The sequence below is a fragment of the Mustela putorius genome, unplaced genomic scaffold (genome assembly GCF_011764305.1).
Source record: "Mustela putorius furo isolate JIRA1106 unplaced genomic scaffold, ASM1176430v1.1 tig00000577_pilon_pilon_pilon, whole genome shotgun sequence".
NCBI lineage: Eukaryota > Metazoa > Chordata > Mammalia > Carnivora > Mustelidae > Mustela > Mustela putorius.
In genome coordinates this window covers 695,669-767,757 of record NW_025421421.1, presented here as the reverse complement: position 1 = coordinate 767,757, position 72,089 = coordinate 695,669, and positions in this window count along the sequence as shown.

Here is a 72,089-nt window from a genome sequence, read left to right as displayed (position 1 = left end):
ATATTTAACTAGGTAAATGAGTGAATGGTCAGGAATTTTTGAAAAACGCTTGAATAGCCTCACTAATTCACTCTCACGAAGGTAATAGGAAGGAGCTATAACTCAGGTTACTTTAATAGAAAGAAAATCAGGTGAGCCAGGGTAAGGAACAGTCCCCAGGGCACTCCTGGAGACTTGAGAACAGAAATAGAAGAGAAATTCTCCACAGGCTAAGATCACTTGAGTCCAGGTAGACACCTGCTTTCTTGGTATAATTATTAATTGTGCCCCACTAAACTCACAAGAATATCCCAGTGTGGGTAAGTTTTCTGATCAATTTGGCACAGAAAGATCTAGAATCATCTAGATGTTGCCCTCAAAGGAGAAATGCATATTGGGAAAAGAAATCTTAACAGGACAGGAGGTTGTTATGTGGGACATTTTTACATGGGAATTGTGGAATTGTGGGTCGTTTTGTGCCTGCAACACTAGTAATCATCCTGATTTAACTGGAACGCTATTTACTGCATCCAACCAAAAGCAAAAAAAGCAAAAAGTCCCAAATCAATGCCTTTGAGACAGTTTTGCTGCCATCCTAAAGGTTAAGGACAGCCATTTTTTTCCCCCTCTTTCAAGGGGAAGAACAATAATGCTCTGAGAGGGGGAAGTAGCACAAAGTTTGGGCTCAGTGTTCACAATGAAACACAAAATGTTGAGTGGAATCACTCTATGGAAACCATAGAATATAAGAAATATGAAGCCACAAAAAATGACTAAGGAATTATAACTGCTTAAGAACATGATCTGGGAATAATCACTAGTTCATTTTAAAACAATCTTCAGTCTTACTTAATACTGTTTTGTTTAAATGGAAATTCATTTAGAGTCTCGTGGCAAGGTTGTCATCTGCATTCGTGACTGCAATCTAGCATTTCTGTTTAAAACCCCTTGTAATTGATCCAGAATGTCAGAATATTTCTCAGAGGTGAATACCATTACTAAAATAACTTAATGATTTTTTGTTGGATTAATGATAATTAATCATAAGCCTGGGAATATAAAAATAATGCATTTTTTTCTTATTTATTGTTGGGTTGATGCATGATTCCATGGATACTAGAATATGTTCCAGAAAGACCTGGGATTGCCATAGACTTCTTGGCAACTCGCTCTAGATAGCCCTTGTGTTCTGAAAAGGCAATTTACAAAGTTCTCATTGGCAATGATGATAAGTAGACCGTCTATGAAAACATCAGCCCAGTGTCTTTCTTACACAGATTAGTTGCCAAGCACATTTCAAATATATTTGACCTTTCAGATAGAAGGAATAAAACCAGGAGAAACTTCAGGTAACTTAGTTTCTTCAATTCAGCTTGGAAAAGGATTTATATTTTTGAATATTCTCTGGGTGAGGCTCCTAAACTGACCAGCCTTAGACAAAGTAATCTTGGGAAGTGGAATTTCAAGGGTATTCTTTCTGCTTCATTATAGCAAAATCAAAATGTAGTGGGAAGGAGAAAAATACTGAATACTGAATACTGAAATACCAGAAACCTAAACTCCAAAGGTGGCCTTACAGATCTATAAAGAAGCAACTCTCTTCCTTTTAAACTAGTCACTTGTGTGCAGGACCAGATAGAGAGACTTTCTTTTGGGTCAGCTACAAGACTTCTGACTTTTCATAAGAGAAGATTAAAAAAAATAATTAGTTAAATGAGCATGAAAATCCAGGGGAGACTGAGAGCAACACACTCATAAAGAGAAATTGGTATGTTCAAAGGGATTTACTAGACCCAGATTTGAATCGAGGGCAAATAACTCATTGTAATGTTAGTAACTTAAAAGCTGTTCATCTATTATTATATAATACCCATAACTTCAGAGACAAACTTGTTCTAGGATTTTGGATAATCCCATTCTCTATAAAACCACAGACTCTGCATATGGAATGATCAGAGTAACATTTGAGCTGAAGATGGGTAGAACTAATTTGGGGAGTCTATAAGCCTGGGTGGACTGTTCACAGGAAACTGCTTTCAAACGTGCAGTGGTGAGTGTAACATTGCCCACCCACACACTCCGCTCAGATGTCCAAGATCAATGAGATGGGCTGTTAATTATCCTAATGCTGAGTGCAATGCTGACTATTCATTTTTTTTCCTTAAGACCATCATGAGATGACCATTGACATGTCCACCAAACCACACTGAGGACCACCCATGGCTGTCCCTACTTATAATCACCTAGCACACTTGCATCAGTGTAACCTTCCCTCAGAATAATATACTGCTTAAAATATAACTAATGAAGAGTTGTACTGGTCACACTAGCATGCTTAAAGTTGACCTTGAGAAAAACACATGCTAGCAATAGGCCTCTGATGGAGAGGATGATACACGTCCTTGAAGCCGAGCAGCTGGGAATGCCAGGCCCGCTCAGGGTGGAGCACTGCCTACTTCCATTTTCCATTGTCTCCCTAGCCTCAGAGAAAGTCTGCCGTTAGAATGATCCCTTTAAGTTCCCTTGCTCGACTACAAATTCTGTGCTGCTTGCCCCGGCACACCCTACTCTTCTTTTCGTTTACCTACAAGACCTATGACTAATGTATAACCTTCTTCTTCTCCTTTGTTGGTTGTTATCTTGTATCTAATAAATAAGGGACTGAGGAGTTGTTCAGGACGGCAGTCCTTTCAGCTGTTGTCCCCTGCTCCCTCTCTGTTACAGCTGACTTGTTTGTTCCCCATTCTTCTCCCGTGAGCCGTTAGGCAGCGGCACATCAGTTTCAATTTACATTAATTGGGAGGCTGAAAGTGTAATAAAGATAACTTTAGAAAGAAACATGACTTATTAAAAAATTATCTGAGGAAAACATCTGCTTGAATGTATTGGGGAGAACGGCAGCACACACATTCAGAGGTAAGTAATTATCCAGCGGTAATCCAGGCTCTCAGCAGTAAATGCCAAGAAGGTGTGGCAGTCGGGGCACATAGGAGGTTATGAGAAGGAAAACAGATGGATCTTGCCCAGTGACAGGACAAGGCTGGGGAGACTTTGAAGAACACGTAGATCTCCCAGAGGCAGGGAGGTAAGCACTCCAGGATGAAGATATATCTTGAATATCTTAAATCAGTGTTTTTACAGGAGAGGTAGATGCTTTTCAACTGCTAAACAGACAAAACCAACAATATCAAGGGCATCCCACAACAAACTTCTATTTGTCACTCTGGTAGAGTCTAAAGGCAGGGCAGATACCCCTCCTCCAACTTGTGGCTACACCATCTGAAGCAAGTCCACCGAAACCACGCTGCTGGGGAAGACAGGGATGGATAAAAAGGAGAAGTACACCTTTTCTGTGTCCTCACATGGGGGAAAAGGAGACCAAACTCCCCGGTTTCTCTGCAAAGCCCCGAGTCCCATCATGTGGCCACGCCCTCGTGACCCCACCTCATCTAATGACCTCCATGGCTCCACCTCCAGAAGGCATCACCCTCGGGGTTAGGACTTCAGTGTAGGAATTCTGGGTGGACCCTATTGAGTTCATAGCCTAAATTCACGAGCAGGAACATTGGCCTTGACACCGGGTAAAGTATTATTTGTTCTCCTTTTTGTCCCATATAGGACGATGTCTCACTTTCCCTCCATTTGTTAAATTAGTAATCATCCCTCAAAACTCACATAAAATCCCAGCTCCTAACCCTTTTTTTTTTTTTAAAGATTTTATCTATTTATTTATTTGAGAGAGAGACAGTGAGAGAAAGCATGAGAGGCAAGAAGGTCAGAGGGAGAAGCAGACTCCTCATGAAGCTGGGACCCCAATGCGGGACTCGATCCTGGAACTCTGGTATCATGACCTGAATGGAAGGAAGTTGCTTAACAAACTGAGTCACCAGGCTCCTTCCCAAACCTTAATGACTAGGATCTACAACTGATTTCTCTCATCATAGAGATTCTGTTATTATTATAGTTAGAATCAGTGTCATACGTAGGTATCCTCTAATTTACTAATTTTTTAAAGATTTTATTTATTTATTTGAGAGAGTGTAAGAGAGAGCAAGAGTGAGTACACAAATGGAGGGGGGAGCAGAGGAAGAGGGAGAAGCAGGCTTTTGGCTGAGCAGGGAGCCCAATGTGGGACCCGATCTCACAACTCCAGGATCATGACCTGAGCCAAAGGCAGATGCTTACCTGACTGAGTCATCCAGGTTCCCCTTTAATTTACTTATTAACAGATCATAAGTGAATTTATACTGGCATATTTATATAGTATAACTATCTTCTTGCAACTATGATATCATATACTGCATGTGCAGAATATACAGCCGACTGGATGCAACACTGTGTGTTCTTCATATTGCCAGCATCTACGCTGGGTAGTGATTATCATGGGACCTCTATTAAAGTGATTGAATAGTAAACTACCTATCAATAGTAGAATGTCCATTAAAGGGATGGATAGAATGGGTGGATAGATGTAATTTACTGTACATTTTGCGTAACTGACTGCCTTCCCAGACAGATGTTCCATTATTTTTTTAAAATAGCACAAATTGCAATTGATTTACTTGATAGTATTATAGAATCTCCTATCTTCCTGGAAACCTGGATCCCTGGCTTTAGAGTTTCCTTCTTTACTCAGAAGAAAATATATTTCGTAGAAAATTTGGCATCTCTACGCAAAGATCAACTTTTCTGGGAGAGAAGGAAAAGAAGAAGAAATTGGACAGCTGTTGCCTTGGAAAAAGAGGGAGAAAAAAGTGGTCTTGGTAAAGAAACCGTGGCCTTTGGTGAAAGAAAGGCGAAAAAAAGGCGAAAGAAAGGTGAAAGAAAGGTGGATGAATTGGAGGTAACTGTCAGGTTGAGAGAATGGGTGGGGGACAGGGTCAGTCCACTGAGGCAGGTCCTGGGGTACGAGAGGCACAGGGACAAGGGACCCCAGGATGTTGTCTGGTGCTTTGGGTGAGGAAGAAACTCTAACTTGGTAATGTTTTCCCTTCAACTGGTCCCTCAACTGGTGCACAAAGGCATATTTCTCTGTGCTGGGCTCAGTGTAGTTGCTGGGAAAGTAACTGCCAATGTTAGCAATAACAATCCTGTTTTGAAGCAAGTGGGCATGTCACCCCCTGTTATATAGTAAGACTCAGTCAGTCAGTTCCGATGAATGGACTCGGGGTTCTTCCTTGAGATGGACAGAGCACCATGGCTGCCTGTTGAGCAAGAGAGTCAACGAGAGTTGTCAGGAGAAGGTGGGGCCCACCTACTGCTAGACCTTATTCACTAGACTCTATCTTACACTAGACACAAAGGGGAAATCATGGAACTTATTGGGGAGTCAAAAATCCCCCAAGCAAAGCATGCAGCATAACATAATAATCCTCACTGAGGCCTAGGCCATACTGAGGCCTAGGCGCCCTCTGCCCAGCCTCATCTCCTGATCTCCCCATTTCTCTGCCTCAGGTCCTGGCATTTTGCTGGTTTCCATGAATGATGGTTCCCATGGGGTTTAGCTGTCCTGTTCCCACCGTATTTGATGCCTAAGACAACATGAAGGACAAGGCCTGAGAGGCCCCTGTTCCTTACAACGAAGGGAGTGAGAACATGGCCCCAAATACTCTCTGCTAGATTAATCAATGCAGTTAAGAAAATAGGATCTTTTCTCTTTGTGATATTTATTATAAGTTTCCGAAGAACAGAGTTTATTTGTTTACTTTTCATCACGGTGGCAGCTACCCGTGTTTCACACACATTGATGCTGAAAAAGTGAATGACACAGGAGAAGGAGACGAAGCTGTTTACCCACTCAGCAGTACCTGCTCCTGTCCTGTCTCCACCAAATGCTCCAGACATCACAAAAGTCACCAGACATTTCTCGGATCCCAGGATTTAACTCCTGGTCATATTTCTTCTGAGTTCCCCTTTTCAAAAAATATTTGTCCTCAATCTCTGTGGTACATTATGTGCTGACCTTTTATTCACTGTTGTCCGAAAGCTGCTGGGAAGCTGTAAAGATATGGAAGAAAGAGCTCCCTTTCATCCCACGGACCAAAAGAAGCCAGCTGCAAGGTAGGTGACCTCTGTGAGTGGGCGAGTAGAGTCTGGGGTCACGTCACTTTGTGTGGGTTCGGGAAACAACTGAACTGGACACTTGACAAGAAAGAACACACAAGCAGGACTTTGGAGGTGAAGTTCACAAGCCGTGAAGAGAGTTTATCAGAGATCACACGGAGCTCCATGCGGAGCCCTGGAAGAGTGAGGTGAGAAAGCAGCAGCCCAGGGTATAGCAAACATCATTCTGCATCAGCAGTTTCCAGGTGGAGAGGCTGAACCATGAATGCTGGGGAACCACTTTCAAACTCAGATGTCTGTCATCCCTGCCTATGGAAGGCATATCCGAGCCCCCTGCTAAGTGCATAAGCCACGCCAGGCTGTCCTGCCAGGCTCCCTTCCTTGGACTCTTTATCTTATAGGTCCATCTCCTACCCCCTTGCCCGTCAGTCATATTCTATGGCACACTGAGGAGGAGACACAGTAGAAGGTCTGCTACCCTCTGATGAACAGTGTTTAAACCGCTAGAAGATTCGAGCTGCCATTTATCAGCTGATGTGAATTCTACTGTGAGCAGGTTTGAGATTGGGAACCAAGAAGGCTGTATGGAATATGTTAAGTTGGAGAGTCCATTTTGGTATCATGTGGGAAGTCCAATTACTTCATGGCACTTGTGAATCTAGAGTTCAGTGGGCATAGCAAGTCTGGAAATATTAATTTGGAAAAAAATCATTCTACAGATGACATTTAATCAAGAGACTGCAGGACAACACTTAGAAGGAGTTCTGATCAAAGACAGAAGTGATTTAAGCATTTGAACCCAGCACTGATTCAATAATTACTCATAAATTAGGAAGAAATCAATAAAATAATCTGAAATGGAACATCTCACCAGGCTGGAAAAAAAGACTAAAGAAAGAGGTACTTCAGAAGCCACATGTGAAAGTTATATAATGAAAATATCCCCACTTAAACAAAATCAAGGACCAAGGTATGCATGATATAAAACCATCTACTTAAATAACTGAATACCAGACACCAAAGTGCATATCAGTGAACACTTCTGCATGTGTTTACATGTCCATAAACATTTTCCAGAAGACCTTACAGAAGCAAATAACTCTGACCTCCAAAGAGTAGCAGAGAAAAGGATGGAAGAATGGGAAGTGGATTTTCATTTTTTGTTTCACATTCTTGTTTTCATGAAAATTTTCATATCTGTCACAATCATAATAAACATTGTTAAAATAATTTGAGCCTTTGGCTCAGGTCATGATCCCAGGGTCCTGGGATCAAGCCCCACATCGGGCTCTCTGCTCTATGGGAAGCCTGCTTCTCCCTCTCCCACTCCCCCTGCTTGTGTTCCCTCTCACCATGTCTGTCTCTGTCAAATAAATAAATGAAATCTTTAAAAAATAATAAAAACAATTTTTGAGATTGATATAATATGAAAAATATGCCTAAAATGTATATATACATTAACTAATGACTATTTTTACATAGGTTTATTTTTTCTTTTTATATTATAGTTCCCAATTTAAAAAAAATGATTGAAAAGTCATGAAACCCCATATTTGGGGGTTCTTATCAATAAAAACTTCTTTTTTATTAATTTTTTATTAATAGAAATTTCTCTAAGCAAGGGGGTCAAAGTAAGATTATTATGAAGCCAATTTCTCATTTACCTGATTCAAACAAATGGTAAGACCCTCTATGCTCCTTTTCTCATACCTCATAACCAATTCACTGGCAAATTCTTTCCATTCTATTTTCGGACTATTCCTAGGATTTGACTTCTTACTATATCCGTTCCCCTTTTTTTGGTCCAAAGAAACGTCCCATTTCTCACCTCCAAGAGGTAACGGTTTTCTAACTGGGTTTCCTGATTCTATACTGGGTTGTATGGAAAACTGTTTTCTCGGTTTTTTTTTTTTAAAGATAGATTTATTTATCTATCTATCTATCTATCTATCTATTTATTTATTTATTTAACAGACAGAGATCACAAGTAGGCAGAGAAGCAGACAGAGAGAGAAGGGGAAGCAGGCTCCCTGCCGAGCAGAGAGCCCGATGCGGGGCTAGATCCCAGGACCCTGGGATCATGACCTGAGCCAAAGGCAAGGCTTTAACCCACTGAGCCACCCAGGCACCCCTGGAGAACTGTTTTTACACAAAGTCTCATCACCTAATTTAAACTCATTATCTCATGAAGAGGAAGACGTTAGGCCATAGTAAAGATTTGTCTTTCTCTGCCTCCAGGGTGCTTTACTGAAGATGGGGACGATGGTGGGCTGGGAAAGGGTGGAGACCCATGAGCAAATGTCAGGGTCCTCCTGTGTGGACGTTTAGGCTTTGGCTGTTTCCTAAGAATAGGGACCCTAATAGCCAAGCAATCAACAGGAAAATCATGAGAAACCTAATCTCCGTCCCAGAACATTTAAGGAAGAATCTTTCTAGTTTTGGAATTATTGATGCATTCAACAGGCTTGAGTGTAAAGTTTGAGAACATAAAGCACTGAATCCATTTCTCTTGTACAGTCATTAAAACTAGCTGAGTAAGTCTCTTCACATGAGGGTCCTAGTAGGACTGATTTCCAGGAGATTCCATACAGTCATCATCAAAGTATTTGTGCCCAGCTGTAAATGGATCATTAGATTTTCTTAAAAAGAAAAGAAGAGAAGATGCATATTATGGCAGGAAAAGATCACATTAGGAGACAGACGTTCAGGATTGTGATGCCAACTCCACCATTTCTGTGACTTCAGGGAGATCACAGTGTCTCGGTGCTTAAATTCCCTGGTCTAAGTAACAAAGGGGTTGATGGCGCCAGCTCGGTCCTTAGGATGGTTACATGGGTGACACCAGCCTAACCAGTCCCTAAAGTGCTGTGAGTATTAGGATCACCGTTCTGTGCATCTGTTAAATCTCTGGTCATTTGCTTCCCACAGCTTGATTACAAGCATTAGGATCCCACAGGTAATTTTTAGAGCTTACTATTTATCAGGATTTTTATATCCCTAGTACTTGGAGAGGGAATCATTTACTTACTGAACACTGAAGAGCCCCAGGCCACCCCCGCGCAGCATCCCGTAAGGTCCCCTCTTCTCACGGCTGCGAGGGAGAGGGCTTTCGTCAATTCCTTCAAAAATCAGCCTGAAATCCTTAACAGCTCTCCCTGCTCATGCATTACTTTCATCAGAGTCAGTGTACATTTTGTTCTTTATTCATTTTGTCCCATTTGCTTTTAGAGCTTTGTCCATGTAACTATTCTTTTTCACGATTTGTCTCAAAATAAATAATTGGCCTAGTAGGAACCTCCTCATACCTACAAAAAAGACAGAGAGCTTCCCTAAAGTATGGTTAGTATGCACCCTCACTCCTCAATTCTGTTTGGCTACATAAATTCCATTGCCTAGAAGATATATCCTAAGTAGCACGTGAACTGTGAACACTGCAGGAGTTCTCTTTTTCATCTCTTCTGGCCAACTGGCATATGGATATTTAGTAACAACTGGGATCTAGAATTTTTGAGGATTAGGAGAAAAGCATTTGCTGCCAATAAGCCATCATTCATTCTTATTTAGGTTTGGAATGGGGAAGAAAAAGTGGGATTATATGCCTGTAAGACTTATTAAATCAGTTGCCACCGTCACGATGGACCCTGGATAAACAGTATAAGTTCAAGAACCATCATGAGCTCTAAAAGAGACCATCCCGAGGATGGCTCATGGTCCCTGGGCTTCCCACCAAAACCTGCTCAGTGGAGGGTCACAGGAATGGAGCTCAGTAGAGGAAAAATGATATCGCTGTTATTTTGGAAAACACAGACTTTGGGAGAAAGACATGAGGAGAGATACTGAGAAAGTTCCCTGGAACCTATTTCTCTGATTCTAATACTGGCTTGTCTCCACATCCTTGGCTCCCCCACATGAGGATGTGGGCTGATAGCAAGATGTTTTCTTCATCCTCCAGACCTCCCATGTCAGCCTCCCCACTCGGTGTCATTCTCATGTGTGGCCTCCTGAAAGGCTCAAAGGAATTGTAAGTGCTTCATGAATTTCTCCTGAAAAGAAGCTGACTGATTTATGTTGAAATTTTTCTAGTATATTATCCCCCAAATTTTCTATTTTTGAGTTATTGTATAAGACCTTCTTTTGCCAATTTGAATCCTAACTTTAAAATGAGATGAAAATTTCTAACTATTAAGGAGTTTTAAATTATTTCTCAAGAAGATCTTGCTCTTTAAATACATTTGGGCACTCTTTTTATCCATTTTGTTAGCTTTAATCAGTATCTTTGCAGCTGACTTTATACCATTCCTATCAATCTAATGTCATGAGGTTCTATGAGTATCTAGTAATTCAAGACTGCCATGGACTATAAAGCCTGGGGTAGCTGGGAAGATCGTTTATCTTCCTACTATTTTCCTTTAAATGGAGTCCATCAATTTCTGACCTGAGGGGTGTGAAAATTAACTGAATGAGAAGCACTGGACTCTGCAAAATGCTTGGAGGACAATTGCCTGTAAGTTATTAACTCAAGATTTGTTCTTTCTTTTGCCACCCTTTGAGAATAAGAATATAATACTTTATGTACCATCACAAGAATATCTAGATATATAGGTCCAGCCACACAGAGAACTGGTATATGGATATCTGGATCGATCTATCATCTATCTCATCTATTAAATGTCATGAGCTCATACTGACACTTCCAATTCAAACAGAGTTTGCCCTAGTTTCCTTCCTTTCCACATATGTGCATTCATTCTCTGATGGTGAGACTATGGCTTCCTCTGTCCTTAGTATCTGTATTTGGTCACAGTTCCTACATATAACCAATCTCCTGTGGGGGCTACACATCCTCTTCCATTGAGTTTGCCTCTCTACCACAAGTGGGCTTCTCCCACTGCTCTCACCTCCTGCACAGTTATCCCCTCCTCTTACACATGCCTGCACCTCTGTCCTGGGCTACACTCATCTATGTCTTTGTGCACTCTTTGTTTTGCTTGAGATTCAACACTATAGAGCCAGATAGCCCTCCTACACGATGCTCTTCCCTCCCTGAGCTTTAAGCTCCATCCGGGATCCAACCCTCTGTAGGTCATCCCTATGTGCTGGCGCACTGACTCTCCTCTCTGCTTCTGTGAATCATCTGCATTGGTTGGCCCTATCCAGTGACTTACATTGCTCAGGGAGATGAGAATGGAAAGACACAAAAGAAGAAAGAGAAAGAAAAATGAAGAGAAAGGAAGAGAGTTTTCTCTTTGTTACCCATCGTGTGATTATCATTCACCCTCTGAGTGAGAAAGATTTGCATATCATGAGGAGGAGGGAGAAGCTCAGCAGGCAATGAATGAATTATACTCAGCTAATAGGAGAGAAGGAGGGTGGAGAACACTTACACATTCATAACTCTTCCCAAACTCAGTGGGACCCTAAAACTCTGCTCTGTGCTTAATGCATGGAAGATTCAGGTCAACTACCTTCTGGGTATGTCTCATTCAACATCTTAATATCCAAAATGATGAAAACTTCTTTGACTCTTTCTGGATGTATTACAACATGTACAAACTCTTCCACTAGGGTCTAGGTTATATTTTGATCTCTTTTCTTCTTTCTTTACAAGCCTTCTAAATATGACTGTTTCCCACATGGAAATTTCCCAGAGTAAAGGCAGTTCTAGATGGAGCCAACTTACCATGTTTCTTCATAAAATTACCACAGAGGATTTCACTATTAACTTTTAATGATTTTCATCAAGGAAAAAAAAAAACATATTTCCTGGCCTTTTAAGTTTTAAATATTTACACAATTCCCACTCCCAGTTCCTTCCAATAAGCATTTCCAGTGGACCATTTCCAGTGGTCCTTCCAATAAGTATTTCCAGTGGTCCTAACCTTATATTGTTAGTACTAAGCTCCCTTCCGTCACTACTACCCCTGCTGTTACCATACTGTCAAAATCTGTGCACCTAGAGTCCCGTGTCAAATGACGCTGTACAATTCTAAATGCATTTTTATCTTATTCTTGGAAAGAGTAGAAAGTCTAGGACATAAAAATTGGTATTTGAAAGTATCACTTTGAAAATGCATTTTCATTATTGCTCAGTAATTCAAATTCGGAACCCTGCTGGGTTGTCATGTATGGACTTTGGCCCTGGTGATTTGATGGCCTGGCTACGGGACCAACAAGCTGTGTATCTCTTCTTAGCCTTCCCTTCTGTGTTTGGGCAAGTGGCAAAGCAGGGTTCTGTATGGTTTTCAAAGTGTTGTCCAATTATGAAATAGTGATTTTAGCATCGTAATCTATTTCTCAGTTAATTTCTTAAGAATTAAAAGAATTCTTAGAAAAGGAGGCAAGTAAACATTACGTATTACGAGGAAACACAGGTTCCCAGCTTTCACTCTGGGCTTATTGGTACTGTACCTGGGCCCATAGCCCCAGCCCCCATGCAGGCTTCCCCAGCTCTGGTACCAATGATCTGGAATTTATCACTTTTCTCTCACTGACTCTCATCTGCTTCGGTTCCCTCAAGCTCCAGAACGTTTGAGGTAAGGAGCCCCAGTGCACTCAACAGCAAAGAGCTGGGGTGACTTCTGGGATCAGCTGGTCCTCAAAGCCTCACACACATAGTGACCTGCCTTCTTGTGGGGGTGTGAGGGAATCACCCTTCATCTCTGAACATAACTGGACCTTTCTGGTTTACAAAACTACGTTTAGGAGGTTTGTTGGCAGAAAGCACACAGAGTTTAAGGTCCTTTACTTCAGGTCCCTGTCTGGGGTCATGACCGTCAGGAGGCATCCCTTTCTCTGGGGCCTTTGGTGTGACTTTGGCACCTGTTGCATCACTGCGGGCTTGATACTTGCCTGGTGCTGTGCCTCCCAAATTATCTTTGAAAATACATCCTAGGGGAACTCTACTGCTGTGAGCCATGTGGCTTCTTTCCTTCTCGCCTGCCTATCTTCTTGTTTTCCTTATTAAATTCTTCCTTAGTGTCTTCTGAGAAGATCAAAAGATCTGTATTTCACAATGTATCTACAGCAATTCCATGTTAGCTGTGCCGAATGGACAGAGCCAGTATCACTCATTATAATAAATAATAGTTAATCACAGAACTTGGTTCATGACACCGATCCTGTTGATGAAAACAACACTAGTAGATTTTAATGTGTCAATCTTTGTGATAACAACTTTCCACGTCTTACCTAATTTTCATCACAACACTTGGGGACATTTCCCTCCCATTTACCAGAGGGAGAAATGGAGTTTCAGAGAGGTTAAGTCATTAAAAAAAGGTAACATAGCTGATATAGAACCAAGTTCCAGATACCTTTTGGGTGGTCCTAGAGTGCAAGATTTTGACTGCATGATGTTGCCTCCAAAATTATCTTTGGTGTCATAACTCTGTGTTTTTATTCTAATCATTCCAATCTTTGGAAACTATGTTTTTCTATATGTTTGGCTGCCTTACCATATCACCAGATACTGGTGGCATAAATAGGATGGAAGTTCTCCTTCTGTCTCCCGTGCCCACCCTCCATCTCTCTGGCTCTCTGACTGGCTCGCTCTCTCTCTCTCGCTCTCTCTCACATACACATACGCTTTTGTTCTTGGAGGACTGCATGGACAGAAGGCCTGCCATCTTGTTGTCCTGTAGTCCTCTAGGGGTGTTTTCCTGGTTATATGTCCCAAGAGCTGGCTCCCCACATCCACACTCATATTCAGGTCCTAATAAGGAAGAAACAGACACTGGGAGGTAAGCTTTTTTTTTTTTAAGGACATCAGTCTAAATTTACACATGTAGCTCTAGTTTACATGCACCTGGACAGAATTCAGTTACATGGAAACACACTTATTACCAAGGAGGTCCAGCAAAGCTAGAGACTGTATGAGTAGCCATTTGCTCTGTTAAAACATGGCATTTCTGTTTTCACAAGGGAACAAGTAAGAATGTGTCCTAGGGGATATCTAATTGCTAGTGTTTGCTGCACTTACAATGGTGCGGAGATAATGTTTGGTTCAAAACCCACTTTCATCTTCCATGTACATTATTAAAACATCCAGACCGGGGAGGGGGGTTCGATAAGCTCTCTGTTGTTGACAAATACTTTATTATGAGTCAGATCCCTTGATGACCTATGATCTCCCAAACGTCCCTGTAGTGTCATAGAGAACACTAAAGACACTAACTACTTCCCTCGCCCTTGGCTGCTGGCTTGCTGGCGACAGTGGCTTCCCTCCTTTGCCACAGCTACTAGCCCAATCGATGAGGCCCGTCTTCTCTGGCCCTGGTTCTAGCCTGAGCTCTCCTTGCCCCTGACTTTTCAGGCCTCAAAACTGAAAGCAGCTGCCCCCACTGGGGACACCCTGGGGCTCCCCTGTCTCATGCTGGTTCACTTAATTCCGTGCATGTGAAGTCGTGGGTCTCCTGCTGGGACATTGACCGAAACCAAGAAATAAAACCAAGCACAATAAAAATTTGACCCTCCAGTGCATGGCCAAAACAGCTTGTGATCATAGCAAAGAGAGTATGATCTATATCAGTAATTCTCTACTCTTGCTCTACAATTTTTGTGGATGATGCAAATCCACACAGTATTTCCTCCGCTGAGAAAGCCTTGTCCAATGACTTACCTGTTGTTCATGATGTGGCTGATTTATGTTCTTGAGATCAACACTTAACCTCCTGCACGGTGGCAGTGGGCCTTACAGTCGCCAGCCACGGACCACGCTTGGGATCTGTTGCCTTAACCCAGCTGTGCCAGACTCACTTGAGACTGTAGATTTTGTCAACCACAACTGCACTAAAATGGCCACAGTGACAAGAAGTTTTCCTGAAATGAGAATAGAGAAAGAGATGAATTTGAATCAGGAGAAGGAGGACCTTGAATGACAAAGGACTGACTTTTGAAGCAGCTCCAAAGACACTTCTTTGACTAAAGATGAAGTGACCTTGGAGGATCCCTTTGTTTTAATTATAATGGCTGTCACCTAAACATATTCTCCATATCTGTCTCTCTTAATCAGGTACGGTAAGAGCTATGATGAAGATTCTAATGTTAACTCTTCGTTTTAGGTAAGGAAGAAAAAACAGAAGTAGAATATAAAAGTCACGATAACAAAGATTTGATTAATTTATTTAATAAAATAGAATAATGAAGATTTTTCTTTCAAAGGAAAAATCAGTTTTGGGATAGGCTGTCCTAACTCTATTGAAGGAAAATAGAAAATATTGGCATAGTTTTGTAAATAAAACATTAGAAAACAAAGGGATGGGAATTAACAATATCTATTTATTTATTTGCTGCTTAAAACAACAAATATTTATTATCTCCCAGATTCTGGGTGATAATAAACTATCCTGTGATCATTTATAAATAATTTTTTATTTAAATTCAATTAGCCAACACATAGTACGTCATTAGTTTCAAATGTAGTGTTCCATAATTTATCAGTTGCATAAAACACACAGTGATACGTGATGTGTTAAATTAAACCTTATTTAGACATCAATATACCCTTAAGGTGGAATTTTATTTCAACCATCATCTTTTAGAATTTTATTTGTTAAAAGTAATTTTTTTCCAAATGGAATATTTTATTTGTTTTTAATATTATCAAGAATACCTATGATAATCAATAGAGAAAAGCTGAATAATAATGATGGTTAATATTTATTATGTGTTTATTATAAACCAGGTACTGGGCTGGATGCTTTGTATCTATCAGCTGTTTTGTTGATCCATACAGGTAAAAAAAGGCTATATTTATTCAAATTTCATACAGAATTTGGAATGCTTGATGCACACCAATTTATTTAATCATTATGTCAACTCAATATGTAAGTACTTGGACTCTCCTTTCTTGCACAATCTGGAGCACACAGCACCTAAGCAACTTGTGGATGTAAGAACTGCTCAGCACCCCAATGGGAAAGGAACCCTGAACCTGTTATCACAGAGCAGCGACTTCATCATCCACATTTAACAATGGAAGAAATAGAGACTTAACATTTCAGTATTTTTTCTAAGGTTATACACAAGAAATTATTGGAACTGGTTACAAATATAGGTTAATTTTAATTTTCTAATAGTGCAATTAGAAATGATAGCCTTGGGGTCCCTGGGTGGCTCAATCAGTTGAGTTTCCACTTTGTGTTCTGGTCATGACCCCAGGGCCCTGGGGCTGGGTTCCTTGCTCAGTGGGGAATCTGCTTCTCCTTCTCCCTTTGCTGGTCCCCCAGCTTGTGTTCTCTCTCTCACACACACACTCTCTCAAAAAAAAAAAAAAAAAAAACTTTAAAAAACGAAAGAAATGATAGCCACTAGATCACCTATTCTGAAGATTCCAGAAGCACAGATGTTCTGTGACCAGGCAGCCAGTGGTAGGGAGAGGCCAGGATAACTGACCTCCAGACCCCACTGACCAGAGCCGCTGAACTCTTTCTGAAGCACTGAGCCATATCTATTTGGGTCTAGCATACTTGACTTAGAGAGGGAGACTGAGTGACTCATTTTCTTCTATCACTTCACAAGGCCACTTTTCTGGTGATAAATCCTGGACTGTTAGGAAAGTTACTAAATTTTATGCCTTAAGTTACTAAATTTTATGCTTTAAGTTGGCTCTTTTTTTTTTTTAAAGATTTTATTTATTTATTTGACAGACAGAGATCACAAGTAGACAGAGAGGCAGGCAGAGAGAGAGAGAGGCAGAGAGAGATGGAGAAGCAGGCTCCCTGCTGAGCAGAGTCCGGTGTGGTTAAAGCAGAGGCTTTAACCCACTGAGCCACCCAGGCACCCTTTAAGTTGGCTCTTAAGACAACTTCCTGTCACAGTCCTGGAATGAACGTGCAAACAAATAGAAGTCAATGCAATTTCTCACAGGGCCACTGCCATAGGTGGAGACAAAGCCTAGATGATATTCTACCCAGTACTTCCTATAGGGTCACTTTTTTTTTTTTTAAGATTTTATTTATTTATTTATTTGACAGGCAGAGATCACAAGTTGGCAGAGAGGCAGAGAGAGAGAGAGGGGGAAGCAGGCTCCCTGATAAGCAGAGAGCCCGATGTGGGGCTCAATCCCAGGACCCTGAGATCATGACCCGAGCCGAACGCAGAGGCTCAGCCCACTGAGCCATCCAGGCGCCCCATAAATTCATATTCAGTGTTTTTCTTGGTGGGAACAAATTTCACGTTCACTCTAATAAGCTCATACACTTAAAAATCTTAATTTTTCACTTTCAAAATAGAAGTTTGTGTGTGTTTAGAGATGGCAAACTAACGTTCTAGGATTATAAAAATTAGATGCTTCTTTTATGAGAGAAGAGAGACCTCAGGGCTGTAATCTCCCCCTTCATATCATTTTTCAGTTCTGCACTATGTAACTATTTTTGGGGGGAAAAAAATGTACTCAAGATGCTGAGCCAGTATTTTGCGCTTCATATTAGGGAGCTCGTTCCATAAGATTAATCTTTGGATTCGGTAAAATGTAAAGCAATTATTTAAATCAGAGCCTCCAGCTGGAGATGTACTTTGCAAATACATGTTCAATAGTGCAAAACTTACATATTTGTTCATTAGCAGAGGTGAAAATTAGACCCTCAGTATTTATTAATAATTTAAAAATAATAAATTATAATCTCTGAAATCCAAAGTTAACTTTTTCAAATGATTGCTTGCAAAAAAGAAAAAAAAAATCTTTGCCTTACAAGAACTACGGACATACATGTGCATTACAAGGCATAGTTCTTCATCAGATGTGCCCCTCTCTCCCTGAGTAGCAGGACAGAGGGCGGTGTGGCCGCTGGCAGGGGCTCCGTATTTACCCTATGTGGTAATTGTTCAACCTTGAACTGTCACTTTTCTAAAAAGAAGCGAAGAAGTCTGTCCCAAAGGGGCTTTTAAAATTTTAGGTGAAATTTCCTTCAAGGAGAATATAATTCCTTATGTTATAAAACTGAAACCTTCAGTTAGAGAAGTTTGTGAAGTAAAAATGCTGAATTCTAGGCTCAGTTCCGTGACTGCTTTAACTTGTGTCCCTTCAGTGTCCAGTTCCCTGATTTGGGCTTCAGTTCTGCAGAAACAAAATATGCATGACCATAACCCTTCAGTTTCTAAATAATGTTGAATAATGCTGAAAGTGAATTGAAGTAAATTTGCTAAAATATTCAGAGTTGTAGCTCAATTCCATTACTTTCCTAAATGATAGCGGCACAAACTGATATAGTAATAAATCTTTATTACTTCAACTGTCGAATTATCCCACTTTCACAAACTCAACTCAAAAAGCATCTATTGAATAACTGCTATATGTACCAGGCATTATGCTAGGATCACAGGTAAATAACATTGGTGGGTGCCAATGACCTCTCTTGAGGTCCCAACACACAAAAAGAAAAACAAGGCAAGCTAACAGAAAAGCTGTTAACTAAAGTAAAACATATGATTAATGAATCTCAAATACATTCTCTGAAGAAGCAGACAAGCTGGTCTTAACACTCACAGGGAAAGACAGGGGACCTAGAAAAGTCAAAACCACCTTGAAAAGAAGAACTCTATTAAAGGACTTACAATAATCAATTTGATCACCTGCTACAGTACTCAAGACTGGGTTGTACAGGTTAAGGGAAGACATATTCATCAACAGAACAGAAATGAGATTTCAGAAATAAATCTACTCATTATTTTTTTCAAGTTTAAGAGGAAAACTCAATGATGGAAAAAAATGTTTTTTTCAACAAATAGCACTAGAAAACTGAAAATCCACATGCAAAATAATGATGTTGGATGCCTACTTCACACCAAATGCAAATATTAACTCCAGTGGACCTAAATGTGAAAGCTAAAACTACAACACTCAGAAGAATGCATGTGGGTAAATCTTTACAATTTTGGATTAGGAAATAATTTCTTAGATATGATAATGAAAGTGCAAGAAATGACAGAAAACTTAGAAAAGTTGGGATGTCATCAATACTGAAAACACTTGTGCTTCAGAGGACCCACTCAAGAATGTGAAATAACAACCCACAGCATGGGGGAAATACTTGCAAATCATATCCTGAAAAGGAACTCAAGTTTGGAATATACATAAAGCCCTCTTCCAATTCAACAATTAAAAAGACAAGTAATTGAATTAAAAAATGAGCATAGGGGGGCACCCAGGTGGCTCAGTCAGTTAAGCATCTGCCTTCAGCTTAGGTCATGATCTCAGGGTCCTGGGATCGAGCCCCACATTGGGCTCCTGGGGAGTCTGCTTCTCCTCTCTCAGCTCATGTTCTCTGTCTCTCTCTCCAAAATAAATAAATAAATAAAATCTTTTAAAAAAATGAGCAAAGGATCAGAGTGGACATTTATACAAAGAATATATGCTAACAGCCAATAAGCACATGAGAAGAATCTCATCCTTCATCCTTAGAGAAATTCAGTGAGATACCAATTCACAACCATTTGGATGTCTAGAGTCGTAAGATAATGACAAGGTTGGTGAGGGTGTGGAGAAATCAGAGCCCTCATATATTGCTGGTGGGAATGTAAAATGATGCAGCCTCTTTGGAAAAAAGTCCTGAGTTTCCTCAGAAAGTTAAGCATTCACCACGTGACCCAGGGATTCTACTCCTACATACATACTCAAGAGAACTGAAAACATAGGTTGACACAAAAACTTGTACCCTAATGTTCATGGCAGCCTTATCCTAGTTGCTAAGAGGTGGAATTGACCCTATAGTTTCTACGTGTTAGAGGATTATATGTAATACATGGTTCATGCTACAACACAAATAAACCTTGGAAACATGCCAAATGAAAGCAGTCAGATACCAATTAGTACTCACTTTCTTTTCCACAATGCCTTCATCACTGGTAACCACTACTCTCTTTGTCTCTATGGATTTGCTTATTCTGGACATTTCATATAAATAAAATCGTATCATCTGTGGTCTTTTGTGTTTTGGTGTCTTCAGCAGGCACTGGGTCTGACTCATCGTGGTAGCTGAGTAAATGCTTATTGAGCTGCTCAACTGAGAAAAATGGGGCACGTGTAGAGCCTGTAGCAAGTTTTTCATCTAGTCAGTAATAAATTAAGGATCCTTCCATTTAGCTCTCTTAAACACATTTTTATGTAAACAAGGGGCAAATATCAAATTTTGCTTTACTTCAGTATATATAGTTTCCTTTTAACATGTCCACAAGAATGTTGTAAGTATTGATTGTCTTTCTAATCCCATTAGTTGATGACAATGTTCTTGCTCTCTGGTCTTGGTCTTCCCTCTCCATGTCTTCTGCATTTCCTTGCTGACTCTTACTCAGCCTCAGGGGAGCCTTTCCTTCACACAAAGCTGTCTACATTACACTGACATGAACATAAGCCATTTATTTTCCTCCATGATATCAAACATTGCTCAAAGCAGGTGTCCAGTTGCCTTCCATTATAAAATGGCAAGTTCATAGGGGATATGTCTGTCTCTTCACTCATATCTTCACAGCCTCACACAGAAATTTTTTCACAGACACAGTGCTCTTTAATAATAAACCATCCTATTTATGGTTTACTTTAAGATGGATAACATTATTTGGAACTTGAAAATTGGAAAAAAAAACTCTTCATGCTATATTTAAACATGACAATGATCATACTTAGACTTGACTTTGTATAATTAAAAATATATAGGTTTTGGTTTATTTGTGGGAAAAATGCATTCCAGATACTATTCTGCAATTTGATATTTATTCATTTATCCAGCATTTTATATAATTTCATTTGTCACGTGGGTCATCTACCAAGGGAATGACACACATTCTCTTTCTGAAATCATGAGGCTAATAATACTGGTTTTTACTTTTCATGAGGCACTTGTTTTTTCATTATGCAGACATTTATAGAATTATTACCAAATATTATCATTTAACTTTGTTGTTATTAAATTTATGACTATATATACCTGATATCATAAAGAGATTAAAATTTCCTTGTGGGCAAAGTTTGCATGGTATTTATCTTCATGGACTACAAAATGTACTCAGCATAGACTCCATAAATATTTCAATATCTGATCACCTACTTACAGTTTTAAAAATATATGAAATAATATATCTACTTTAAATGATTTTCTACAAAATAAACAAAATAAAATTACCAAATTCACTGAAGTTGCTGACTTCTTGCTTTTTTTTTAACCGTATACTATGTTTTGTTGTTATATTTAACAACAAGAGTATTGCTATTCTTAATATATTGTTTCCTGTCACTTTACTTCAAGATGACCAGTTATTAGTAATATCTTATACTATCACCAGAATGAATGTGGATAGTCTGAAATAAATTAATGTTTTGTCATAGTTGTGTATCTAGGATAAATCAGTTGTGTTTATTATTGCTTCTATTTTCTGTTTATCATAATTTATAGGATAATGTAAGATCATTACTAGTCTAAAAAATGACTAAGTGAAGTGAGATACCCTTCTGCTCAGTACTTAAAAGCTTATTCAAAACAGAGTTGGATGGTATGTACATACAATATGCATCGATACATGAACCCAGAGGATCCTAGAATGCAGACTTCTCATGGGTTGATTTATGAAGTTCTGGAAACTTGAAAAAGTGACTCAGTCATATGCTTGACATCAAATCTTCAAAACACCATAGGTTTTAGTGAGTTGAAAATTACTAGATCAGCCAAGACATTTTATATTTATCATCTGTCTGCCTTCAGAAAATCTGCTTGCCCTGTGGCACAGACTGTCTACTCTGAGACCGTCTCTAGACTTCAATGTTGAGGTAGGAAAGACATTTCTGTTGTCACTTCACCAACACCATGTTCAAGATCTACCTTGAATCTACCCATGGAAGTCACCCACAAGGTTTATACAGCAGAGTTGTGCTAGCATTTAGGAGGGTGATTATGCCTGGGAATGAGGACAGTTATCTGTGAAAAGAGGCAGGAGAGACTGTCATCTGGTACTCTTGGATATTTTATCAGATCAGAATATAAATCTCATATAGGACACCCTGCTTTATACCTACAGAAACGTGGCAGCATAAACCCCATTGTTTTAACCTGGGTGATGATGGGAATGAAAATAAAAATCAAATGTGTAAACATTACATGTGACATACATAATCAATCACTTAAATAATCAATAAAGTAAGTGTAGTAGTAACCATAATAGCTACCATTTATTGAAAGCATGTTACACATCAAACCCTTTATTATTTTATTATGCACAATATCTACATGAGTTGAGACTTACTAGAATTCCCAATTTCCAGATGAGAAAATAAGAGTAAGAAAGATTAATAACTTTCTCCCAGTAGCATAATGTTGAAGCGCCATGGGACATGGAGCAAGGATTGCAAACTGTGGCTGCGTGACTTTAAATCCTGGTTTCCTCTCCCACAATGGTGACGATGCTGCCGAACCCTCCTCCCCACTGCAGGCAGCACCCACCGGAGGATGTGGTCTCAGTACACACTGGTGCATGGAGGGAGGGCTGGGGGACCCATGCATGTCCCCCATTTCTCTGTCACCTGACTGGCCAGGATCCTCTGTTGTTACTCAGACTGGGGACATGGAGAGATGCAGGAGATGGTGTAGGGGAGTATTCAATGGGACTGATCAAATGATTATATTGAAAAACTGGATGCACTGTGATAAGGAGGGCTTTGAAAAAGTAAACAGAAGCTTTCAAGGTGGGGGGGTGTGTTTTAGTAAAATGAGACATGTTTAATGACGACAGCTTATGAGACGTGCTGAAGGAAAGTTCCCACATAGACTTAGAAATGTTTGTAGTCCCTAGGATAGGGCTCAAGGCCAGCACTATGAATAATGTATACGGAAATATCAAAGCCTAGGAAAGGGGTGGTATTTTTGACCTAAAAAAGTTCGAAAAATGATTATATAAGAGATGAAAGGAGGAAGATGAGTCAGAAAAGAAGGAAATGGAAAGTGGGAGTTGAAACCAATACTAAGTGATTCTCAAAAAGGAAGTCACTGATGTTGACTCAAAATGAGCCACTTGCTTTGCTTACTGGGAGGTCCCACACAAGAAAAGCTTTCAGTGCAATGGTGCCAGGGGCCAGGAATGACAGCAGGGTTGGTGAGGACAACAACATCCAGCATTCACCCTCTGCTCGGTGCTGGACACACAACTTCCCAGTTAATACTTACAGTGGCTTTGTAAAAAGATGGTAATAGCTGTACTTCACATGCCATGAAATAGACTGAGAGAGACAAGCATCATGACCCTACTATCTGTACAGCCCGCCTGAAGACAGTCCGATCCCTACCACTGATAATGAGTTACACTCAGGGCACAAGATTAATGATTTGACTTACCTACACACCTTCAATTTACCTCAATAAGAGATAAGGGTTGGCTAAAAATTACTAGTAGCTTACATTTTTGTGAAGTTACTTTGTACTTTAATCTGCTAAACTCTTTGAAAACTTTAACTTACTTAACCTTTACAGTGACTGAATGATGTGAGTGTATTACCCTACTATTACAGGGATAGAATCTGAGGGTGAATGGCTAGAAGTGTTGCCCATCTGACACACCTCATATGTGGTGGAAGGGATTTTGATTGTGGGAGGCTACGTTTCTTGGAAGAGATGCATGAAGGTCTGGAGATGTTTTCCATAAAGGTAGAGCAGAGAGAGGGAGCAGATGGCAATTCTATGACTAATACTGATGATAATAACCAGAAGATAAGAAAAGGGAAATAAATCTTGGTGAAGAAATTGAAACACAGATAAATTTTGTGGCCCCTATCCTAAATTTCAGGTGCATTTCCACTGGAACAAAAGTTTGGTATGAGGAAGTTTTTGTGTTATAAAAAAATAGAGGGAAGCTCAAGATCTGGTCAAAATATCTGTAGGTGGGACCAGCATCTGTGCACAGGAAAGCCTGGGAAGAAGTAAACATGGAGGAGTGGACTTGGGCTACTACCAAAGGGGGCAGGGAAGCTCACAGGAAAGCTCACCGAGCTTTGGGGAGGCTCAGGTAAGGAAGGAAGCTACTTTTGTCCCTAGAATGGGAGGAAAACAAACAAATAGGAAAATATGAAGGGATGTTTGAAGGCAGCTGAGATGATGAGAATGTGCTCAGGCTGGAGGTGAGAGGGTCTGGGGCAGACAATGAGTTAATGCAATGAAGAGTGAATGTAAAATAAATAGAAGAATTGCCACATGGCAGAGGGAGCAGATACATCAGGAACCGAGATTGTCACAGTAGTCCTGGATGAGCGGCAAGCAAGCCAAGGATTCCAGAGTGCAGACAGATGGAAGTGCCCACAATAGTGGCCAAAGCACTGGGGTTGGGCTGGGAGCACCTATGAGCGCCACTGCTGTGCTCCCAAAGCATCCCGTTTTTCCCACAGGACTTTGCCCACACTGGCCTGTGGTTACTCACTGAAGATCTTTTCCCAATTGGCTGTAATCTTCATAGGGCAGGAACTGGGACTTTCCTGTTAATTGCTGTGTTCCCAGCACACAGCACAACACCTGGACTAGAATACATGCTCTCGGGATATGGGGTTTTCTTCCCCCTTTTCCCATCAGCCCAGAAGCAGACTTCTAATGTTCTAATGGAGAAGGATTGCCAGACAAAGGTCCTTTATAAGCCTTATAATGTCATCGCAATGAGATGCTCCGACTGGAAATTTTCACTTGTTAGAATCTACCTGGGAGAAATATCTTAGTTTAGTGGCTCTCATGCAAATCATCCAGGGACCTTGTTAAAATATCAATTGTGATTGAGTTCCAGGGTGAGATCCAAAGGTCTGCATTGTGTATAAGCTACCAAGTGATGCTGCTTGTTTATGTTTAATGTACGGAGTATCAAGAACTTTCTAGATTCTCGAATGAAACCAAGTCCTCGCTGGCTCTGATCCAACCATCTATACGCCTTTGGCATTTATGCTTGTCAAGTTCTTGTGGCTCCTCTCTTAATGGGTTTTGACCCACCCATGGATCTCACTTCAGAATTTCTTTCTTTCTTTCTTTCTTTCTTTCTTCTTAAAAGATTTTATTTATTTGACAGACAGAGATTACAAGTTGGCAGAGAGGCAGGCAGAGAGAGAGAGGGGGAAGAAGGCTCTCTGCTCTGATGTGGGGCTCGATCCCAGGACCCTGAAATCATGACCTGAGCCAAAGGCAGAGGCTTAACCCACTGAGCCACTCAGGCATCCCATACTCCAAAATTTCTTGTAGATTCTGAGTCTGGCCTGCCCACCTGACTTCAGTGGCATCTTTGTTCTCATCTCTCAGACTAATCATGTGTTTCTGGAACTGTAAGTCTGCTTTGACTCCCTATTTCCAGACTAGCCTACCCTGGCTAGTGGCACACATTTATCAGGCGTGCTGTGCACTCAGCAGGGCATATGCTTGAAATGCACAAAGAGAGCCGAACAATTCAACAAGATACATCATGTGGCAGCATCAAGACAGAGACAGATCCAACATCCGGCAGATCCGAACAATGGAGCAGACAGTCAGAAAGAAGTCAGGGGACTGTGGCCAGATCACAGAGGGAACAAGGGAGAACATAAACACAAGATTCTGATGTCAAGAAGGCAATAAACTAAAATGAAGAGACAGGATCTTCTGAGTCCGAGCAGATAAAGCCCCTTGTCATGTAGTCCAAGGTGGTTCCAATACCCTGGATTTGGCACTTTTGACCTTAAGATGGAAGTCGTAAGTGAGCCTTACCCTTGCTTTCAGTTCTCATTCCTATAATTGTGCTAAGTGAAAATCATTACTAGAGGAACTCCGGCCGCAATTCTGATGTACCGATCAGTGAAAGGGGACCATTTATTGAACAGCAGTTTGTTGAATTTGCACCCTGTGCCAGGTCCTAGGAGTGTCTAGAGAAAAGAGAAAAGCCGTGGTCTTTGCTTTAAAGAAGTTACCAATCTAAGGAAGACTGAGACATACACATAAACTTTTGTCAGAGGTACACCTATGGGGCTGAGAGAAGCGAGAAGAGGAAGAGAAGAGGCTTTTTTGCCCTGGAGGGTCAGAGAACCCCCTGGACAGTTGTCACTTCTGTGAATCTTGAAAAAAGAATCTTTAGATAGAAAAGATTTGGGGGCGCCTGCGTGGCTCAGTGGGTTGAGCCTTTGTTTTTCGCTTGGGTCATGGTCTCAGGGTCCTGGGATCGGGTCCTGTATCAGGCACTCTGCTCAGCGGGGAGCCTGCTTCCCCCTTCTCTGCCTGCTGCTCTGCCTACTTGTGATCTCTCTTTCTGTCAAATAAATAGGTAAATAAAATCTTAAAAAAAAAAAAAAAAGACAGAAAGACAATATTCAAGCCTAGGAAGAAGTACGGCCCCAAATGTACTGGTTTGAGAGAGCGTGATGCAATCAGCAGGTCAGGCTCATTTAGCAATGCAGTCATTGGCAGGAAGTATCATGAAATGCAAAGAAGAAGGTAAGGAGGAAGAGATGCCCGATCTTTCCCACAGTGAGAAATCTGGATTTTCATTCTGTACGAAGGGCTTTCGTTCTAAGGAAGTAGTAACTAGGGGTTTTCCCTGCCCACCTGTTAGCTGACACTGATTTCTTTCTATCATACAATACATGTCTTGGGATTGTGGTCTGACTTTCCGATGGCAGAGCAGGTGAGAAGGGCCCAGGGCACGATGTGAAGCCCTCCTCCACGGCTCTCAGAGCGCAGGGCATGGCTGAGAGGAGAGGTGAAAGGAACTAGAAGTTTGTCCTCAAGAGATGAGACAGTTCAATGCAAGCATAATTCTTCAGATACTCCATGGAGCACAGCCAGAACATGGTAAGTTTCTGGAGAATTCCGTAAGACAAAACCAGGATTGAATTTTGGAAAGTGTAAGAAGGAAAATGTGGGTGGGAAGATTTTTATTACTAATTAGAGCTCACTACACTAATACAGGTAGTGAGGTAGTGAGTGTCCTATCACTGGAGATATTGTTTCTACGACCGGGGTGACTGTGGGATGTGGATTCCTATGCTCTTGCTGGCACACGATATAGCTCAGTAAGTATTGAGTAACTGATTGCTAATTGCTAAAAATAGCATAGCATTAATTCTGACTTGACCTCTCCAGGATTGAGTCACTCTGTGGAATACATTTATACCAAATTACACGGCTCAAAAATGATTGAAGCACTAACTGTTGAGATCACAAAATGAAAACTACGAAAGGGGGAGTTCCCTACATTTCAGGTCAGAGGGCACCTCTGGAGGCCTGTGTCTTGATATCAAGAACACATCGGCCTTTACTCCAGAGTCAACTATATTCAAGGATTTTTATTTGTTTCCTACGTCAGCCGTAACAAATCACCACAAACTTGGTGACCTAAAACAACACATATATGTTCTTTTGTGGTTCTGGAATCCGAAGCCTGAGATCAGTTTCTCTGGGTCCAAGGGCAGGTGTCAGCGGTGGGGCTCCCTGCAGAGGCACGGGTGGGGAGGGGACCAGCCCTTCCTCGCCTCTCCCACTCTCAGAGCTGTAGTTCTCCACTCAGCACCCTACCTCCCTCTTCAAAGGCATCAGGGCTGCATCTCAAATCTCCAGCCTTCTTCTCAGTCCTCACGTTGCCTTCGGCACTTCATAGTGGAATCCCCCGCTGCCTCCTTCTACCAGGACACGTGTGATTACAGGTACTCAAAAACAAGTTAGTAGTTATAAATATGCTATTAGCAAACAATACTGAAAAGCTCATTTTTTGCCAATAAAAGACTCTGGAAAAAATGGTATTTGTCTTTAAATGACATCCAGTCTGAGAACTCGATCTCTAATGCCTGCAAATGAACGTTATGCAGAACTCCTCGATTCTGATCACTTCGGTTGCAACCAGAAGTACCAATGCATGATCCATTTGCCAGCTTTTCCTGGAGAAATTCCTAGGCATCACAGCAGTGACCTAATTACGCTGGGCATGAAGATAATGCAGCCCAGAACTGTTCCTGTGCCGCATTTTTAAAGTCTCCATAATCAGCGATTGACAACCAACCGCTAGAAGAGCTTCAGTTCATGGGGCCACTCCGGTCCCACCTGCACTTTGCCAACTAGAATCACTGACCACAGACATTTCTGTTATGAGTTGTATCTAAGTGTTCCTCAAGGATGGCTAATTGTCAGAATCGCCTGAGAAATGTTTTTTATGGATAGCTCGCCAGGAGTCACTTCAGCCCTGGCACTAGCAGGAGTAGGCTGGGGCATTTTTATTTCTTAAGTGGTCCCTGTTGGACTCTGATTTAGCAGACCCGGGGACTGGCCTTTGGTCTTGGACTGCTCTGAAAAACAGCCCTTTCCTGGACTTCCAGCCATCCTATAAAAAGTCTCAACACTATTCTGGAAGTTATAGGTTTGTTTGTTTAAGATTTTTTTCTTTTATTTGACAGAGAGATAGAGAGAGAGGGCACAAGTGGGCAGAGCGGACGGCAGAGGGAGAGGGAGAAGCAGGCTCTCCACTGAGCAGGGAGCCCAATATAGAGCTCGATCCCAGGCCTGAGCCAAAGGCAGCCACTTAACTGACAGCCACCCAGGCTTCCCAATATAGGGGGGTTTCGCTTGTTTGTTTGTTTGTTTGTTTGTTTTGGGAGTTTTTTTAGAAGCACCTTATAGAGTCTCTAGCTCATTTTAAAACATTAAGGTTTTTGCAATTGTAGCTTTGTCAACAATCTCTCATGCCCGGGTTTTGAAAGTCTAGCCCATTGTTATTCTCTGAGTCCTGAGAATTCCTTCAAGAGCTATTCATCCCCATAGTGTCCCACAGAACTTTCTATTATGTCCCAAGCTATAGATAGCTGTACCTACCTCTCTTGATCCCATGTAAGAATTTCCTTAGCTCTTTCATTCCACATTTATACATGCATTTCAACTCTAGTTCTCAATTATCCTTGAATCGCATTCACTGTGTTTTTATTAGATTTCCATTGATCTTTCATAGGAGAAAAATAATGGATGTGAAAGGACAGAGGCAGAGTTACAGAGTCCCATCTTCTGATCTTGAGGAGTTACATTCATCCTTGAACTTGGTGAAGCCCCAGAGAACTTAAGTTGCTTATAATATGGGTGCCATAACTGTCATTTCTCTACTTGTGAAACTACTGGCATGTATCCTGTGGTGTCCACTTATCTAAACGGAATCTCTACATCTTCTATGTGTTTAAACGTTGGAGTTCCTTTAATCCCAGCCAACCTGCTGTCAATGCAAAGTTCCTGACACTGAAGACGGCACCTGAGGTTCAGCCCTGTCTGGGTTCAGATGCAGGATCATCCCTTCCACAGCGGATACAAATACTACTGCTCGTCTTGACATCATTTCAGAGGGCGGGATCACCTGCTTTCCATCCTGCTCCAGTCTGCCCAAGCTCACTTTCATACCGTGCATGTCTTGAAGGGAGGCTATTACGCTTACTCAGAAACCACTCTGCCATATGTTCATTATACAGCATTTACTTAACCTAAATCCTTGAAAGTTTTACATCCATCTCATTTTTTTAAATGAAATTAAGATGAAAAAGGAAAAAAAAAGTGCTCTACTTGGTTTGCTCTGTTTCAGAGGTATATGCCTCAGTCCAAGCAATGACGGAAATCAAAAGCTGTAGGGTGCTAGCACAGTGAGGGGTGAGGCCTGTTGCTCAGATACACAGAATGGGGAAGGGCCAGAGGCCCATGGCGTGCTTTCATTTTGTAACATCCAAAACACCATTTGCAAGTTCAGTTATTGATTAACTTATCAGTATACTCTTCTCACTGTCCCTGACACTCAGTGGACACAAGCGTCCCTCCACACCAGTGTCGCTGCAAGAATCACTACCACCATCTCATTCCATAATGCTGCCGGCCCTCATTTCCGGGTGCTTGCAAATGTTGAGGAGAGTGGAAAATATCATTTTTCTTTCTAACGGCTATTTCAACCTCTTAATGCCGGATGAAATATACAACACCCTACTACAAGCGTCCCCAAGAGGCCTGAGGCCTTGAATGTGGGGTAATGAAGCCACAGGATCCATGGCGGTGTTGCCTGTGCCAGGCACACCCTCAGGAGAGCTACCTCGACGCGAGAGCAACCGAGCTTGCCCCCTGGAAGCTACAGTCTAGCCAGAGGCTGAATTAAGTTCATCCTCATATAGGGCATCCATGTGGGTTAGAATCTTCCTCACTAGAACAGCCCTATGGTGGCATCAACAGATCTAGACTCTTAGGACCAAAACAGATGTCTAAAATCATCATTTGAGAACCTGAGTGAAGTGCTTTCTGAAAGCCACAAATCAAGGTCACAGAAAGAGCAGGTCTTGGGAGCTGACCTGTCTGGTGGGCTGGGGGCGGGTGGAAAGGGGCAGCACAGCGCACTGTTAAAGATGCAGACCTTTGGCCAAACACGAGTCCAAATTCTAGTTCTGCTACTTAATGCATGGTCTTTGACAATGTGCTAAATTCTATAAAACTTAGTTCTATCACCTTTAAAACAAGTTAATAACACAACCACCAATTAGAAAAAAATACAGTAAGATTTAAGTGAGATGATGCATGCAGTGTAGAACCCTTAGGTCGGTACTGGGCACATCATTGTCATTAAGTAGATGTTCACTACCACGACGGCAGGAACTTCCTGATTTCCAAGTCCAACTGTTTGCACTTAACCACAGATACCCTTCGTGGGCGTGAGTGTTTCCACGCAAAAGCGGTTAGTAAATACCAGAAGGGACTGCATCTTCCCCACTTAGCCTCCACCACATTTTCGGCACTCAGATGACTTTATTACTTAATGTTCTTTGCTTCAAACATTGTATTTCAGGGTCTACCCAAATATTATAGCCAATTTTGCCAAGAACTCTGCTTCACCAACATTAAAAGAAAAACTTCAGTTATGAAGATATGGGTAGATATTTTCAATATTGATCCAGATAACTGTTTTCTTTCACTCAGTCTTTCATGACTTGATTATGTTTAGATACTTTTACTCATGGACTTCTCTATCAATTACATCTCTGACCAAAATCCTTTTTTTTTTTTTAAGATTTTATTTATTTGACAGAGAGACAGCCAGAGAGGGAACACAAGCAGGGTGAGTGGGAGAGGGAGAAGCAATTTTCCCACTGAGCAGGGAGACTGAGCAGAAGGCAGATGCCTGACTGAGCCACCCAGGCACCCCCTGACCAAGATCATTGACTTTCTTAAGTGAAATTGAATATCAATGATGGAAAAGGGAATTCTATAGTAAATGAGTTCTCTTTGAACTTCCTAAAGGTTAATTCCAGACTGTAGGGAGTCTGAACTGGTTCCCTTGCTCCATGGGAATGGCTCTGTATAAAAGTCAAAAGTAAGAGTGGATTTCATCAAAAGAGGGGAGACAGCAAGAAGAGAAAGTTTTCATGAAATAACATTAATTTTATGAAGCTGCCATGGTCCACAACTCTCCAAGAGAACCTACCCCTTCCCCACTAGCTCTTTTTAAGGAAATTACCATGAGCCTGGGGAAAAATTGTTCACAAATCAAAGATGAGTGTTACATTTCATTCTTTATGAGTTGGCTGAACTTTGAGAGAGCCTATTGTAGCACATTTCTTTAATGAAAGAAGAGGCAATAAATTAATGATTTTGAGAATTGTATGTAAATAACCAAGGCTAACTCTAAAAGAAAGATGACTTTTCCAAAATTAAAATGAAGAATTGTAATAATCTGCAACTAAATCAATATGTACATATATACACAAATAAATACATATTTCCTCAATTATCTGAGAATTTATGGATGAAATTATTTTAGTTTACAGAAGTTTTCAAATAATTACTTCTGTTTTTCATTCCATCCATAACAATCTTGTTTGAAAAATATAGAACAACTTTGTTGAAACAGATTATATGAGTAAAATATATGGATAATGATCTTGAAAGAATGACTCAAGAATTGTGTTTTTGTTCTAGACACCAATAACAAATAATAAAATCATGGAACTTTCTATCATTTATCGGTAGATTTTTTTTTAGAAAAATCACTGTATGATAGCTAATAATAAACTTGAGTTTGTCCATATATGTTTTTATTGTTTACCCTCAATTAAAAAAAATTAAAAACAACTACCTCCATCTCCTCCTCTGCCAAGATGACTCAGTTGATATGGAAAAAAATTTTCTCTTTTTACCTTCAAAATAAATAGTTCTCCATATTAGATAATGCAACCTAGAAAGTATTATGAATGTGTCAAAGTCTTGCAAGAAAAGATATTGTGGCATGACAGCCCCAATCCTAATAGCATATAAAGTTGATGCAAAAATACTATCATATTTTAAGGGAGAAACATATCAAGGCATTTGTGTATTACATATTCTGCACCTAAAAATGAAAGCTCTGTGATTGTTTTCATTAACCTTTCATTCTTCTAGAAGGGCAAAATCGATAATAAATTTATTCAGCCAACTGAAAGGCAATTTCGAGCAATTTCAGCTGGAATTTCATTTCCATGGCTTTTTTCTTTTCTTTCCTTTTCTTCTTCTTCTTTTTTTTTTTTTTTGGAGTGGGGTTGCCTCCCACAAATTCTAATAAAAATATGATTTGCCCAAATATAAGGCCAGAAATTGCAGTAACTTTTCAAAGACATTGAAGGAATTCCTCTTTACAGCTTGATAATTACCTGTCTAAGAATACTGATTCCTTCAAATTATAGGGTTGTGTTTAGGGCAGAAGGTTACTGAAATGTCCTAAAGCTAGAAATGTATGGGCTTCTGTTTTTAAACACTCTACAGTGTTGACCTGAGTGTTATAACCATTTTCAGTCTTATTTTATGCCTATTAGAAGCCACTGACATAGAAGCAATTTTCGTCCTCTTGGTTTACTGGTTTTATTACTGGCCTTGTCCAAAGTTATGGAGTGAGATAGTTCTGTCAATTATCAGCCTGTCAGTAATAGTCCAGGTGAGGTTTTTATGAACATGTCAGAGTTCTTTTTATAAAGAGCAGCATATTTCCTGCTGGCATTTCTACATTTAAACACAATTTTGTTATGCCCTTTGTCTATTTTCCAAGTAGGAAATCCAAAGTCAATGTGCTCAAGCTCTTCCATACTAAATGGTCGTCTCTCTCGATATAAATATTTTTTAAACAAAAAATGCATTTAATGGCAGTACAAACATCAAGAGAATTTGGACAAATTTTAAAATGAGAAATACCATTCTTCAGCCCATTCTTCTGTCCCTAGAACCTCTACTCAGAGGCCAAAACTATTCATATTCATATTCATATTTTTCCCCTCGTTACTTTTCATGCACTAAATGATGTGCTTATTCTTTTTTTCTTTCTTTCGACAATCTCAGATACTCCTGTTATGGAATGAGGATTCTGCTCATTATATTCACTTACCTCCTTCTTCCTAACCTTAATTTCTGAGAGATATTGATATTTTTAGTTCTATTGGTAACATTGGTAATTGGAATAATAAACCTAAAATTTGATCTATTTTGCTAAAAACTATAAGTATTGTGTCTCTGATGTGTTACAGTCAGGTGACAGGATCTCTGCTCTCTCCTCATTGCTGCTTCTAACTCTGACCTCCTACTCTGTCAACTGTACCCATTTTGTTATAGTGTTGGGAATGATACACATATTTTTTTCCATAAATTTCACTGTGTGTACTTTCTTTTGGCTGCTGATTCCAAAATTTGAAAACCAACAAAAAGGAAGCATACGAATGTGACTATATATTTATCCATCATTGTGGAAGTGAATGGTGCCGGGACTGTTCTTCCTTTTCTCAGAGACTAATATCATGAACTCAAGGACAATAGAAGGAAAAGTTTCCCATTGTTAAAATGTCTATGCTGTCCAAAACAATCTACACTTTCAAAGCAAACCCTATCAAAATACCATCAGCATTTTTCTCAGAGCTAGAACAAATAATCCTAAAATTTGTATGGTATCAGAAAAGACCCTAAATAGTTAGGGAAATGTTGAAAAAGAAAACCAAAGCTGGGAGCAGTACAATGCCTCACTTCAAGCTATATTACAAAGCTGTGTTCATCAAGACAGCATGGTGTTGGCAAAAAAAAAAAAAAAAGCCTACATCAACAGAACAGAATAGAGAGCCCCCAATTCTATGATCAACTAATATTTAATAAAGCAGAAAAGAATATCCAATGGAAAAAGACAGTCTTATCAACAAATGGTGTTGAGAAAATTGAACAGCCACATGTAGAAGAATGAAACTGGGCCATTATCCTACAGCATACACAGAGAAAACTCAAAATGGATGAAAGACCTAAATATTAGACAGGAATCCATCAAAATCCTAGAGGAGAAGACAGGGAGTAACCTCGTCAACCTGGGGTGCAGCAACTTCTTGCAAGACACGTCTCTAAAGGTAAGGGAAGCATAAGCAAAAATGAACTACTGGGACTTCATCAAGATGAAAAGCTTCTGCACAGCAAAGGGTACAGCAAAGTCAAAAAAACTAAAAGACAACCTATGGAATGGGAGGAGATATTTGCAAATGACATTACAGATAAAGGGCTGTATCCAAGATTTAAAAACATTTAAAAAGAACTTCTCAAACTCACCACAAAACAAAGAATCCAGTCAAGAAATGGACAGAAGACATGAACAGACACTTCTCCAAAGAAGACATCCAAATGGCCAATAGGCACTTGAAGAAATATACACATCACTTGCCATCAGGGAAGTACAATTCAAAACCACAATGGGATACCATCTTATGCCAGTCAGAATGGCTAAAATTAACAAGTTAGGAAATGACAGATGTTGGCAAAGATGTGGAGAAAGGGGAACACTCTTAATCTGTTGGTGGGAATGCAACTGGTACAGCCACTCTGAAAAACAGTATGGAGGTTCCTCAAGATGTTTTAGAGCAACCCTATGATCCAGCAATTGCACTAATGGGTAATTACCTCAAAGATAAAAATGTAGTAAAAAGAAGGGTCACCTGCATCCCCAGTGTTCAAAGCAGCAATGTCCACAATAGCCAAATTGTGGAATGAGTCAAGATGTCCTTCAACAGATGAATGGATAAAGAAGATGTGGTTCATATATTCAATGTAATAGTACTCAACCATCAGAAAGGATGAATACCCACCATTTGCAATGACATGGATGGACCTGGAGGGGATTACACAAAGTGAAATAAGTCAAGCAAAGAAAGACAATTATCATATGGTTTCACTCATATGTGGAACATAAGGATTAATGCAGAGGACCATAGGAAAAGGGAGGAAAAACTGAATGGGAAGAAATCAGAGAGGGAGACAAACTGTGAGAAGCTCTGGACTCTGGGAAACAATCTGATGGTCACAGACGGGGGTGGGATGGTGGGATGGGGTAACTGGGTGATGGGTATCAAGGCAGGCATATGTTGTGATGAGCACTGGGCATTAAATGCAACTAATGAATCATTGAACAGTACATCAAAAACTAATGACGTATTATATGTTGTCTAATTGAATTTAAATAAAAAAAGAAAAAACAAAAAATGAAAGAAAAATTTCCTTGGCTTAAAAGCAAACAGATTTCATTAGTTGATCAAATTCATTCCATATTTATTTTCATTTTCATTGACATCACTACTTCCTTTATATCTTTTTCATGACTTTCTAAGGGCTTTTCTTTTCCTTGACAAAAAAAAAAAAATGATTTGTTATCCCATCCTCAAAGTTATCCTGCTCTTAATTATTCATTTGCCACAGAACTCCCTTTCATCTCTTCCCTGTTGATCCTTCAGGGCCTGTCTGCGGTCTTGTCATCCACACAGCTGTCCTCTCAGCTCTCTTTGCTCTCTTCCGGGTGAGGATGACCAGTCCTGAAATCCAGCTTCTCTCTCTTCTTTCTCCAGGACCTTTCCTGGAGCATGTTCTCAAGTTACTTCCCAGAAAGTGTGGCTGGAGGATCAGTTTTATGATTCTTTGTATGCCCTTAATTTTATCTTTAAATTTGATTGGTAATTTGTCTGTGTATATATAAATTTAGTTTTTAAAAAATTAATATATAATTTTTTTAAAATTTTTTATTTTTTATAAACATATATTTTTATCCCCAGGGGTACAGGTCTGTGAATCACCAGGTTTACACACTTCACAGCACTCACCAAAGCACATACCCTCCCATATATAATTTATTATTTGTCCCAAGGGTATAGTCTGTGAATCATCAAGCTTACACATTTCACAGCACTCACCATAGCACATACCTTCCCCAGTGTCCATAACCCAGCCACCCTATCCCTAAGCCCCCACCCCCAGCAACCCTCAGTTTATTTCTTGAGATTAAGAGTCTCTGATGGTTTGTCTCCCTCCTGATCCCATCTCGTTTCATATTTTTCCTTCCCTACCCCCACGACCCCCCACCCTGCTTCTCAAATTCCTCATATCAGAGAGATCATAAGATAATTGTCTTTCTCTGATTGACTTATTTCCCTTAGAGTAATATCCTCTAGTTCCATCCATATAGTTACAAATGGCAAGATTTCATTTCTTTTGATGGCTGCATAGTATTCCATTGTGTGTGTGTGTGTGTGTGTGTGTGTGTGTGTATACCACATCTTCTTTATCTATTCACCTGTTGATAGACATCCAGGTTCTTTCCATAGTTTCGCTATTGTTGACTTTGTTGCTGTAAACATCTGGGTGCACGTGCCCCTTCGGATCACTGCATTTGTATCTTTAGGTTAAATGCCCAGTAGTGTGATTGCTGGGTCATATGGTAGTTCTGTTTTCAACTTTTTGAGGAACCTCCATACTGTTTTCCAGAGTGGCTGCAGCAGCTTGCATTCCCACCAACAGTATAGAAGGGTTTCCCTTTTTCCGCATCCTCACCAACACCTGTCATTTTCTGACTGGTTAGATTTTGAGAGTTTTTTTTTTTTTTTAATCTTCTCTCATGGTATTATAAATATCCTATGTGGGTAATAGGATAATTATACTCTTTTTGAGATTTTGAGTTTTTTTTTTTTTTAATCTTTGGCATTTGAACATTTCATCATAGTGGGTACATATGTGATTTTTATATTGGCTAGATCTAAAACCATACAACTTTCTTTAGGTTTTGTAAACATCTTTGGTTATTTTTCTCATCTTTCCTCTCTTTTTTCTTCTTTCTTTCTGGAAATATTATTAGCATAATTTTAAGTTAGTAAAGATTGTCATATTTTCAAGTACTTGTTATTTTGATCTGTGTTCAGGGAAATTCCTTGGTGTCTAGCTTTTAACCTACCTCTTAATTTAGAAAAAATGAAATTGTATATTTTATTTTTCATAACTCTTTTGTGTTATATTTCCATGGATTATTATTCTTTATTATATATACAATATTTTCTCAAATTCCTCTAAGGCTAAGAATTGGGTTTTTATTTCATTTTGTTTAATTTCTTATATGCCTTAAATTATAGCCTTCTCCAGAGTAGTTTTTTTGTTTAACTTTCTTTTTTATGTGTTTGGGTTTCTTTTACCTGAGTGTATTAAATTGATTTCATGTTTAAAAGGTAGGTTTGCCTGGGGAGTTTGAGTGTTTTTCCTTCATGTTGGTATATGCAGCTCTTTTTCTCAAAGGCCTTTCCCCGAATGGAAAATCCAATTGGCTGCTATGTTCATGTCTGATGGGCTTATCACAGAGGAGGAGTACTTTACTGATAGGGTAGGAAGCCAGTTGGAAGGACAGGACGCCCTACACCCCCCCCCATGCAGATACCACTCGAAAGTACTCAGTGATGGCAATACCTAGGGTTCTGTAGGTCTCCCGAGGCAGTTGTCTTCACTTCCTTATGGGATGTTTTATTTTGAGGTAAATGACAGTGTGCTTGCAGACAGGCGAACAGAGATAAATGGCTGACAAGCATAGCTGTTCCAGAGGCAGACCTTCAACCACCCCGCCCCTCTACTCCTGCCCTTGAAAATAGTGGACTCCAGTCTTGGACTGATTTTCTATGGCCTTCTCTGGGAAGATGGCCTATCATGAGACATTCCACTTAGACCTTAAGCACATATGCTTATTTTCAAGTGTAAGCCAAAACCATAAAAGCATATTATGAGCTACAGTAGACTCATTTTCCTGGGTAAATGACATATACTGACCAGACTACAGTAAGGATACTCTTGACATATACAGATAGCCAATAAATCCCATGGTTGAGTAACTGTAAACTGAAATGATCAACATTGTTTACTTATTTGTCTATTCATTTAATAAATATAAATGCCAGACACTACTGTATGTTAGGTACTATTCCAAGCATTAAAGTTAGAGCAAGAAATAAAACAGAGAATAATTAAAATGTGCTTTAATATTTTTATTAACATGACTTAAGGTTACTATACTTTAAATATCAGAATAGTTTGAAATGAGCAAAGCAATTGGAAAGGAATCATTTGACACCATTTCATCTCTACACAATGTGTACTTGGCAGGGAGGAGGGAACTATTAGGTCAGGTTTTATCCATACACCTAAATCCATATATCTGTACCTGTAGCTAAAGTGATATTACATAATACACATAAATTACATAAGACCGCTCATGAAATATGTAATGATGGGCTTCCTCTTTGCCACACCAGATAGAGTTACTTTATCTTAATACTTACGTAGCAGAACAGGACCTTCCAAAAAAAAATGCAAGGCTCAGATTAACTGTAATAAGCTTTTACCCTTAAGGGCACACTTTTATAAAGTAATCCAGGCTCTCTTATCCTCTCTAAAAAATGTGATAATTCTCAGACTAGCTCACCATTCTATGTTAGAGAGACAGTAAATAAAGAAAGTCAATAAAGGAGGCCTTGACTTTGAAGTCAGGTAGCCTTGGGCACAGATCCTCAATCTTCTACTAGCCATTATGTAAACGCAGACACCTTCTGTAAATTTTTTAAGCCTCATTTATAACATTAATTTTTTTTTAAAGATTTTATTTATTTGACAGAGAGAGATCACAAGTAGGCAGAAAGGCAGGTGGAGAGAGAGGGGGAAGGAGGCTCCCCGCTGAGCAGAAAGCCTGATGTGGGGCTCGATCCCAGGACCCTGGGATCATGACCTGAGCAGAAGGCAGAGGCTTAACCCACTGAGCCATCCAGGCGCCCCTATCATTCAATTTAAAAAAACATTTAATTCCAGTGCTTTCAGAGAGCACTGGATGATAGGATGAGAGGCAAACAGGCATATTCTAAATGCTCAATCAACACCAGCAGTATTTTTCTTCTGTTACTGATATGACTTCCACCTAATTTTCCCCTAGCATCTGCTGGTTTGAATCCACTCAGTTTTATATCTGTAAGTTGCAAATATTCTTGTTACCTTAAAAATTGTATTTTAGCTTCCAACATTATTTAGTTTATTATAAGGAAAGTATTTAATCCCAACACCTCATTGTGCTGAATTCTGTCACTTGTCGAGAGATCTCCTATACTAGTCTGAATATTGATAAACTGAATTTACTTAGCTTATCTCTACTTCAGCTAGAGGGAAATAACCACAGTTCCTAATTTGCAAATGATTAAGTTGATTCTACCTGGGAATATTTCATGGAAATAATGTTTGGTGGTCAGCATGTTCAAGGTCAGTCCTACCTCCACATTGTAACTGAAACTCTCAGAGGCCGGTTCAGATAAGGGCCCTCCCTGTATTTCCTTCTTTTGTGGCAGGTGTAGAATAACAAAACCCCATGTTGGGATGCCTGGGTGGCTCAGTCAGTTAAGCATCTGCCTTCGGCTCAGGTCATGATCTTGGGGTCCTGGGATCAAGCCCTGCACTGGGCTCCCTGCTCAGAGGGGAGCCTGCTTCTCTCTCTCCCTCTGCTCCTCCTCCTGCTCATGTGCATGCACTCTCTTTCTCTCTGAAATAAATAAATAAAATCTTAAAAAAAAATGTCAGTCATCTCGCAATGGTAAGAAGTTGCCAATGGGAGAAGAAGGTATATCAGTGAGAACAGACTAGTTTATATGATAATATTATATGATCCCCCACATCTCTTTGGCTTATAATAACAAAGGTTTGTCTCTGTCACATATGACAAGTCAATGGTAGTTTGGCAATAATTATACTTCATGTAATATTTACTCAGGTACCCAGGCATTGGGCACAACTTCTAAATATTAATGATCATGATGACAGAAAGAAATGGGAAATAGGACCACATGCTGCCTCTTAAATTTTCTGTCCAGAATTGACATATGCCAGTTCCATTCATATTTTATTGGCTAAGGCAAGGCACATGGTCAAGACTAATATGGATGGAAAGTGAATACATGTGAGTAATAATACTGTTTACCATATTGGACATAATAAGAATGATGTCATAGAGATATCTCTCTCTTCTTTGTATCAGAACCATTGAGCACTGTTGGTAGGACACGCTAGAAAACAGTAAGACAGTTCTTCAAAAACATGAAAAATAGACTTATCATATGATCTAGTGATCTCACATTCATATACATCCAAAAGAATTGTAAACAGAGTCTTGAACATAAAATATGATTTCCATGTTAGGAAATATTTGTACACAAAAGTTCGTAACAGTATTATTTGTAACAACTAAAGTGAGAAAGCAACCTGAGTGTCCATTGACAGATGAATGGGAATGCAAGATTTGTTACAAACAGAGTAGAATAACACTAAGCCTTGAAAAGAAGGAAATTTTTACATCTGCCATGACAGATGAACCCTGAGTACATTGTGCTAAGGAGAAAAGCCAGTATCAAGAATACAAATACTGTATGTTTCTACCTCTGTGAAATATCTAAAGTAGTCAAAATCATCAGAACAGGAAGGGGAATGTTGTTTGGGAGGGTTTCAGGTCCAGGAGAATGGGACCGTTTCAGGTTTGTTCAATGAGAAAAATCCTGCGTGGGGCAGGGGCACAGCCATACTAATGCATTTCACACCACTGGACTGCACACTTAAAAATGGTCATGATGGCAAACTTTATGTGATGTGTATTTTACTATAATAAAAAATTAAAAAAAAAAGAGATCTTGGAGTCTATAGGAATTCATAGTAATAGATTTTGGAATGCAATGTGTTCACATTGGTAGCAATGAATTTTCCATGCCATTGAAAAATATCCAGGAAAAACAACTTGGAGCACAAACAGAAGGGGAATAATTCAAGCATTCATTGCCTCTGTTTCTTTTGTCCCATCACTAAAATGCCGCTTTTAGTCTCGAGCTCCTAATATACTGTGACTTCTCCAAGTCTAACAGCCAGGAAGACGCTACTAAAGGGTAAAAGTCTCTTCCAACTGACCAATACTCCAGAAAGGGAAAACAGAACCAACTATAAATCAATGATCCAATGTTTCAGATTCATTTGCTGTGAATTCTGAATGTTAGATATAGTTCTAACCCATATAATTTTCTCTTTAATATGTCTGTTTCCTCAGTGAGTATATTATGCATTATTATGATATTGTATCAAATTATTCAGATAATCTGAGGATTGCTGCACTGATGTCACTATGAATAAAATATAAGTATGTAGACAGTGGCATTTTTACTTGGACCTCAGAAGGGGAGAATTCCTTTGGGTTGTGTAATAAATAAATGTGCCAATTGAGAGCAGAAAGTAAATATTTCCTATGTCATTACTGAAAAGAAAGGCTCTTCTTGAACACATGACCTGTACTAAGGTCTTGAATCTTTATTGTTGGAGCTAAAGGCACATAGCCCAAAGATAGGCCACCTTGGCTCGGAGATTATTTTGAGTTAAAAGGCAATCAAAGGGTGCCTGGGTAGCTCAATGGGTTAAAGCCTCTGCCTTTGGCTCAGGTCATGATCCCAAAATCCTGGGACCGAGCCCCACATTGGGCTCTCTGCTTAGCAGGGAGTCTGCTTCCTACTCTCTCTCTGCCTGCCTCTCTGCCTACTTGTGATCTCTGTCTGTCAAATAAATGAATAAAATCTAAAAAAAATTTTTTAAAAAGGCAATCAAAACCCAGCAGATTCAGGAAAAGCTCTTTACTTCCTCCTCTGAAATGAGTTTAGAAGCTGCTCTATAAAGAAAAGAACTAGCACCATAGATAACTATGTTATACTGTGAATCAGGCATTATGGGCAGGGAGAAACTTAGCAAGGTCTGTTGAAACAAAGTCCTCTCTGCCCCATTGTTTCTGTTTCCAGCAGACATTTGTTGACCAAAGATGTACTCTTTCTCACCTTTCTGTGAATTGCATTCCTTCTTTTTGAAGTCCCGACCCTGTACCCCCTTCTTTGTTCAGAATGACATACACACCTCATTTGCCTGTTTTTGGAATTTCTTTGTCTCTGTGGATTCCCCATATATGCAAAATTAAATTTGATTTTCCCCTGTTGATTTGTTTCATGTTAATTTGATTCGTAGTCCAGCTAGAAAGACCTTGAAGGGGACAGGAAATTCTTCCCTAACAATGTATTTTTAGGACAATGCTCTAAAGGAACAATGAATATACCTACGGCTGTCCTTCCTCATTCCTTTCTCTCAGGAGTTTTTATAGTTTCACTGACACTGGTTCTACTTTGTTATGATTCTCACATCATTATTTGATGTAGTGAGCTCAATTTTTACTGTTCATCAAATGAAAATATAATACTAGAAAAAAACACAAGAATTTTTATCATTGACTTTAATGATTAAAATAGCCTTTTTTCTTTAAAAGATCTCAACCATTTTAACTGAATTAACTCCTTTTTAATATAAGTAGGCACAAAATTCAAAGATTGATAAGAATTTGCCTTTTGTAACTTAAGTCATTTGTTTATTTTTCTTTGTTTCAGAAGCTAGATGCCAAATATTTTGGTTAATAGTTGGTCACTAAAAAATCCTAAATTATCCTATCTTCTTGGAGGGGTGCTGTCAGGGGATACCTGAGTGTAGCTCCTGATACGGTTAGCACCAAAACATTAGGGAAAGAAATCCTTTCAACCTGATCCTTAGCCAGTGCCCCCATAAATCATTTATTTCAAGGACAGTTTTAAGTAAATTGAACTTTTGGAATGGGTTTGGATTTTTGTCAGAAATCACATATGGTATCAAAAACTTATGTCAAAATTCCCACAAATTATCTTTCAATATCTCTCTCAGAGAAATTCAAGTTCCATTGTAAAAACATAAAAGGAGCTCTTAGTACCTCGTATCTAGCATTATCATTCTGCTATCTTTATTTTGAGACCAGACACCAGTTCTGAATCCCCAAATGGTGCTTTTCTTAATCTGATAACTGCTACAATGCATAATGTCAGTGAGATGCCTCTGTTTTCAAAACTGGAAGTTTAACAAAATTACCTCTATTACTGATACCTGCTGCTTATGCAGAATCCACAGTTATTATTACTTGAAAAGGCTTAAAATTTCATTTCACTGTATTTGAAAGAACCAGTTCGGGGGGAAAAAAAGAGGGATTTTTACCGCATAATGAATGTTTTCGATTTCCTTAAAATGTTCTATTTGTAGGTCTTTAAGAATAAGGTCCAGTCAATTAAACCAATATACTTCTTTGCATATTTAAAGAGTTAGAAATATCTAGATGGCATTTATCAAGTAGGCTACTAAATATGTGGAACTTTCTATAATGCAAATACTTCTAGCTTGACATAGCACAATAGACTCAGATCCATCCCATGAATATAAATTACTGTTCTTTGAAAATTCATATTTCTTATTTAGAAAGGTTATTTAGAAAAGAATCTACAAGATAGTTTAGTTAAAATATTCTGTAAGTATTTTATTTTAAATTATATTATGTATAACATTTACTTTGAATTCATCTAATTATAGCATCTTACATAATTATTTTAGATATTAATTTCATTGAAAAAAATGTAAGATTATGCAGTGGAAGACAACCATCCAGTCCCTCCCCTTAATGTAAGTACTGAGTGCAACAGACATGGAGAAGCTATCCAAGCTGGGAGGCTTAAGGTGACTTCCTAGAAGAATTCATTTCAAAAGTGAGGAAACAGCGAATGCAAAATTCTGGAAACCGGAGAAAATTTGTTACATAACTGAAGAACCAAGTAGTTGAGTACGACTGGAGGTAGCTGAGTATGAGTAGAGGGGAAAGGAAGAAGGAGGAATTGGGAATTAAAGTCTGCCTTTGAAGTAATCTCTTTGATATCAGCCCCAGCAACTTCTTTCAAGATATGTCTCCAAAGGCGAAGGAAACAAAAGCGAAAATAAACTTTTGGGACTTCATCAAAATCAAAAGCTTCTGCACAGCCAAGGAAATAGTCAAGAAAACAAAGAGACAACCCACGGAATGGGAGAAGATATTTGCAAATGACAGTGCAGACAAAAGGTTGATATCCAGGATCTATAATGAACTCCTCAAACTCAACACACACAAAACAGACAAGCATATAAAAAAATGGGCAGAAGATATGAACAGACACTTCTCCAATGAAGACATACAAATGGCTATCAGACACATGAAAAAATGTTCATCATCACTAGCCATCAGGGAGATTCTAACTGTTTACACCAGTTAGAATGGCCAAAATTAACAAGACAGGAAACAACATGTGTTGGAGGGGATGTGGAGAAAGGGGAACCCTCTTCCACTGTTGGTGGGAATGCAGGTTGGTGCAGCCTCTTTGGAGAATAGTGTGTCGATTCCTCAAGAAATTAAAAATAGAACTTCCCTATGACCCTGCCATTGCACTCCTGGGTATTTACCCCAAAGATACAGATGTAGTGAAAAGAAGGGCCATCTGTACCCCAATGTTTATAGCAGCAATGGCCATGGTTGCCAAACTGTGGAAAGAACCAAGATGCCCTTCAACGGACGAATGGATAATGAAGATGTGGTCCATATACATGAATACCCAACTTTTGTAGCAACATGGATGGGACTGGAAGAGATTATGCTGAGTGAAATCAGTCAAGCAGAGAGAGTCAATTATCATATGGTTTCACTTATTTGTGGAGCATAACAAATAGCATGGAGGACATGGGGAGTTAGAGAGGAGAAGGGAGTTGGGGAAAATTGAAAGAGGAGGTGAACCACAAGAGACTATGGACTCTAAAAAACAATCTGAGGGGTTTGAAGAGGCGGGGGGGTGGGAGGTTGGGGTACCAGGTGGTGGGTATTATAGAGGGCACAGATTGCATGGAGCACTGGATGTGGTGAAAAAATGATGAATACTATTATGCTGAAAATAAATAAAAAATAAATTAAAAGAAAAAAAAAGCTAGGGGCGCCTGGGTGGCTCAGTGGGTTAGGCCTCTGCCTTTGGCTCAGGTCAGGGTCTCAGGGTCCTGGTATCGGGCCCTGCGTCTGGGTCTCTGCTCAGCAGGGAACCTTCTCCCCGCCCCCCTTCCCCACCTGACTCTCTGCCTACTTGTGATCTCTGTCTATCAAATAAATAAATAAAATCTTAAAAAAAATAAAATAAAGTTTGCCTTTGATACACACTCTACATACCTAACACATGACCTGCCAACAGAATGGCCCTGGAAACACACCCAGGTTATATGTGAGGACTGGAGGAGAGCCTAACATAGTTTCCCCCACTCATCAAATGCAAGAAAGACAGACTGAAATCAAAGTAACTCTGTGTGAGGTGAAGAAAAGGACAGGTGTCTTTCGGGGTCTGGGAGTGAGTAGGAAACATGGTGTTTCATAGCAATGACATAGCAGCTGATGCCACTCACTGTGGGAAGACCTTTAGAAGAATTATTCATGTAGACCTCATTGAAAAATTCTATGGTACACATATTGTCATCATTCTCAAGTTTTAGCTGAAGAAAGTGGAAAGAAATTTTAAAAAACCTGCCTCCAGATGCACACCTGAGCCAGATTTGGGAGTTGAAATCGAGGTAGTCTTGGGCTCTCCCATCCACTGGCCCTGGGGCCCTGGGGAGATAGCTTACCTCTCTCATATTAACAGCAGTGATAGCAGGTCAAATGTGCAGATCAAGGAAAACAAACGGCAAAGTTCACTGCATACTGTATCTGCCCAATAAACAGCATTCCTTCCTTTTCTACGACCCTCAGGTTCTCATGCACTTGTCATTAGTCAAGTTTGGAAACAACTTAGCCAAAGAACAGAGACACTCCAGCCTGTCAAGCCATCATGTTCACTGAGGTGAGGAACAAGAGGAGGCTGGAGTGAGGTCAGAGTTACTAATATTCCTGTGTACCAGCACCAAGCCCTTTTCCTGGCTGATCTCTCTGGGGGGAAAGCAGGAAATACAAGGAAATTTACAAAAACTACTGCACACTGAGAATGAGTTCTACCATCTCTCAGACTGAAGTCATCATCAGTTAAGAGGGATGAGGCAATCTGCAGGTATGAGGCACCTAGCTTATCCTACTTTATGTCGGCTACCTGGCCAACTCCCTCACCAGGCACTGCAGACACACAACAGGTCCCCTGTTACTTAGGCTCAGTAAATGGGTGGTGTTCAAACCTGCACACTGTCCCTATGAGTTCACTGCTGTTCTCTTCCTTAGAGCCCTCCAGTTCTCATGGTAGATGCCCCACCCCACCAGGTCACTCTGACCTCATCCTTATTTGCTGCTGATTTCCATTTCCTCCAATATTTTTCATTTCATCTTCAAAGATACATGGTGGATCTCTATAACCTTGATACACAGGAGCACCTTGGACATTTTGGTAGTCTGCAGCCCGCTCTCATTTTACCATAGCGCTTCAGTTCAAAACCCTACATTTTCCCTTTTGTTCACAAGTCATGTCCTACCAACTGAAGTGCAACTTCTATAAGACTATGTATGCCACCAGCTAGTGCATTTACACATATTTTAACACAAGATGTTCTTTTTTTAATGTTGCATTTTATTTTCTATTCCCTTTGTTGTTGTTAATAGGAAGGGAGAAAAGCTCAAGAGATTATTCTGATAGGTAGCCAAATTTAAGAACCAGGAATTTCAACAAAAAGCTTGACATAAATCAGGGAAGATGGACAAAAAGAGTCTGTACTTTGGGAGAGAGAAGGTAGTTTTCAAATCATGCATTTTTGGAGAACTTCCAACTGAACATCAGACAATATCTTTATGGGTATTATATAGGAAGCACTCGGGTAAGTTTTCACCTTAAATATCTCACATAATCCTTACAACATTATAAGGAGAAAATAATTATAAGTTCCATTTTACAATGGGAAAAATGGCAAAGATTAAGCAAAGTTCTCAAGTGCCTCCAGCTGCTAAGCCCTGGAATCCTTGTAAATGTGGATTTCTCTGACCCCACGAACTGGACTTCCCAATACCATGTAGGATCACCATGCTTGCCAGCACAGCAAATGACAAAATAATAATAAAGACAAGAGTACTAATAATGATAATACTCTTGATCAAGAAAATCTGTATTTGCATAGCTGAATGTTCATGAGAAATTCACTGACAGTAACTAAATTTCAGCATTGCCACTTCCTGAGTTAAATGATCAAACAAGGTGTGAGACCATGTGCTCTCTAAGGCAGTGACAAGCGCACTGACTGAAATTTCAGTGGACAGGATGGAGTGAAAGTCCGCTTCTCACTAGCCTGAGTCCATAGAGATGTTTCTGAGAGCAGCCGGTTTGAGCATAAGCAGAGTCTCAGGTCCCATGAGAGATTGTTAACTGTGCGAGTCTCTCATTTAGCTATTCCTAACTTCAGTGAAGTCTTTAGAATGTGGTGGGCTATGTGTCCAGGAGGAAAGTGTGACGGGTTTGACATCAGCTCGAAGTCTCCTCCATAAAGTGCATATGTAAACCCCCTTTTTTTGGTTAATTAATAGTAGTTATTGCTGCTATTAATGTAAACTTTTGGTGCCCTTGGAAGTATACTTTACTTTTAAAGCAATACAAGTGATTCCAAAGTATTAACATTTGTGCAGCTAGCCAATGTTGAAACAAAGAAGCATTTTGATATACAAAAATACAAAGTGAATCATCTTTAGTAGATAGCTACATGGCATCTCTCCAAAGGAAAACATCTTTATTTGGCTAAGCTAAGGTTAAGTAACCTTCACCAGAGAGAATCCCAAGGCAGGAGTGTGTGCTACATAAAAATGTTTGCCTCTTTTAAGGCACAATATCCCCTTGCATTTCAAATATTTCAACTGATCTAATTAAAACTTGGTGAGGGAAAGAGACTAAAGAGAAATTTTAATTCAGCATGTAATTATCACTGAACTGAAGATGACTTTTATCAATTTCAATAAATGAATAAACTATGAATAACTTTTAACATACTAATTGAGTAACTCTAGTTGAGTCAATGTAAACAAAAATGGTATGTACACCCACATGCCTACTGCAGAGACAAAAAATGTTATTCATATAATTTAACTGTATTTTCTGACTTCCTTAGAAATTATCTATCAAAATACGTATCTATAGCTCTTTATCAATATAAACATTTGTGCATATGTACAGCTTCTCAAAATATTCTGAAGTATTTGTGAATCTCATCAACACAGACAGGATCACATTTTAATAGGTGAATAACTGATATGGGGCTGAACTGAAGTGCCCTCAAAAGCCAGAACTAGATCTTACTCTAAAATTTAAACTATTACAGTAGGTATCCAAAATATAGGATTAGCCAAAAGCGAGAGTAAAACAAGAGTGTGCATAAGTGAATAATGGATGAATTTGGTCAAGCTATGCATTTTAATCCTTCTGGTAGGAGATTTCACTGATTGTCATGCAGAAAGATGATTGATGTTCTCCATGGAGAAAGACTGTGACTATAGAAAATTGACCAGCCATGGGAGCCAGAAGAGAGAGAGAGAACCGGAGAGTTTGTTGACTGCCCATCTTAGTACTGTTCACCATGTGCTGAGTTCTGGCCAGTCCAGTTCAAGCCATCGGACTGCACAGGTGAGTCTCCTGGACCCAGGAGATACTTAGCTCAGCTAATTGACTGACTATTCTCTATTCAAACTTCTTAAGGATTTTTCTTCCAATGTATTCTCCCTGCAGAGAGAGAATATGTTGGAGAGACTGAATTTGACATTCTGATTCATTTGACAAGGCTTATTTCTTTGTGTAAGTAATCAATGACATTTTTTTGTATATGTTTCCACCAGTCACTATAGGGTTGGTGTCCATAAAGCTGTCCATAAAGACAGCTTCTTTCTTTTTTTTTTTTTTTTAAGATTTTATTTATTTATCTGAGAGAGAGAGAGAGAGAGAGCAAGACCAGAAGCAGGGGAGTAGCAGGGGGAGAGAGAGAAGCAGACCCACACTGAGCAGGTATCCCAACATGGGACTCGATCCCAAGACCCCAAGATCATGACCTGAGCCGAAGGCAGACGCTTAACTGGCTAAACCACCCAGGTGCCCCAGTTTGGTCTAGATATCATTCCCACTTTTCTGTCCACAGAACTTTGTCTCATGTCACTAGACCTCAGTTTCTTTGTTGTTGCCTTATTCTGAGTCGAAGAGCCACCATGAAGATCAGGTCAGGAGATAAGCATGCAAGAGTGATTCTAAAATATTCTCCATCTGTGAAGCAAGATTTCCTTCGCTATAATTATCATTATCGTTGTTGGTAACAATAGTACCAGTTAGGTTTTAAAATGTGTTGTTTGAGGGGTGCCTGGTGGCTCAGTGGGTTAAGCCTCTGCCTTCAGCTCAGGTCATGATCTCAGGGTCCTGGGATCGAGCCCCGCATCAGGCTCTCTCTGCTCAGCAGGGAGCCTGCTTCCCCCTGTCTCTCTGCCTGCTTCTCTACTTGTGATCTCTGTCTGTCAAATAAATAAAATCTTAAAGAAAAAAAACCCAAAATGCTTATAAATAAATAAATAAATAAATGAAATGTGTTGTTTGAGTAATATATTTGCTAACAGAAACCAAGTGAACTAAAAAGGATAGAGACAGTGGCCTCTCTTCCCAATTGCTTATCAGTAGTCACTAAACTGATAAGGCAATCATTCATTGATAATGTTCCAAATAATTTGATTAAAAAATCATTTATTTCCTTTATCTGTAGCCATAGATTAAACATTCGAAGTCTCCATGGTGTTGATTTTCACTACCTTTTCTAGAGCATTGCCACCAAATTACACAGCAATCATCGCACTGGTCACACAGATAAGGCTCTAACTCAGTGATCTAGACTCTTGGTTCATTTCCAGGATGACATTACTATTTTCACAGAACTTTGTCTCTTGAGTTAGTTCTTTCAATACAGCAGAGAATTGTCAAAACAGCTCTCAGAAGATGCAGTATATCTGATTTTTTTGGTTGGGGAACTCCCGACACTCCCTCAGAAACATGAAGAAAGTAGCTTCTGAAGATCTGCAGTATAAACAGAAGCCTATCATTGCCCCAAGAGATAAGAAACCTCCCGCAGCTGAAATGGAATCAAGTCATTGGCACTATCAGCAAGAAGCACACTGTCACCTTTTTGTTGTCATTTCATGTGACAACCTCTAAGGACATTCAGTGGATATCATATTTCAAGACTGCAAGTAATTTTCTAACCTTTAATCAAGAAAGTCAAAGAGCTTCTCCCCGACCCAAAGCCTTATTCCATCCTAAAGAAAAAGTCATTGCTTTGAGCTTTGTTTGGAAATCAAATTATTCATTCTGAAATAACATTGAAATTTATAGCATAATAAGAGCATTCCCTGCAGAATTTTTCTTATCCTAATACTGACAAGGCAACATTATTGCTGACACTGTGGAAATAAGTGATCCACTAGCAAGTTACAATACCTGAGTTTCTACCTGAGAGACAGTACACATTGTTACACAGAAGTTTGTTTTGGTGAAAAGTAGAAATACTAAGGACTTGAGTATGAAGAGAGTGAAGGTTAACAAACCACTGACAACGTGGCTGGTGTGAGATAACTGACCTGCCTGTGGGCAATAGCCCCAGTTTTTTTTTTTTTTTATATTTTATTCATTTATTTGACAGAGAGAGATCACAAGTAGGCAGAGAGGCAGGCAGAGAGAGATAGGAGAAGCAGGCTCCTCACTGAGCAGAGAGCCCGATGTGGGGCTCGATCCCAGGACCCTGAGATCATGACCCAAGCCAAAGGCAGAGACTTAACCCACTGAGCCACCCAGGCTCCCCAACAGTCCCAGTTTATACAACTAGTCAGTCTTCTCAAAACAAGGGAAACACATGACAGAATCGTACATGAAGGCAGCACGGAGCCTGCATTTTCAAACACACCTGTCACCGAATATTCTATGACCACATACAGTTCTTATGACAAGACAAAGGCAATAAAAATTATTATTTATAAAATTTCATAAATATTATTATTATTAATAATAAATAAATATTATTATTAAAGACCATGCCTTTTTGCAAGCAAATCTCATTATTTTCATACAGTGAAGATTTTCTTTTAGTCATAGTTTAGCCACTGAACAGTTTGCATTTCAAAAAATATGTGTTCTTCTAGGTCAAAAATGAGATAAATTCTGAGGTTCCTGGGGGCTCAGTCGGTTAAGAGTCCAACTCTTGATTTTGGCTCAGGTCGTGATCTCAGGGTTGTGGGATCGAGCCCCATATCAGGCCTTGTGCTGCTCAGTGTGGCATCAGCTTGAGATTCTCTTTCTCCCTCTGCCTCTGCCTCTCCCCAACCCTGCTCTGGACCACACTCTTTTTCTCTCTAAAATAAATAAATATTTGTTTAAAAAATCAGATAAATTCATGTGCAGTGATCAAAGGGAAACATCTGTCTGTCCCAACAATGTATCGTTAAAGAAGAGCAGACTTATACTTACACCTTGCTTCTGGGTGCCATTAAATGTAATGGGGAAGATCTACGAGGTAGAGGGAGCTTGTTCTGTTTAGCACAAGTAGGCAGGGATTTACTTTGGGGTTCTAAATGGATTTACAGATCACATGCAGGATTGAATCACAGACTCTAGGCTGAGCTTCTGGAGGGGACTAACAGAACCATGTCACAGCACTGGCTACCCAAGGAGCTGCTCTCCTGTCAAATTAAGATGCCTCTGCCACAGATGCTGGGGGAAGAACCTCCATGTTGGCTATGGGCAAGGAAGGAATCACCACCAGCCAAAATGGGAATCCTTTCTACAGAAGAGGCACACGTTCTAAATGATGCTTTGTTTGGCAATCCTCTCTCTAAGAAAAAATAGCTCACCACCACCAAAATTATATGAACGTTTGATTTTACCATTCTGAATTAACACCATATTCTGGCACCTAACAGTATCAGCAAAAATTGTACTCTAATATTTTCTTGTTATTGTCATAATTTTGTGTGGTACCTTCTAAGGACACTCATATTGGATCATATGTCAAAATGCAATAATATGTTAACTTTTAATCAAGAAAGCTGAACGGGTCTTTCAACCCAATGCCTTATTCTATTAAAGGGGAAAAACCCTTGCTTAAAGATTTTCTTGTTTGGAAATCCCATTACTCATCTCAACATAACATTTAAATTAATAGCATACCCAAAGTATGCTAAATGTAAAAAATGTTCTTCTTTTATAAGAGTCAAAAGCTACATCCCCATGATAACAATTTTTGAGTGCTAGTTAGATTCCTTATGTTTGCATGGGTACGTCTCATTTTTCTTCCACAATGCAACTCTACTAACATCTGAAAATATCACCTATATTTTCTATAATACATCTATTCTGCAATCTAACTGTTCCTAATATTTTCATCTGTATATGACTTTCAGATTTTCTTCCATCTTCTGGGACTACTGTAATTATTAATAGTTGTCTTAAAAAGGAGACACTTGATATGGAATGTGGTATTCCAGAAATGATTAGAAAAAGCAGGAAAAATATAGCAGTGCCTTTACCTTTCTTTATTCTAATCCTTTATGCTTATTTAAACCCTGAATATCTTTTATATCCTTCCTTATTTAAAGTACTTTATTTTTCTTTTTTAAATTTTTCTTTTTTTATTTAATTTTATTTTTTCAATGTTCCAAGAGTCATTGTTTACACACCACTATTTTTCTTTTTAAAACTAAAACAACATGCCTTGTGAAGTTTCCTTAAATGCTTCTACCACTTCTGTCTTATTTTCGTCCAGGTACCCTTCCTGAACTGTATCCAAAATTATGCAGTTCCTCAGGCCTTTTCTGATTTCCTCTCTTCTGTTCACCCTGGCCTCCACCCAAAGTAACCTTGTCATGGTTGCTTCCACAGTGTGATTATCAGAGTCCACATTTCCACAGGCTCCAAGCCAGACCACATGGATGTAGACGACTACACAAAACCTGGACAAAGATGAACACTTGCTCTTCTAAATGTTGTTTTATTGTTTTCAGTTGGCAGAACCGTCATACATCTTCATCAGTCAGAAATCCAGAAATTGTTCCTGAATCCTCATGCTCACTTGTCTATCCATATCAAGAGTGTCATGGCAACTTGTCAATTCTAACTCCTAAATCCTTGTGGAATCTGCAGATTTTGTTCTGTTCACAAGCAGCTGTCCTCATCTCCTTTTTGTCAACTGTGATATCTTCCTACTAGCTATCTCTGCATTTTCTGCTATCTGGATCTAGTCTTTTCTCAAAGGAATTGTATAGTTGTTTTTCCCCCTCATCCAAATCTTTTATAGCTTCTGATTGTTCCCTCAAAAAGAAATAAATTCCTTCTTCTGGCCTATCAGTTCTTGAACGGCTCATGCACGGAGTATCAGCTTTATGTACCAGCTAACCTAAATTTCTTTCAATGCCCCAAATAAACAGAAGGCCTCCAGGACTTAGAATATGCCGCACTGAGCACACTCATGAATGCGTCTCTTCAAGTGCCTAAGTTTAATGGTAACTGAAATTTCATCATCGCTTACCCGTAACAATTTAACATTTTGTACTGTAAGCTTCATTTGCAAAGCAAAGACATTCTTTTATTTGACCACTACCCTATCTTCAATATGTAGGACAATATCTGATGCATAGTAAGCAATCAACAAATATTAATAAACACGAATATCGGTTTACACTGAAAGATAAATAAGACTTTCCTATGCCTCACAAATGTACTTTTCCCTGGATGTGTGAACTTAGGCTCAAAATATTTATCTTTCTCTGGATTTTCTGTAACCTAACCATACATATATTGTGATTTCCAAATGTGTTAATTTTCTTCATACATACTATTTTTAGAGCACAGTCTCTCTGAAAAACTTAATATCCTTGTTGGAACTTTTGAAGTATTTTTCTGCAGTGTTTCTATTGAATGTGAAGGATATTATATGTGAGTCCTAAATGGAAGTGTTTCTGTATCATAGTGCCTGGTACTTCCGCATTCCGAGAGTGCAACAGATAGATATACTAGATAGATAGCAAAGCAGTTCAATAATTTGGAATGGAGAAGAATTTCACATTATTTCAAGTCCCTGAAAACCTCATCAAAATAAAGTAAATAAAACTTATATTCAAGTGGTATGTGTTTAACACAAAGGGCCAAAAGATACTTATTTGATCAGAGAGTCAAAAAATCATGAGAATAATATAACAAATATAAGGGAATATGCTATTGATGATTATATAAATCTACATTGTTGAGATTATATGTTAGGGCAAGACATAAAACAATGACAGGACAACAAATATATATAGAACAACAACATCACAGCATAGCCGACCACGAACCATGAAACTGGCCACCATGATAGAATGAATATAGAAACTTAGGTATATGTTATACACTCTTATGAAGATATGAATTTGGTTGATATGAAATATTTTATAAATATGTAAGATAGTATTTATATATAAAATATCATTCAAAATTAAAGTGGAGCAAAATTTTACAATGCACATTCTAAGAAAAAAAATCATTATTAAACCAGAGACTCGTGAACATACACATTTTATTGTTTTTTACACGTTCTTCAAAATAGGCCAGTAAAAGCTAGCTTGTAGAAACAACTATACTATAAGGATTTAGAAACTGAAGCCTAAATTTTCCTAACATAGCAAAGCCATGCATATATTGTGATTGGAATGTTGTTTTATTTCCTTCTGAATATTTGTTTTTAGAGACAATGTGAATTCACTTCAGGCATGTGTGTGTGCATGTGTTTCTGAGTCTCTGTAACTTTATCCTGAAGTCTGAGAGAACTGCCTGACATGAAGTGAGGGAGGGAATCATCTAGATAAGACATATGGAAGCAATCCCCATGAAGTTAAGACTCACAGTCTAATATGAACTTCTCCAGGGAATAATTTTTATGACTCACCTGCACAAGGAGACTATCAAGCAAGCTCAAGATGGTCTTATCACCAAGCCCTTTTCATAGGATGTCTCTAAATGTTTCTGTCACTTCTTCTTCTTCTTCTTTTTTCTGTTTCTGTCACTTCTTAAAGATGTTTTATAATTCAATAAATATGAAGAGCAGTTTGGGGGGTGACCTTCAGGATATGTATACATGAATCACTATACAGGGATAGATTCAGATTTATAGACCATAAATAATTATGGTTCCTGAGACTGAGAAGAATTAAAATAATTTCAAAGGTTGTAAAATTTTCAAAAAATGAAGTTAAAAGAAAATGAAAAACTTATACTCTGAAGAATTTAATTACTTATATATGAATATGAATGTGCTATGATTTCTTGTCTTAAGAGCAATCATTGAAAAACCATACAAGTGCCAGCCCCAGATCCTAAGATGAGAAATCTTATTTGTCAATTCAAAACCAAACATGAAACTATGTATCTTTTGTGTGTTTTAGACACACAATCAACTATTATTGTATATGATCAAGGGAAAAAAGTCAAAATATGCAATCAAATGCAATCCTTTGCTTGAGTTCAGAGAAAATGCCCAGGCCTAGAATTCAATTCTATCTTATTGGCTGTAGGGCAATCACTTGAACTTCTGACTAATAAATGTGTTCACTCTAGTATTCTGTTCTACATACCTCACGTGGAAAATGTGAGGTCGGGATGAGAAGGTAGGCTTGAAGATGGAAATGTGCTCCATGGTTGGGTGGTAATGAGTGAATTGTTGACTGTCCACCGCTTGCAGCTTCTAGCAACCCCACTGTCTCAGGCTCTGTTCCCTCAACTAAGCCATTACTGCCCAACCAACAGGGCTCCGTGCACTTGCTGCTCCTCACCACGATGGTCTACTATTCTCTGACCTTGGTGTGCATGACCATCACACTTGTCAGAGTTTTAATTTTACATTTACTTATAACTATCTGATGGGTTATGGTGACTTCTTCAAGCATAGGGATCCTGCTGCTGTGTGTTCATCCTGGTGTTCTAAGAGTTTAATACAAAAGCAGGAACCCATTACATATTTTTTTTCTATTTTAATTTTTAATTTTTTATAAACATATATTTTTATCCCCAGGGGTACAGGTCTGTGAATCACCAGGTTTACACACTTCACAGCACTCACCAAATCACATACCCTCCCCAATGTCCATAATCCCACCCCCTTCTCCCAAACCCCCTCCCCCCAGCAACCCTCAGTTTGTTTTGTGAGATTAAGAGTCACTTATGGTTTGTCTCCCTCCCAATCCCATCTTGTTTCATTTATTCTTCTTCTACCCACTTAAGCCTCCATGTTGCATCACCACTTCCTCATATCAGGGAGATCATATGATAGTTGTCTTTCTCTGCTTGACTTATTTCGCTAAGCATGATACACTCTAGTTCCATCCATGTTGTTGCAAAAGGCAAGATTTCATTTCTTTTGATGGCTGCATAGTATTCCATTGTGTATATATACCACATCTTCTTGATCCATTCATCTGTTGATGGACATCTAGGTTCTTTCCATAGTTTGGCTATTGTGGACATTGCTGCTATAAACATTCGGGTGCAAGGCCCCTTTGGATCACTACATTTGTATCTTTAGGGTAAATACCCAATAGTGCAATTGCTGGGTCATAGGGCAGTTCTATTTTCAACATTTTGAGGAACCTCCATGCTGTTTTTCAGAGTGGCTGCACCAGCTTGCATTCCCACCAACAGTGTAGGAGGGTTCCCCTTTCTCCCCATCCTCGCCAGCATCTGTCATTTCCTGACTTGTTGATTTTAGCCATTCTGACTGGTGTGAGGTGATATCTCATTGTGGTTTTGATTTGTATTTCCCTGATGCCGAGTGATATGGAGCACTTTTTCATGTGTCTGTTGGCCATCTGGATGTCTTCTTTGCAGAAATGTCTGTTCATGTCCTCTGCCCATTTCTTGATTGGATTATTTGTTCTTTGGGTGTTGAGTTTGCTAAGTTCTTTATAGATTCTGGACACTAGTCCTTTATCTGATATGTCGTTTGCAAATATCTTCTCCCATTCTGTCAGTTGTCTTTTGATTTTGTTAACTGTTTCCTTTGCTGTGCAAAAGCTTTTGATCTTGATGAAATCCCAGTAGTTCATTTTTTCCCTTGCTTCCCTTGCCTTTTGCGTTGTTCCTAGGAAGATGTTACTGTGGCAGAGGTCGAAGAGGTTGCTGCCCGTGTTCTCCTCAAGGATTTTGATGGATTCCTTTCGTACATTGAGGTCCTTCATCCATTTTGAGTCTATTTTTGTGTGTGGTGTAAGGAAATGGTCCAATTTCATTTGTCTGCATGTGGCTGTCCAATTTTCCCAGCTGTCTTTTTTCCATTGGACATTCTTTCCTGCTTTGTCGAAGATTAGTTGACCATAGATTTGAGGGTCTATTTCTGGGCTCTCTATTCTGTTCCATTGATCTATGTGTCTGTTTTTGTGCCAGTACCATGCTGTCTTGATGATGACAGCTTTGTAATAGAGCTTGAAGTCCGGGATTGTGATGCCACCAACGTTGGCTTTCTTTTTCAATATCCCTTTGGCTATTCAAGGTCTTTTCTGGTTCCATATAAATTTTAGCATTATTTGTTCCATTTCTTTGAAAAAGATGGATGGTACTTTGATAGGAATTGCATTAAGTGTGTAGATTGCTTTAGGTAGCATAGACATTTTCACAATATTTATTCTTCCAATCCAGAAGCATGGAACATTTTTCCATTTCTTTGTGTCTTCCTCAATTTCTTTCATGAGTACTTTATAGTTTTCTGAGTATAGATTCTGTGTCTCTTTGGTTAGGTTTATTCCTAGGTATCTTATGGTTTTGGATGCAATTGTAAATGGGATTGACTCCTTAATATCTCTTTCTTCTGTCTTGCTGTTGGTGTAAAGAAATGCAACTGATTTCTGTGCATTGATTTTATATCCTGACACTTTACTGAATTCCTGTATAAGTTATAGCAGTTTTGGAGTGGAGTCTTTTGGGTTTTCCACATATAGTATCATATCATCTGCGAAGAGTGATAATTTGACTTCTTCTTTGCCGATTTGGATGCCTTTAATTTCCTTTTGTTGTCTGATTGCTGAGGCTAGGACCTCTAGTACGATGTTGAATAGCAGTGGTGATAATGGACATCCCTGCCGTGTTCCTGACCTTAGCGGAAAAGCTTTCAGTTTTTCTCCATTGAGAATGATATTTGCGGTGGGTTTTTCATAGATGTTTTTGATGATATTGAGGTATGTGCCCTCTATCCCTACACTTTGAAGAGTTTTCATCAGGAAGGGATGTTGTACTTTGTCAAATGCTTTTTCAGCATCTATTGAGAGTATCATATGGTTCTTGTTCTTTCTTTTATTGATGTGTTGTATCACATTGACTGATTTGCGGATGTTGAACCAACCTTGCAGCCCTGGAATAAATCCCACTTGGTCGTGGTGAATAATCTTTTTAATGTACTGTTGAATCCTATTGGCTAGTATTTTGTTGAGTATTTTCGCATCTGTGTTCATCAAGGATATCGGTCTATAGCTCTCTTTTTTGGTGGGATCCTTGTCTGGTTTGGGGATCAAGGTGATGCTGGCCTCATAAAATGAATTTGGAAGTTTTCCTTCCATTTCTATTTTTTGGAACAGTTTCAGGAGAATAGGAATTAGTTCTTCTTTAAATGTTTGGTAGAATTCCCCCGGGAAGCCGTCTGGCCCTGGGCTTTTGTTTGTTTGGAGATTTTTAATGACTGTTTCAATCTCCTTACTGGTTATGGGTCTGTTCAGGCTTTCTATTTCTTCCTGGTTCAGTTGTGGTAGTTTATATGTTTCTAGGAATGCATCCATTTCTTCCAGATTGTCAAATTTATTGCCGTAGAGTTGCTCATAGTACGTTCTTATAATAGTTTGTATTTCTTTGGTGTTAGTTGTGATCTCTCCTCTTTCATTCATGATTTTACTTATTTGGGTCCTTTCTCTTTTCTTTTTGATAAGTCGGGCCAGGGGTTTATCAATTTTATTAATTCTTTCAAAGAACCAGCTCCTACGTTCGTTGATTTGTTCTATTGTTTTTTTGGTTTCTATTTCATTGATTTCTGCTCTGATCTTTATGATTTCTCTTCTCCTGCTGGGCTTAGGGTTTCTTTCTTGTTCTTTCTCCAGCTCCTTTAGGTGTAGGGTTAGGTTGTGTACCTGAGACCTTTCTTGTTTCTTGAGAAAGGCTTGTACCGCTATATATTTTCCTCTCAGGACTGCCTTTGTTGTGTCCCACAGATTTTGAACCGTTGTATTTTCATTATCATTTGTTTCCATGATTTTTTTCAATTCTTCTTTAATTTCCCTGTTGACCCATTCATTCTTTAGAAGGATACTTTTTAGTCTCCATGTATTTGGGTTCTTTCCAAACTTCCTTTTGTGGTTGAGTTCTAGCTTTAGAGCATTGTGGTCTGAAAATATGCAGGGAATGATCCCAATCTTTTGATACCAGTTGAGTCCTGATTTAGGACCGAGGATGTGATCTATTCTGGAGAATGTTCCATGTGCACTAGAGAAGAATGTGTATTCTGTTGCTTGGGGATGAAATATTCTGAATATATCTGTGATGTCCATCTGGTCCAGTGTGTCGTTTAAGGCCTTTATTTCCTTGCTGATCTTTTGCTTGGATGACCTGTCCATTTCAGTGAGGGGAGTGTTAAAGTCCCCTACTATTATTGTATTATTGTTGATGTGTTTTCTTTGATTTTGTTATTAATTGGTTTATATAGTTGGCTGCTCCCACATTGGGGGCATAGATATTTAAAATTGTTAAATCTTCTTGTTGGACAGACCCTTTGAGTATGATATAGTGTCCTTCCTCATCTCTTATTATAGTCTTTGGCTTAAAAACTAATTGATCTGATATAAGGATTGCCACTCCTGCTTTCTTCTGATGTCCATTAGCATGGTAAATTCTTTTCCACCCCCTCACTTTAAATCTGGAGGTGTCTTCGGGCTTAAAATGTGTTTCTTGGAGGCAACATATAGATGGGTTTTGTTTTTTTATCCATTCTGATAGCCTGTGTCTTTTGACAGGGGCATTTAGCCCATTCACATTCAGGGTAACTATTGAGAGATATGAATTTAGTGCCATTGTATTGCCTGTAAGGTGACTGTTACTGTATATGGTCTCTGTTCCTTTCTGATCTACCACTTGTAGGCTCTCTCTTTGCTTAGAGGACCCCTTTCAATATTTCCTGTAGAGCTGGTTTGGTATTTGCAAATTCTTTCAGTTGTTGTTTGTCCTGGAAGCTTTTAATCTCTCCTTCTATTTTCAATGATAGCCTAGCTGGATATAGTATTCTTGGCTGCATGTTTTTCTCGTTTAGTGCTCTGAAAATATCATGCCAGCTCTTTCTGGCCTGCCAGGTCTCTGTGGATAAGTCAGCTGCCAATCTAATATTTTTACCATTGTATGTTACAGACTTCTTTTCCCGGGCTGCTTTCAGGATTTTCTGTTTGTCACTGAGACTTGTAAATTTTACTATTAGGTGACGGGGCGTGGGCCTATTCTTATTGATTTTGAGGGGCATTCTCTGAACCTCCTGAATTTTGATGCTCGTTCCCGTTGCCATATTGGGGAAATTCTCCCCAATAATTCTCTCCAGTATACCTTCTGCTCCCCTCTCTTTTTCTTCTTCTTCTGGAATCCCAATTATTCTAATGTTGTTTCGTCTTATGGTGTCACTTATCTCTCGAATTCTCCCCTCGTGGTCCAGTAGCTGTTTGTCCCTCTTTTGCCCAGCTTCTTTATTCTCTGTCATTTGGTCTTCTATATCACTAATTCTTTCTTCTGCCTCATTTATCCTAGCAGTTAGAGCCTCCATTTTTGATTGCACCTCATTAATAGCTTTTTTGATTTCACCTTGGTTAGATTTTAGTTCTTTTATTTCTCCAGAAAGGGCTTTTATATCTCTTGAGAGGGTTTCTCTAATATCTTCCATGCCTTTTTCGAGCCCGGCTAGAACCTTGAGAATTGTCATTCTGAACTCTAGATCTGACATATTACCGATGTCTGTATTGATTAGGTCCCTAGCCTTCGGTACTGCCTCTTGTTCTTTTTTTTGTGTTGAATTTTTACGTCTTGTCATTTTGTCCAGATATGAGTAAATGAAGGGGCAAGTAAATACTAAAAGGGTGGCAACAACCCCAGGAAAATATGCTTTAACCAAATTAGAAGAGATCCAAAATCGTGAGTGGGGAGAAATGGGATAAAAAGAGGTTCAAAAAGGAAGAAAGAAAAAAAAAACAAAAAGAAAAGAAAAGAAAAGAATTTTTTAAAAAAGAAAACACCTAAGAAAAATGTAAAAAAGAAAAAATATATATATTAGATAAACTAGTAAAAAATCGTTAAAAAAGAAAAAGGTAACAGTTAAAAAAAAATTTTACCCAAAGGCGAGAAAAAAAACAATGAAAAAGAAAAAATTAAATTAACTGCAAGACTAAAAAGAATCACAGGGAAAAAGCCATGAGTTCCGTGCTTGGCTTTTTCCTCCTCTGGAATTCTGCTGCTCTCCTTGGTATTGAAACCGCACTCCTTGGTAGGTGAACTTGGTCTCGCCTGGATTTCTTGTTGATCTTCTGGGGGAGGGGCCTGTTGTAGTGATTCTCAAGTGTCTTTGCCCCAGGCGGAATTACACCGCCCTTACCCGGGGCCGGGGTGAGTAATCCGCTCGGGTTTGCTTTCAGGAGCTTTTGTTCCCTGAGAGCTTTCTGTAGAGTTCCAGAGGACGGGAATACAAATGGCGGCCTCCTGGTCTCCGGCCCGGAGGAGCCGAGAGCCCAGGGCCCCACTCCTCAGTGCGCCCTCAGAGAACAGCGCCCAGTTACTCCCGTCTGCCTGACCTCCGGCCGCGCTCCGAGCTCACCGAGCCTGCGACTGGTTCAAGGTAACACGGAGCTGTGAGCTTACTGTCGGCTCTGTCTCTGTAGCCGGCTTTCCCGTTCCAATACCCGCAAGCTCTGCGACACTCAGACACCCCCGATCCTTCTGTGACCCTGCGGGACCTGAGGCCACGCTGACCCCGCGTGGGCTTCGCCCCGGTTTGGCCTCTGGAGCGATGTCCCTCAGCGGAACAGACTTTTAAAAGTCCTGATTTTGTGCACGGTTGCTCCACTGCTTGCCGGGAGCCGGCCCCTCCCCCCGGGGTCTATCTTCCCGTCACTTTGGATTCACTTCTCCGCCGGTCCTACCTTTCAGAAAGTGGTTGTTTTCTGTTTCCAGAATTGCTGTTCTTCTTCTCTTCGATCTGCCGATGGATTTTCAGGTGTTTGCAATCTTTAGATAAGCTATCTAGCTGATCTCCGGCTAGCTGAAGCAGTCTCAGCTTGCTACTTCTCCGCTATCTTGACTCCTCCCCCATTACATATTTAATAAATAATGGTTAGATGGATCAGGTGGGTAAGAATACAGACCTCCACATATCTATCTATTTGGGTCTTTGCTTATATCTGAGGTACCACCTTGACCATCCTATTTAAAATATATCACATCCCAACACTCCCTATCTTCTTTCTTTTCTATGTTTTTCTCTATAGCATTTAATTTAATCTGACATGGTATGTATACTAACACATGTTACATAGTAGGCACAGATAATAAAGGATTGATTAAACATAATTTGGCTTTGGTTTTTATATTTAAATCAGGTCAGATTATTTAGTCAATGTTATTGCTTCTTTTTTTTTTTTAAAGATTTTATTTATTTATTTGACAGACAGAGGTCACAAGTAGGCAGAGAGGCAGGCAGAGAGAGAGAGGAGGAAGCAGGCTCCCTGCCGAGCAGAAAGCCCGATGTGGGGCTCCATCCCAGGACTCTGGGATCATGACCTGAGCTGAAGGCAGAGGCTTTAACCCTGAGCCACCCAGGCGCCCCAATGCTATTCCTTCTTAATATGTATTAAAGCCTGACTTGATTTTTTCTCTTCTTTTCTTTTCATTTTTACATTTCCCTTGACCCTGGAGTTGCCTGAGGGGCTTAAAGATGATGACGAAGGAAGTTTTATCATTAAGAATCTGGGCAAGAGGGCGCCTGGGTGGCTCAGTGGGTTAAAGCCTCTACCTTCGGCTTGGGTCATGATCCCGGGTCCTGGGATTAAGCCCTGCATCGGGCTCTCTCCTCTGCAGGAAGCCTGCTTCCTCCTCTCTCTCTCTCTGCCTGCCTGTCTGCCTACTTGTGATCTCTGTCTGTTAAATAAATAAATAAATAAAAACAAAAAAACAAAATCTAAAAAAAAAAAAAAAAATCTGGGCAAGGATTCAGAAACCTAGATTCACATTCTGCCATCAACACTTAGGAGCTGTATGGCCTTAAATAAATTACTAAATCTCTTTAGACCCCAAGTTTTCAACAGTGAAATTGGGGAAAGATTGTAATAATTGTTTCTGCCCCCTAGTACTACTGTGTAGATTATAGGAGCTGAGATGTGTAAAGTGGTTAATACACTGCCAGGTATACAGCTGCTGTTACTCACCCCCAGATGTCACCACCAGTATACCTGAAGTGTATGCATATGGCTTGTAGGTTGGGAACATCCCTTACAGCTACACTGGGTAGAGTGTGCGGACTAAACCCCTGAAAAGATATTCTCTCCTTCCCAAGATTTTATGTGTAGAGCTATAGTCTAGGACCATACATGAAATCTTCTCTGAGCATTATAACGAAATAATTGCTTAAAAAAAAAAAAGAGTGGGTAAAGAGCTTAATTGCTGTTGGACTAATTTCTGGGAATTCTATGTGGAAGGTTGATGTTTTACTTGGGCTAGGGGAAACCTGCAGAGGGCAACTCCTATCCATTTATAAAAATAAATGGCACTCTTCCCCTCTCCTAAAGTAAAAAATCAGAGAAATTAAACTTTACTGGATAAAATGGTAAGCATCCCCATTCACAAGAAATTTTGATGTTACAAGCATTCTGTTTGGATATAAGTGCAGCATTCTCATGTAAGCCAAAATTCTCTTCTCAAACTCAGATACTTAAAATTTTCTTAATTAGAATTTTTGATGGAAATTCTTTTCCACATAGCAAATATTTGCATTTTTTAAAGATCTATTTTCAACCTTAAAGTATGTATATAAAGTAGAAAAAAGACTACTATTTTGTCAATGTTTTTGAAATCTGTTTACAATATTAAAAAGGAGGTTTTTTTAGTACATCAATGATTTATATAAAATGTAGCTTTGAAGTGCATGAAAATTAGTTTTTCCGATAGTCATAAATATTCCCTCTATAAACCTTTATATTCATTATATATTCAACCAATATTTCTCCATAAATACTATCAAGTCAAAAACCTCAACACAGTCTCTACTTGAAATAAAAGTTCTCAATTGATAATATCTGATTAAAGTATTGCAAATTTGTTACAATTTATTCAAACAGAATGTGATCTCATGTGTACTATTTAAAAACACGAGGGGGAACAGTATTTTATTGTAAGGGTATTAGACAGTCACCAGAGTTGGTCATTTTGTCTAAAACGTCTTCTCAGTTCTTGCGGAAAGATCGCAAATGCAGCAGCTATGGTGATGCAGAGCCTGGGAGAGTTTGCCACTTGGCAGATGTCAGAAATAGAAGCTCACTTTAACAGGGATGAACCAGGTATAAAGGTTTTAAAGGAGCCTGGCCAGACAACGGTGCCCAGAACCTGTGAACTCAAGCACCCCAAGATGACTCTGACATTGCACAGTTTGAGAGGCAGCATTCTCACCTTTGGATTTCATGAGCATGTCCTCTTTTCCTTCCTGATGCCTCCAGGCAGCTGTGACCCCAGGTGATGGTTTCCTGAGGATTCCTAGCCAGCACATGAATGACTGTGTGCACGGAGTTAGTTTTATTTGGAAGGATTTATCTCCTCTTCTCTGAGTCTAAATGATGGTGCACTTAATCTCAACTTTCCTGCTTTGCCACACACGCTTTTCAGATTTATTGTTCTATTCATGTGCTTTCTTTCTCATTTTATTAATTTTATAATTCTTTTCTGTACAAAAGGAGGATGATGGGGTACCTGGGTGGCTCAGTTGGTTCTGCATCTGCCTTTGGCTCAAGTCATTATCTTTGGGTCCCGGGATCAAGTCCTGCTTCAGGCTCCTTGCTCAGTGGGGAGTCTGCTTCCCCCTCTGCCTCTGCCCCTCCCCCTTGCTCTCTCTCTCATCCTCTCTCACGTGTTCTAATAATTAAATAGTTTTTTTTTAAAAAGGGATGATATAAATTACCTCCTTCATCAAGGGTCTGAAAAATCAAAATGTTTATATCAGTACTCAGAAAAGCATACCTATAGACACCTATACAATATATATTTACTGATATCCATATGGCAAGTTAGCAATTCCTTCATCTTGTATAACTAGGGTAAATACAAATTATTAAAGCCTTTTTGAAATTCAGCAAAGTAATAGTCTATCAAAATTTGAAAATGTAAAAGATCTTTAACAAAGCAAATACTATTCCAGGGATGTTATCCCAAAGAGAAAAACATTGTTATTAAAGTTGCATGCCAAGACATGTTATTTGGGGTTATGTTTGTAAGAACAGAGCTTGAGCTGAAAAGAAAAGTAAATGTCTCTTACTACATGAATGATTAAATGCATTTTTTATTGCAAGATAGTAAGTAGCTGTTCAAAAAGATGAGGGACTTCTATTTCTGACAAAACGAGCTAGGCTGGTACCAAACACTCACTATAAACACCTGCATATATTAGATAAAGTATAACTGCTTCATACACACACACACACACACACACACACACACTTAACTCTTATATACACATATATGTGTATATATATGTATGTATGTTTAAATCTGTGGCTTAATGAACAAGAAAGAAATAAATCTTCAAGTGTCAGACACAAAGCGAAAGCTGAAACCCCACTCATTAAGCAGGTGAGCTGATGTTACATCAGCCTGCAAAGAACCTTGTTCTGACTAAAGGATTAGGTTAGGTTTTAAAACCACACAGGGATAGGAGACCAGGTCCTCCAATAACTACAAATCCAGTGAAAAGTAAACAAAGTCACTGTACCCACTCACCCAGAGAGATGACAAGGAGGGTTTGTCAGATGTTCCTGATGAATCATCCATTTCTCTTTGGCACTGCTCTGTGCATAGGAGATTTCTGACAACTGACTCCTGCAATGACTCGCCTGACATCTTCCCCAGGTCTGATCTAAGCACAATGTCGGCGGTCTGTCCTGGAAGTGCTAGAAAGGCCCCAGCAAACACCCAGCCCGTGGTAAGTGGGGAGGCAGTAAACAAATGCACCTGCCTCCTCACTCAGGGGCCGGAGGGTCCCACACTCCCCACTCAAAGTCCCCATAGGGCCAACCTCCAGCCACCCACACTGGTGAAATGGCTGGTTCTTCTCTCTTCCTCGTGTCTCTTGACACACTCTGCCGATTTTCCTGGCATCTTCCCCCAAACTGATTGCTTGAATTGGACGTCTTACTTCAGGGTTCTGGAAGTGTCTAAACTGGACACTTTTACGGTGGATCTGAAAAGGATTAAAAATGACCTGAGAAAAATGGGAACTTCCTCCCCCATTGATATGAAGTCCACATTTACCCTACTGTGAAGGGACAGAGAAAGCCTAAACTAAGATAGTATTTTTATTTTTGCTTCATTTTTCTAATTTTTAAGTAGGTTCCATAGATTCCAGCCTGGGCTTAAACTCACAACCCTGAGATCAAGACCTGAGCTGAGATCAAGAGGTAGAGGTAGAGGCTCAATGGGTTGAGCCACCCAGGTGCAGCTAAGACTATATTTTAAAATAAGATGTTGATATTTCTTTGATGTAGGTACAGGGAAGTGATGGGCAGAGGGTGATGGGCATACCTGTAACAAACAAATTCAAAATTTCCATGGGGAACTTTAACACTATTGCTTGTGAGAATCTCAGCAGGTGGAAAAATAATCCATGCTTAAAATGAGCTTAAAATTGAAAATTATTAAACACACAGAGAAACAAGTCTCCATCAGTGAGAAAAAGAAGATGTAACAAGTAAAAGTATGGAGAAAAAGAATATAGTGGTTATTTTTTAAAGTGAAATTATTTTCAAATGCTTGATATGATGCCACTTATGCAAATGTTTAAATGTGTCCATTATACACATAATGAATGAAAGGATGACTATCAAAATAACAATTACATTCATCGCTGGATGAGCTGATGTGATTTTTACTTTCTTCCTTCAAAGCTTATAGACTTTCTTTCTTAAAGGAACAGGTTTTCTTTATGTAATTAGGTTTAAAAGCTATTTTCCATTTGGAAAAATCTATTTTCTATCCTCTTCTTTCACTGTATTTGAACTATCCCCAAGCCATGAAATGTTTAATGTGGAGAGGGAAACAGGGTGGCAGGCATACTTGTGTGCTCAGGTTTGTTGGTATAAAGCACGTGTCATAAGAGCCTCCTAATGTCCCAGAGTCTCCTTGCTGCTTGGTGGCACTGAAGCTGGGCATCAGCACATACTGTGCTTTCAGCCCTGGTTGGTTTGGGTACTGCCTTGCTCAAATGGAGACAAAGAGAGTAATTGATCACAACTCTCAACAGAAATGTACTATTTCAGGGGCACCTGGGTGGCTCAGTATGTTAAGCATCTGCCTTCAGCTCAGGTCACAATCCCAGGACCGCAGGATCCAGTCCTACATTAGGTTTCCTGCTCAGACTGGAGTCTGTGTCTCCTTCTCCCTCTCCCTCTGTGTGCTCCTTCTTTCTCTCTCTCAAATAAATAAATCTTAAAAAAAAAAATCAGAAGGTAGTATACCCTTTTTCTGTTATTTTCAGTAGTCAGGAAGGCTAACTTCAGTATTTACTGGGTGATATCTGTTAGTTATATATCCAAAATGATTTCATCATTCATCTACTGTTTATTAATTTTTATAATAAGACAAGTTTTCAAAGCAAATTTTGAAATACCATCCTATTAAACTATTGAAATTGTCATTTTCAGAGATAATGTTCCAAGCAAAGGCAAAAATAAGTGGGACTGTATCAAACCAAAAAACTTCTGTACAGCAAAAGAAACCTACTGAACAAGAGAAAATATTTGCAAATCATGTATCTGATAAGGGGTTAATATCCAAAATATATAAAGAACTCATACCACTCAATAGTAAAAAAAAAAGCAATCTGATTAGAAATGGACAGAAGACATGAACACACATTTCTCCAAAGAAGACATCCAGATGGCCAATAGACACATGAAAAGATGCTCAATGTCACTCCTCATCAGGGAAATGCAAATCAAAACTATGATGAGATATCACCTCACACCTCTCAGAATGGCTATTATCGAAAAGACGAGAAATAACAAGGTGTTGCAAGGATGTGGGAAAATGGAAACCCTGTGCGCTGTTGGTGGGGATGTAAATTGGTGCAGTGACCATTGAAAACAGTATGGGGGTTCCTCAAAAAGTTAAAAACAGAATTATCATATGATCCGATTCTATTTCTGGGTAGAAAACAGAGTTTTCTGAAGAGAACAAAATGGATTTGATAAGATATATGCACCCCCATATTACTGCCCCATTATTTATAGTAGCCAAGATATAGAAACTGCTTATGTCCATTGACTGATGAATGGATAAAGATATATATATATGTATATGTATATATGCATATATATGTATATATACACACACCTACAATGGAATATTATTTAGCCATAAAAAGAATGAAATCTTGCTAATTGCAACAACATGGATGGATTTAGAGGGTATTATGCTCAGTGAAATAAGTGAGAGACAGACAAATACCTTATGATCTCATTTATGTGTGCAATCTAAAAAAATTTTTTTAAAGTAAAACATACAAACAAAAGAGCAAGCTCGTGGATACAGAGAACAGATTGGTGTTGGCAGCAGTGGGGGTGGGAGGTGGGCAAACTGGTGAAAGGGGTCAAAGGAACAAACTTCCAAGTATAAAATAAATCTAGGGAATGTCCTGGACAGCATGCAAGTATAGTTAATAATATCATATTGTATATTTGAAAATTGCTAAGAAAGTAGAGTTAAAAAGTTCCCTTCACAAAAAAGCCAAAATTCTATAACTCTGTCCAGTGGGGGGCATGAACCAGATTTACTGTGGTGAGAATTTTGCAACATATACAAATATTGAACCATTATGCAGCACACCTGAAACTAACATGATGTTGGATGTCAACCATGCCTCAATAAAGAAATCAATTTTAAAAAGAAATAACATCCAAAGAATCAGTATTTTGCAAACATACTAACCTATCTTCAAAGACCAACATATTTCTGTGCTTATTCTAGTTAGACCCAAATGAAATAGCCAGCCTTTAGGCAGCACTCAGTTCTAGTTCAGCGGGAGTGTGCTTGTGAAGCACAAGTCTTTATTGGCTTTGACACTGTCAGATCATTATGCAATGATGAAATGACATTATATACCTCAACTAAGACTTTAAATAAGAAGTACATGCCATCTTAGTGTCCTTCCAAAAGCCTCTAGTCCCAAGTCCTACACAAATACACACACACACACACACACACACACGTGCACAGAGGCACACACATGTATAATTTTCTTCACACTTAACAAAGACAATTAATGTACAAAGCACTGCTTTTCAAAGGGATCAGTTGTAGCCATTTAAAATGAACCAGCTTTAGAATTTACAAGTCAAGATCCTACTATGTTTATGTTTCGGGAAAAAGGATTTTTTTCCCTGGATTTTTCACGAGAATTACACGGACACAGACACACACAGACACACTCATGAGTATTATGCCTGAAACTGTCTAGGAGGATGCCGACAACGTTCCCTTCTGTGTACAACCAGCTCTTTCACTCATTCATTGGGAATGAGTATCATGATTCTTAGGCATTTATGGGTATCATTATTTGGATTTCAATGCCAAAGCTAGAACTTTAGTATGACTGTAAATGAATCTGCATTCAATATTTTAATATGATTGAGGAAGATAATTAGTCACAGCTGAATAAAAAAAGATACCAGCTGGAGTTCTACCTCATTAACAGGATGCTAGCAGAACTGTAAGGTTCTCTAGAAGGGCGCTATCTTGCTGTTCATATTAACATCAGTTTAATCAATGTTTTATTTTGGTGTATGGGTTTGCCTCACCTCTCTCCAAGCATGAGCAAAATTCATCTGTGCTTCATGAGATTGAAGAGCTAGTTTGATCAAATGAAGCTTTTTGCAGTTACAGATTTTTCAAATTTACCTTTTTACCAATAAATAATGCCCTTGAATGAGCAATTCTGCTAAAGCACAGCTTTACAAGTTATATGGATGAAAGAGATTGGATATAAAATGGACAGTATTCCAGAAAATTCAGAATGCTTTGCAGCTTTGGATGATTATTTGTTTTTATTATTCCAATGATTTTTTCCCATTGATACTGTATTGATATAATGTTGTTTTATTTTCTTCTGCATAGTTCAAGTCTTTTAAAGGACTCTAGTACTCAAGAGTGATCCCACCACTCTGTCAATTTTGTGTTAGGCCTTTTTTTTCTTTAAGATTTTATTTATTTTTGAGAGAGAGAGAGAGAGTGCACGAGTGCACATGCAAGGGGAGTACAGAGGGAGAAGCAGATTCCCCGCCAAGGAGGGAGCCTGGCAGACACTTCACCGACTGAGTCACCCAGGCACCCCTGTGTTAGGCCTTTTTGAAATAAGTCAGCACACCGCACAGCCACAATATCTGTATACCCACAGTGTCTGGGTAAGGTGCTAACCTCTACTACAATCAGGGGCTCTGGTTATTCTGGGTCTTTTGTGGTTTTGTACAAATTTCAGTATTGTATTTCCTAATTCTCTGAAAATTATTACTGGAATTTTGAAGGGTATTCTATTGAATCAGTCAATTGCGTTGGGTTATATGAATATTTTAATAATATTAATTCTTCCAGTCCAAGCACACAGAGTATCTTTCCGCTTATTTGTGTCATCTTCAGTTTCTTTTTTTTTTTTTTTTTAAAGATTTTATTTATTTATTTGACAGACAGAGATCACAAGTAGGCAGAGAGCCAGGCAGAGAGAGAGGGGGAAGCAGGCTCCCTGCTGAGCAGAGAGCCTGATGTGGGACTCGATCCCAGGACTCTGGGATCATGACCTGAGCCGAAGGCAGAGGCTTTAACCCACTGAGCCACCCAGGCGCCCCTCATCTTCAGTTTCTATCAGTGTGTATAGCTTCCGGAGTATAGGTCTTTCACTTCTTTGGTTTAGTTTACTCTTAGGTCTTTTGGGGTTGTTTCCTTTATTTCTCTTTCTAATAGTTAGTTCTAATAGTTATTAGTGTGTAGAGATAGAACAGATTTTTGCATTAATTTTGCATACTACAACTTTATTGAATTCATTTATTGATTTTAGCAGTATTTTGGCCAAGTCTTTAGCATTTCTAGATATAGAATAGGATGTCACCAGCAAATAGAGACAGTTCTGCTTCTTACTGTCCAATTTGGATAACTTTTCTTGCTTTCTTTGTGAGTTTTTGTTTGTTTATTTCTTCTGAATTGCTCTGGCGAGGACTTTCAGTACTAACTTTAATGAAGGTGGCAAAAGAGGGCAACTTTGTCTTGTTCCTGATCTAGAGGAAAAACACTCAGCTTTTCACTGGAGAGTATGATGTCACTGTGGGCTTGTCTTATATGGCCTTTACTATCTGAGGTACATTAAGTCTATACCCACTTTGTGGAGAGCTTTTATCACCTCTAAATTTTTATAAACAGTGCATAGCTTTCAAACAATAATAAAAGTCATCAAAACCACAAGATTTGTTCAGAAACAAGTAAGAAAAAAAACTAGAAATAAATACGGCATGTGGACTGTATTTATATAGCCCTTGAAGTAAGAATGCTTTTTAACGTTTTTAATGACTTAGAAGAGAATGTGTGATAAAATCCTTATAAAGCCTACACAGCTTACCTGTAGTTGTGT